General features: G+C 49.7%; 2 protein-coding genes and 1 pseudogene across 10 annotated transcripts; 2 read left to right on the top strand and 1 right to left on the bottom strand.

Moving 5' to 3' along the window:
- The first annotated feature begins 20,943 nt into the window (after nucleotides 1-20,943).
- LOC103652991 (VIN3-like protein 2) lies at nucleotides 20,944-33,531 on the top strand. Of its 5 annotated transcripts, XM_020552492.3 has the most exons (6): nucleotides 20,953-21,188; nucleotides 21,546-21,613; nucleotides 29,411-29,559; nucleotides 30,609-31,284; nucleotides 31,608-31,933; nucleotides 32,118-33,472. In XM_020552492.3, the coding sequence occupies exons 3-6, from the start codon at nucleotides 29,523-29,525 to the stop codon at nucleotides 33,029-33,031; spliced, it is 1,953 nt and encodes a 650-aa protein (XP_020408081.1). In that variant the 5' UTR covers nucleotides 20,953-21,188; nucleotides 21,546-21,613; nucleotides 29,411-29,522; the 3' UTR covers nucleotides 33,032-33,472. The 5 variants fall into 5 exon arrangements, with proteins under 5 accessions (XP_008678192.1, XP_020408080.1, XP_008678190.1 ...); XM_020552491.3 differs by having other exon boundaries at nucleotides 20,947-21,613; nucleotides 32,118-33,531; XM_008679969.4 differs by lacking the exon at nucleotides 29,411-29,559 and having other exon boundaries at nucleotides 20,950-21,188; nucleotides 32,118-33,531.
- Nucleotides 33,532-34,356: 825 nt separating this feature from the next.
- On the bottom strand, nucleotides 34,357-41,549 carry LOC100216848 (uncharacterized). Of its 5 annotated transcripts, NM_001143240.1 has the most exons (9): nucleotides 41,421-41,453; nucleotides 41,002-41,334; nucleotides 37,131-37,303; nucleotides 36,929-37,039; nucleotides 36,766-36,797; nucleotides 36,492-36,660; nucleotides 36,201-36,407; nucleotides 35,461-35,543; nucleotides 34,384-34,630 (listed from the first exon to the last, which is right to left on the bottom strand). In NM_001143240.1, exons 2-8 carry the CDS (start codon nucleotides 41,018-41,020, stop codon nucleotides 35,499-35,501), a joined length of 756 nt encoding a protein of 251 aa, NP_001136712.1. In that variant the 5' UTR covers nucleotides 41,021-41,334; nucleotides 41,421-41,453; the 3' UTR covers nucleotides 34,384-34,630; nucleotides 35,461-35,498. The 5 variants fall into 5 exon arrangements, with proteins under 5 accessions (XP_035822591.1, XP_008676668.1, XP_008676667.1 ...); XM_035966698.1 differs by having other exon boundaries at nucleotides 34,357-34,696; nucleotides 37,131-37,283; nucleotides 41,002-41,549; XM_008678446.3 differs by having other exon boundaries at nucleotides 34,357-34,630; nucleotides 37,131-37,283; nucleotides 41,002-41,512.
- LOC103652990 (histone acetyltransferase type B catalytic subunit-like) lies at nucleotides 38,677-41,818 on the top strand (annotated as a pseudogene).
- Nucleotides 41,819-71,126: the final 29,308 nt, after the last annotated feature.

Here is a 71,126-nt window from a genome sequence, read left to right as displayed (position 1 = left end):
AACGACACCCGTCGTATGGCCCAACTGAAAGCTTGCGGACCGGGTGGTTCGGGCGAGGGGCTCCGATCCTCCCCGCTATCGTAGCGTCCCCCACGCCTGGGGTGGTAGCCTTGGCGCACCTTCTCGTCGAGGTGGGCTTGACAGTCGTGGCGGTGGTGCTCGTTGCCGAGGCGACTCGGGGCCGCAGGCGCTGTGTCCCGCGTGCGCCTGGTGTGGACCGAGGCTTCCCGCATGAATCAGGAAGTCGCGGCCTCCGGGGGGGTACCCTTGCCTTCGGGAGGCAGAGCTTTCGGCCCGTCGGACCGCGACATCCTCCAGGAGATTCTTGAGCTCTCCCTGGATACGCCGCCCCTCGGTGGTGGATGGTTCCGGCATCGCTCGGAGTAGTATTGCTGCTGCTGCCAGGTTCTGGCCGACCCCACTGGAAGCTGGGGGCAGCCTTGCCCTGGCATCATCGGCGATGCGGTGCCTGACATCCTGGGCCAGATGACGCGCTTCTCCGGCCGGCGCTCGGCCTGCCCACTCCTGCCCGATATTTTACTGAAGCTGCATAAGTTGTCCTGCTTCCTCGTCGAGCCTGGCCTGTACCTCGCGGATTTGCTCGAGCTGTGCGTCCTGACCCCCCACGGGGACTGGGACCACAGCTAGCTCCCGAAGGATGTCAACGCGAGGCGCAGGCCTAGGGGGATCACCGTCCTCTGGCATACCAAGATGGTTGCCTTCGTCGAGACCCCCTAGATCGACGTGGAAACATTCGTGACTTGGGCCAGAGTCCTCGTCGCCGAGGCTGTGGCTACTATCGGAGCAATCGGAGAGGCAGTAGTCACATGCGGTCATGAAGTCCCGCATGGCACTGGGGTTATCGAGCCCGGAGAAATCCCAACCAGAGTCGGGCTCGTCATCTTCCTTGGAACCCGGGGGCCCGTAGGTCGAGACGGCCATCAGTCGGTCCCAGGTTGACCGCATATGATACCCCGGAAGGTTCGGATATGCCTTTATGAAAGCATCCACCGAAGCAGGGTCGCTTGGTGGACCGAAGCTGAATCTAAAAGGCATAGGATGGGAAACAGACGGTACCTCTTGATCTACAGTCGGTGACGAAGTCGCGTCAGGGACGGACTGCACCGTTATCTCAGGTACGAGGCTAACGCCCAGCAAGTCCTTTGCGAGCGTGCTGGTGTCGTTCATCTGCTTGGGGTTGGCGTGTTGCGGGGAAACGACGCTCGTCTTCGTCTCAGACGCGAGGTCAACGCCCGACGTGTCCCCCGCTGGGGCGCCGTCGTCGTAGACTCGCTCGACAGCCGACGAGGTGTCGCCTCCTGCTTGGCCATGCCTGCCCCGCCTCCTCCTCTGTCGGCGGGGAAGGTGACGAGACAGACCCAAATGTTGCTCTTCCGTCACGCGGGGAAGACGTCGTCGATTCCGCTGCCGGCGGACGGGCTGACGGCCGCCATTGTCGTTGTCGCGCGGCGGAGGAAGGAGTATCATGTCGTAGCTGCCGTCGAGGGACATGAACTCAAGACTCCCGAAACGGAGCATCGTCCCGGGTTGGAGAGGTTGCTAGAGACTACCCATCTGGAGCTTGACGGGAAGCTGTTCGTTAACACGCAGCAGTCCCCTACCTGGCACGCCAACTGTCGGCGTTTCGACCCCGGGGGGTCCCTGGACCGACGAGTAAATTGTCGCTGCGTGTCCCAGCCCAGATGGGTCGGCGCGAGACGGAACACAAGGGGGGGAAACAGTAAGGGGAAACCGCGGCCTTCGTGTTGTTCTGCGCCCAGGGTGGATGCGCTTGCAGTAGGGGGTTACAAGCGTTCGCGTGGGAGAGAGAGAGGGCGCGAGCCTTGTGCGTCGGCCCGTTCTCCCGCGCGGCCACCCTCTCGTGCGAGAGCCCTGGACCTTCCTTCTATAGATGTAAGGAGAGGGCCCAGGTGTACAATGGGGGGTGTAGCAACGTGCTAACGTGTCTAGCAAAGGGGAGCCAGAGCCCTATGTACATGCCATCGTGGGTGTCGGAGAGATTTTGGCGCCATGTTCATGTGATGTCGTGGCCGTCGGAGGAGCGCTTGAGCCCCGTGGAAGTACAGCTGTCGGGGCTGTCGGATCCTTGCTGACGTCTCCTTGCTTCCGTAAGGGGCTGAGAGCCGCCATCGTCATGGAGCACGCGGGGTGCCATCATTACTTGTTTACCGGGGCGAGCCAGATGGGACACCGGTCTTGTTCCACGTAGCCTGAGCTAGCTAGGGGTAGGGTAATGATGGCCCCCTGTGATGTGGTCGATCCGAGCCTGAGGTCGGGCAAGGCGGAGGCTCCTCCGAGGTCGAGGCTGAGTCTGGGCCCAGGGGTTGGGCGAGGCAGAGACCGTTGTCCGAGGTCGAGGTTGAGTCCGAGCCCCGGGGGTCGGGCGAGGCGAAGACCGTCGTCCGAGGTCGAGGTTGAGTCCGAGCCCTAGGGTCGGGCGAGGCGGAGACCGCCTTCCGGAGTCGAGGCTGAGTCCGAGCCCAGGGGTCGGGCGAGGCGGAGTCCGTCTTCCGAGGTCGAGGCTGAGTCCGAGCCCTAGGGTCGGGCGAGGCGGAGACCGCCTTCCAGAGTTGAGGCTGAGTCCGAGCCATGGGGTCGGGCGAGGCGGAGTCCGTCTTCCGAGGTCGAGGCTGAGTCCGAGCCCCGGGGGTCGGGCGAGGCGGAGACCGTCTTCCAGAGTCGAGGTTGAGTCCGAGCCCTGGGGTCCGGCGAGGCGGAGATTCCTATGGTGCCTGAGGCCAGTCTTGGCGGCTATCAGCCTCACCCTGACGGGTGGCACAACAGTCGGAGCAGCGCAAGCGGCGCTGTTTTCCTGTCAGGTCGGCCAGTGGAAGGGCGAAGTGACTGCGGTCACTTCGGCCTTGTCGATTGAGGAGCGTGCGTCAGGATAAGGTGTCAGGCGATCCTTGCATTGAATGCTCCTGCGATACGGTCGGTTGGCGTAGCGATCCGGCCAAGGTTGCTTCTCCGTGAAGCCTGCCCGAGCCGGGCCTCGGGCGAGTCGAAGGTGCGTCCGTTGCTTGAGGAGACCCTCGGGCGAGGCGTGAATCTGCCTTGATCTACTGTTCCTGCCCGAGGCTGGGCTCGGGCGAGACGAGATCTTGTCCCTTTAGTGGACGGAGCCTTGACCGGAATCGCGCCCATCAGGCCTTTGCAGCTTTGTGCTGATGGGGGTTACCAGCTGAGATTAGGAGTCTTGGGGGTACCCCTAATTATGGTCCCCGACAACTATGGTAATGGTAAGTGGTATTCTTTCCGTTTGGAAATGGTACTTTTGGGTTAAAACTTGGGTTAATACTAAAATCTAGCTCTCTCTACTAGTAATAATAATCCGACCAACTAAAAGCAACAGCTTGACTTACCCCCACATAAAGCTAGTCCACTACAGCCAAACAGGACATTTGCTGAGTGTGTTGATGTGTACTCACCCTTGCTCTACACACCAAACCCCCCCTTCCCCAGGTTGTCTGTGTTACAACCAATGCTCAAGAGAAGATGAAGTCGTGGAGGAAGACTTCCAGGAGTTCCAAGATTATGACGAGTTTTAAGCGTGGGTTAGCGGCAAACCCCCTGTCGGCTGCCTGTGTAGGCCGCGTGTATATATGTTTCGTTTTTCGCACTTTGATTATTGTTAAAGACTATGTGGATGTCCCAGACATATGATGTAATCGACTATTATTACCCTTTTATGTTATTATTTGAGCACTTTGTGATGATGTCCAGTTATGTAACTGTTGTGTACGTGAATTGCTAATCCTGGCACGTACATGGTCCGCATTCGGTTTGCCTTCTAAAACTAGGTGTGACAATCAGTGACCAAGTATTCATGTCCGAGAAGTAACGGCGATCCGAATCGATTAATACCCAGTTGGGGATCTCCAACCACACGACATATGTAGCACTTAAACCTTGCAAATGTCAACTCGCCACCGGGTTTCTCAAGACCAGAATGGGTTCACGCCAACCTAGAGCACAGATACACCACCGTCCAGCATCTTGCCACAGAGGGTACATGCTACTCTCGCCATATCTCCACTCCCATTGCATGGTGGCCTTTCTGGTATTGGTCCGACTGAGGCAAAGCTTACCCATGATAAGGCATGTGGCTAGTTAAAAGGTCCTTGATCATCAAGCCTACATCAGTTCGGTCCTTAATCAACTCAGACGGAGACACTACACCGAGACTCTCTTCTCAGGCAAGTCACCTGTCCGGTCTCGTCTTTATTACTTAAACCCCAAGGTTTGGTACCTGGCAGAGGTACTCTTTTCAGATGTTGAACCCATCATGGCCATGATGGATTCACCATCACAAGTCTTTTCTTTGTAAAAATCTCCATCCCATATGAAGCATCACCTTTTGTTTAAAACAAAACATTTTGTTTTCTAAAGCAAGGCTAAGCATCAGAAAACTTGTTTGAATAAATCAGGTAATAAGGAATGGTAATCAATTTTCCAAGGAAGGGAATGCATCAAGTGTTTATCACACAACTTCTATCACCTAATGCATCAAACAAGGTGATAAAGTTTTTAAACAACAAGGAAAAGGGATAATGCACCCGGGCGTGCCTTGTGTTGCAGGATGTTCAGGGTCCACTCCGCAGATGTCGAAGTAGAAGTTGTTCTCGACTGGAGGATTTTCAGCTTGGGTGACAACCTCCCCTTCTACCACAGTTTCTTCCTCGTTTTCTGTACATGACCCCTTGCTAGGACTCGCTTCAAACGGCGACGACCGCCGAAACCGAGTACCGGATCATCATCCCCGATCCCATATGATCCTAGTCCATGTACTAATTGAGCTAATCTGACCTGGAATCCCCCCCGTCCACGACGACAGCGAATACCGAGGACAGGCAGAGTTGTTCCCGTCGACCTAGCGCGATAGCGTTCAATCGGTCGAGCTTACAAGCAATAGGAGACCCTAAGGAAACTAGAACACAAACCAGAGAAGTATGAATCGACCTGTGGATGGTTGGCCACATCACGAGGTCACACGACGGCGCGGCTGACCAAATAGGTGGAAAACCGAAATTCACGAGCTACGATAGATGGTAGGACGTGGTTTGGGTTGCGTTAGGTTCGTGACAAAGGGGCGGAGCAAGGGAAGCACTCAATTTATAAAAGCCGGTCATGGTTGCTCCGAATTTGAATGAGATTTGGATCACGACGGTGAAGGGATATTCCACTAGATGAACGCGTTGTGGTGCCTGCCGGTACAACGGCTCAAAGGCAGTAACTCCAGGCCTACCACAGTTACAGCTACATGGTGAAATGGTCACGACGTGGCGCAATCGCGAAGGACAGCGACCACCACGACAATGATCGTCCGGCCTCGTCCCTGCGCAAGTGGGTACGACAAATTGAACAGTAACAGGGCCCAAGCTCATCCCAACGCCAAGATCTTTTACCCCAAGTCGTTATCCGCGTGCCACAGACCACAAATCACAACGCCGGCGTGGATCGTGGTGCGGGTTCACCGGCGGTGGGTTCAGTGAATCTGTGACCTTCTTTAGGTTAATGTACCATGGGAACTTCATTCAGTGCGCCTAACAGAGCAAGTTAAGGAGCTTCATTCTCAAATTTTTATGTGACAACCCACTAATCTGACTACATCAAAGTTGTTGCCCAATATACCAGCTTCGACTTTGTTATAGGGTTCTTGATTAGATACTCACTGAATCATGCACAATTCGATCTCAAAGTTCACCGGAATTCACTGACAGTCAAGTTTTAGTATTTGATTTGACTGACAGTCCAACTTCAGGTCCATTTTTCTCCAATTTCCACGTAGCTCTAGAGCTCAATCACTTAATCAAACTTAGACTACTATAGTAGCTCTACAATTTTGTTGCAGTGACTTATGGCAAAATCTCCATGGATCTGGAGATACAGAGACTCCAATTCAGCCCAATCTCACTATTTTTCAGAGTTAAGCCATATGGGTGCCTTTGAGACTTTTTGCAATTTACTCCAAATTGTTCCATAAAACTTGGAAATCTCCAAATGTAAAAGTTGCTTAATTTTTGTTACTCTACCACTTTGATATATACACTTTGGTCCAAAAGTGTATAAAAATTGATCTCATCTCCTAGATCATTAATTAGGGTTTCTAGAGTCATTATTAGGGTTATAGTGTTCTAAGGTTTAAGTGGCACTTAACTTTCCAAATTTAGTCTCTCTTGAACATCTCCACTAATCTTTTGAGATCATACTTCAATTATTATGTCACACACACCCACATACCTCTATCCCTTGGTGAGGTACCCTATCCTAGGGTTAAGGATCACTTCAAATCATCACATCACAACTTGTTTTGAAGTTTTAGCCTAGTGGATGCACTCTAGGTGTAACATACATAATGAAATGTCAATGCATATGATGTCATGCCCGAGTTTTAGTTCTTGTAACACCAGGGGTGTTACATCCTACCCCCCATAAAAGAATCTTGTCCCAAGATTTAAGGCCCTAGGGTAAGTAATGAAAAAGGAAACGTGTCACAACTTTATTTCCTAATTTATCTTACAGAGCAGGGAGTGGTGTGGGGGTTTGTTCTAACTTTACAACAGATTACATAAACTCTAAAGATTACAGGAGGCTAAGAACTTAGGAAAATGTTTCTCTAGAAGTCTCGAGTCTCCCACGTAGCTTCTTCTTCAGTGTGTTGGTTCCACTGTACCTTAAAAAACTTGAGAGTCCTCTTTCGAGTAATTCTGTCCTTCTGATCCAAAACTCGAATGGGATGTTCTGAATAAGTCAAGTTTGGTTCCAAATTAACATCAACCACATCCATAGTTCGATCAGGAATCCAAAGACACTTCTTTAACTGAGATACATGGAACACATTATGCACCGCGGACAGTGATTCTGGTAATTGAAGTATGTACGCAACTTGCCCACATCGCTCAAGAATGGGGAACAGACCAATATATCGGGGTGCCAACTTTCCGTTAACCCCGAATAGACTAACACCCTTCATTGGTGATACTTTTAGGTACACATGATCACCGGCTTGAAAAACCAATGGTCGACGTTGTTTATCCGCATAATTTTTCTACCGAGCTTGAGCTTCTCTCAAGTTAAGTCTTATGCGTTGGACCTTTTCTTCTGTTTCTTTAACCAAATTAGGCCTGAAAAACCATCGTTCTCCTGGTTCTGACCAATTTAGGGGTGTTCTGCATCGTCGTCCGTGCAGAGCTTCAAACGGTGCCATTTTAATACTTTCTTGATAACTGTTATTATCGGAAAATTCTGCCAGTGGCAGACAATTATCCCATTTTTGTGGAAACTCCAAGACACAAGCTCATAGCATGTCTTCCAATATCTGATTTACCTTTTCAGTTTGTCCGCTCGTCTGAGGATGATAGGCCAAACTGTGGAGTAATTTAGTACCCAAAGATTTGTGCAGCTCCTCCCAAAACTTAGATACAAATTGGGGTCCTCGGTCCAACACTATCGTCTTTGGAACTCCATGCAAACTGAGAATATGAGCCACATATATCTGAGCATAGGTAATGACCGGGTAATATGTTTTAACTGTCAGAAAATGAGCTATCTTTGTAAGCCGGTCAATTATGACCCAAATAGAGTCAAATCCTTTAGTTGTCTTAGGTAATCCCACAATGAAATCCATACTGATGTCTTCCTATTTGAAGGTTGGGATCGACAATGATTGTAAAGGTCCAACAGCTTTCATATGTATCGCCTTCACACGTCTACAAGTGTCACATTTTGCCACATAGCGTGCGATTTCAATCTTCATCTTAGTCCACCAATAATGTTACTTCAAGTCTTGGTACATCTTAGTGCTTCCAGGGTGGATGGAATACCGACTAAGATGATCTTTGTCCAGGATTTGTTGACGGACTTCAACATCCTTTGGCACCACTATGGTCTTTAAACCATATCACTCCTTGATCATCTTTCCTAAAATAATTAGCTTTGTCGGCCTCCAATTTCTCTTGAATATATTTCATACCATTATCTGTCCTTTGAGCATCAATAATCCTTTGTAGAATAACTGACTCAAGCTTCAAATGTGTCAAGGTTCCTTGTTGTACTATCCCCAGATTTAATTTTTCTATTTCATGACACAAAGTGATGTCAGGTGATCTTACTGTGAGACAATGACAAAAGGATTTATGACTTAAAGCATCTGCCACCACATTAGCCTTTCCTAGGTGATAATGAATCTCCAAGTCATAATCCTTGATTAGCTCGAGCAACCTTCATTGCCTCATATTTAGCTCCGACTAGGTGAAGATATACTTTAAACTCTTGTGATCCGTATATAAATAACATATATTTCCTAGTAGATATTGACGTCAAATCTTAAGGGCATGAACTACTGCAGCCAGTTCCAAATCATGTGTGGGGTAATGTTCATCATGCCGACGCAGATGCCTTGAAGCATAAGCTATTACTCGTCCTTCTTGCATCAGGACACATCCAAGCCCACTGCCTGATGCATCACAATAAACATCAAATGGCTTCTCAATATCCGGTTGGGCCAAAACCGGTGTAGTGGTCAACAATACTTTCAATTGTTCAAAGTCCTCATTGCACTTAGAGGACCAGTCAAACTTAGCATCATTTTTCAATAACCTAGTAATGGGTTTAACAATCTTGGAGAAATCCGGGATAAATCTGCGGTAATAACCAGCCAATCCAAGAAAACTTCTAACTTGATGCATTGAAGTGGGTGATTTCCATTCCAGAATATCCTTGACCTTGTTGGGATCAACCGCAATCCCTTTGGCAGATAAAACATGTCCTAGAAATTGGATTTCCTCCAAGGAGAATGCACATTTGCTGAATTTGGCATAAAGCTGATGTTCTCTCAAGCGCGTTAATACAATCCGCAAATGTTTTGCATTCTCCGCCTCATTCTTGGAATAGATCAAAATGTCATCAATGAAGACCACCACAAACTTGTCTAATTCGGGCATGAATACCAAATTCAAGTATGTGAAGTGGGCTGGAGCATTTGTCAATCCAAAAGACATAACCAAATATTCAAATAACACATACCGAGTGGTAAAAGCGGTCTTGGGTATATCTTCAGGTCGAATTCTGATCTGATGATAGCCCGATCTGAGATCAATTTTAGAAAACACCCGGGCTCTAGTGAGTTGATCGAATAAAATATCGATCCAAGGAAGAGGATACTTGTTCTTAATAGTGACTTCATTAAGGGGTCTATAGTCCATGCACATTCGAAGAGTTTGATCCTTCTTCTTGACAAAGATTGCTGGACATCCCCATGGCGATGAACTCGGTCTAATAAATCCTTTCTCCAATAAGTCTTGCAATTGCATCTTGAGTTCCACCAGCTCATTGGGTGGCATACTATACGACCTTCTAGAGATAGGAGCCGTACCGGGCTTCAATTCAATCACAAACTCCACATCCCTTTCTGGCGGTAACCCGAGCAAATCTTCAGAAAATACATCTGGGAATTCACATACAACTGGAATGTCCTATATTTCTTGCATTATGGCCTCAAAAACTTGTCTAGATACTTTAACTGGGATAGATATAGGGATGGATAATTTGACTTCTTCTTGTCCATGACTCAATTGAATGGTCCTTTGATCTGCATTGATGATAGCCTTATTCTGGGCTAACCAATTCATGCCTAGAATTACATCTACATCTTGTCCCTTTATAACTATCATGTTGGTAGGGAACTCATGTCCGGCCAATGTTACGGGTACGTGGAAGACTACTTCCTTAGTAAATATTTGCCCCCAGGCGATTGAATAACAAAACCCTCTTTTGATTCAGTACTATGTATGCAATGTTTCTCAACAAAAGTCTTGCTCATAAAAGTATGTGATGCACCAGAATCAAAAAGGATGACAGTGGGATGGTTGGCAACGAAAAACGTACCTATCATCACCGGTTCTCCTTCCCGGGTGGTCGCCACTTGGGTGTAGTAAACTCGCCCAGTTTTCTTTGTATTTTTTCTCGCTGGAGGGTTGGCCACATTTCCCTTTCCTTGAGTCGTGTTCCCAGAAGTCTGCTGAAAATTTGATTTATTCTGCTTTGGATAGGGGTAGTCTTTGATGAAGTGTCCAGACTTCCCACAATTAAATCAGCCATTAGAGGAACTGGGTAGGGCGGGGAAACGAGCACCAGGGGCACTTGGCTGATTGTTTTGGGCGGGGGGCAGGAGTGGGACGGATGAAAACTGGTTGTTGGAAAGGATATGTGGGTGGACGAGGAGAAGAGCGATTTGGGTTGAAAGGACGAATAACCAACCTTGACTGCTTTTCAAACCCTTGAGATGATCCGTCACCCCCATACCTCTTTGTTTTTCCTTGTCCTGAATTCTTGGCTTCCACTGACAGCGCTGTGCTTATGGCCCTGCATAAGTGAGATCCAGGCATGTGGCCATCTTCCGCTGGAGTCGATCATTCAAACCTCTCATGAAGCAATTTTTCTTCTTCAAGTTCGTGTCCACTTGGTCTATAGCATACTAGGAGAGATGATTGAACTTGTTAAGATATTGCATTATCGAGTCTCCCCTTGCTTTAAATGTATAAACTCTTCCAGTTTCATCTGTAAAACCCCTTCTCGAACATAGTGTTCCCTGAACGCCTGTTTGAATTCTGCCCACGTGACAAGATGTCCAGCAGGCTGAATAGCTACAAAATTTGCCCACCAGGTGCTGGCAGGACCTCTCAATTGTTGGGCGGCGAACAGGGGCTTCTGGGTTTCAGTACACCGGATCAACCCAAATTTTTGCTCCATGACCCGTATCCATTCATCCGCTTCCAAAGGTTCTTCAGCTTTAACAAAAAGCGGTGGACGAGTTTCAGAAAACTCCAAGTACGTGGTGTCTTGGGGCCCTTGGGGTTGACCTCTGCCTCCATGTTGCTAAAATTGATTCCCCGCCAATTCACGCAGGAAACGTGTGTTGTCAGTGGTAGCATTAACTAAGGCAGCGATAGCCTCAGCCAATGTGGGAGGTACAGGTGGCGGGTTCGGAGTTTCCTCCCCGCCGCGGGAAGTTCCCACCCCATCTTGAGCACGAGTTCTTGATGGCATCTAAGGAAAAATTATACTTGATTATTACAGGTTGTAAGTACACCACCTTTATTACATAATGCCAAACTGGTACTAATTATACATACTCACTGGTACAACTCAACTTCCTTATTTAATTTACATAAGGACACCACTTATACTACACTACTCTAATTATCTTCGTCCTTGGCCACTCCCGCTCCACTGCCAGCTTCGGGAGAGCGTTCATCTGCGAGGTTCATGGAAGGAGGGGCTCCAAAAAGATCCAACTCCCCATCAGGTCCTCCACTAGCTGCTCCAGATGTTCCGGCTCCCATTGCTGCAACTTCTGGTGGCACATTCGGATGCAGCCGATCGTATAACACGTGCACTTCCTCATGCAGATTGTTACAGTATGCTTGCAGATTCTCCAAAGCTGCGCTTAGTTCTGCTACCTGGGCTAGAGCATTTGCCTCTTAATCCCAGGCGAAAGAGCATGAATTTACGACCTAATCGATAGTTGTGTCTCGTTCCACGATTTCCTGCTGCAAGTGATTTACCTCCGCTGATAGCTCAGCAATGTGGTAGCTATCTTGCGCACGCTCCCTATATCCATGGCACAGTTCTGACATGAGTCATTCCAGCCTGGCCTCTAGATCCCCTATGGGATCATTGCTTCCGCTACTGCTCCCCTCATGTCGAGGAGCCAACTGGTGTCGAGGCACACCTTGAGGTCCGGATGCCTTTCGTTAGGTAGTCTTGGTGCACGCCATACTTCCATAAGAGGGGAAGATTTATTTAGTATAGTTTGAACATGATGCATGCATGACCTAATGATTATGGAATCAACTTTTTCGTTGATCCCCTACCTCCTACGTATACTATTATTTGGCACTCTATTATCCAACTTCAAAGGATAAGTTACTACCAGAAAGTGGCAAGATAAGAATGAAAGAATGTTTCAAGGTAAGTATTTTAAAACCTTTTGAAGTACTGCGTAATGTCCGAAGAGATGGGCTTCGCTCCAATACCAGCTGTTGACGGAACCTCCCAAGGTATTAGGCCCACCAACAAATGTCCTTGTCCTAAGGACCTCAGATAGTCATGCAGGTGTGCATAATGACTCAGTAAATTCGGTTATCTGTATCTTCATCATATCACCCAAGAGCACTTAACCCATCACGCAGACATTACACATAATTGGAGTAGAGAATGAGCAGAACAAATTACAATAATATAATTTACATTCATACAAAATATAGAAAGAGTAGTTATTACATAACCGGGTGTTTGAGTGTGAAATTTATTATTACATTACTGGGAGGCAAAACACCCTCCCCAAATAAGTTTAGTGTTCTTCCTCCTGCTTGGGCACCACCTTGGAGCAGAAACAACAGAACTCAGTTGTTTCATCACCTACAACAACATGGGTGTGAAACCCTAAGTACAGAGTGTACTTTCGCAAGTCTTACCTGTCAAAGGAAAAAGACTCTCAAGGATATGCTGGCTTTTGGGAATCAAGGTAAAGCTTATCAAGATTCAAAGACTCGGTTTGCAGAAACGCTTACTATGAGTGGATCCTTAAAAATCCAATTTTATTACCAGGTTAAGTAGTTACCTGTGTCTAGAGTTCTTTTATTCTAGATCAAGCACTTGGCCTGTACTAGTCGTCTTTTATCATCCCTTCAGTTCACTGGATTGCTACGTGTAAGTCAGTGACCAAGTCTTCATGTCCGAGAAGTAACGGCGATCTGAATCGATTAATACCCATCTAGGGATCTCCAACCACACGACATATGTAGCACTTAACCCTTGCATATGTCAACTCGCCACCGGGTTTCTCAAGACCAGAATGGGTTCACGCCAACCGAGAGGACAGATACACCACCGTCCAGCCTCTTTCCACGGAGGGTACACGCTACTCTCGCCATCTCTCCACTCCCATTGTGTGGTGGCCTTTCTGGTATTGGTCCGACCGAGGCAAAGCTTACCCATGATGAAGCATGTGGTCAGTTAAAAAGTTCCTCGATCATCAAGCCTACATCGATTCGGTCCTTAATCGACTCAGACGGAGACACTACACCGAGACTCTCTTCTCGTGCAAGTCACCCGCCCGGTCTCGTCTTTATTACTTAAACCCTAAAGTTTGGTACCTGACAGAGGTATTCTTTTTAGATGTTGAACCCATCATGGCCATGATGGATTCACCATCACAAGTCTTTTCTTTGTAAAAATTCCCATCCCATATGAAGCATCACCTTTTGTTTAAAACAAAACATTTTGTTTTCTAAAGCAAGGAAGCATCAGAAAACTTTTTTGAATAAATCAGGTAATAAGGAATGGTAATCAATTTTCCAAGGAAGGGAACGCATCAACTGTTTATCACACAGCTCCTATCACCTAATGCATCAAACAAGGTGATAAAGTTTTTAAACAACAAGGAAAAGGGATAATGCACCGGGGCTTGCCTTGTGTTGCAGGAGGTTCAGGGTCCACTCCGCAGATGTCGAAGTAGAAGTTGTTCTCGGCTGGAGGATTTTCAGCTTGAGTGACAACCTCCCCTTCTACCACAGTTTCTTCCTCGTTTTCTATACATGACCATACATGTACATGAATGCTTATGTGATGTCATGAATATGCAGTTACATAATAGAATCATACTAAGTTGTATCTTGAATACAACTTTCCTTCACGATACAAACTAATCACTAGGGTTACCTAAGTTGGTATTCTATTAGTATTAAGTAAGTTAACCCTAGGAGACTAGTTATTGGGCTTGAGACCAAACAGTGTCTAAATTCTTTCAAATTTCACTCAGGGTCTTCAATCATCATACTAAGCCTACCCAAAAAGTTTTATCATTTTTGGAGCTACTAAATTATTTCTAAAATTCTAAAAGGCTTGGTTTGAGCACCTTTAAAGGCTACATAATTCTAGGTTTGGGATAAAAATCTTGGAACTATTTTTATAAAATACTATGTGATTTTAGAAGTCTAGCAAAATTGGTCTCATGGTTTTACCAATTTTCTAATATTTTCTACAATTTTCCTAATCTATCAGTAAAAAGAAAAAGAGAAATCATGAATAGTGTTGGGCCAAATCTGGCCCAAGCCAGCCCGCGAACAGGAGAATACGCGCGCGCCCGCGCTGGCAAACTTGCGCAGAGGCCCTAGCCTTTTAAATAACTAGTAAAGAATCCCTGAGCACTATTCATATGTTTCTCTAACCATTGCACTTAAGCCCCTCTGTTTCCCTTTCTTCACAACCTAGGTCCTCATCGACGGTGCGTTCGTCCACCGGCCACCCCTTGCTGGGACTCGCTTCAAACGGCGACGACCGCCAAAACCGAGTATCAGATCATCATCCCCATCCCAGACGATCCGAGTCCATGTACTAATTGAGCTAATATGACCCGGAATCCCCCCCGTCCACGATGACAGCGAATACCGAGGACAGGCAGAGTTGTTCCCGTCGACCTAGCAAGGTAGCATTCAATCGGTCGAGCTTACAAGAAACAGGAGAACACAAACCAGAGAAGTATGAACCGACCTATGGATGGCTGACCACGGCACGAGGTCACACGACGGTGCGGCTTACCGAATTAGGGGAAAACCGAAATTCACGAGCTACGGTGGATGGCAGGACGTGGTTGGGGTTGTGCTGGGTTCGTGACAAAAGGGCGGAGCAATGGGAAGCGCTCAATTTATAGAAGCCGGTCATGGTTGCTCCGAATTTGAACGAGATTAGGATCACGGCGGTGAAGGGATATTTCACTGGATGAACGCGTCGTGGTGCCCGCCGGTACAACGACTCAAAGGCAGTAATTCCAGGCCTACCACGGATATAGCTACATGGTGAAATGGTCACGGCGTGGCACAATCATGAAGGACGGTGACCACCACGGTGATGATCATCCGGCCACGTCGTTGCCAAGCTCATCCCAACGCCAAGATCTTTTACCCCAAGCCGTTATCCACGCGCCACAGACCACGAATCACAACGCCGGCGTGGATCGCGGCGCAGGTTCATCGGCGGCGGGTTCAGTGAATCTATGATCTTCTTCATGTTACTGTACCATGGGAACTTCATTCAGTGCGCCTGACAGAGCAAGTTAAGGAGCTTCATTCTCAAATTTTTATGTGACAACCCACTAATCCGACTACATCAAAGTTGTTGCCCAATATACCAGCTTCGACTTTGTTATAGGGTTCTTGATTAGATACTCACTGAATCATGCGCAATTCGATCTCAAAGTTCACCAGAATTCACTGACAGTCAAGTTTCAGTATTTGATCTGACTGACAGTCCAACTTTAGGTTCATTTTTCTCCAATTTCCATGTAGCTCTAGAGCTCAATCACTTAATCAAACTTAGACTACTATAGTAGCTCTACAATTTTGTTGCGGTGACTTATGGAAAAATCTCCATGGATAAGGAGATTCAGTGATTCGAAGTCAGCCCAATCTCACTATTTTTCAGAGTTAAGACATATGGGTGCCTTTGAGACTTTTTGCAATTTACTCCATATTGTTCCACAAAACTTGGAAATCTCCAAATGTTTCAAATGGATGTGAAGAGCGCCTTCCTTAATGGACCAACCAAGGAGGAAGTGTATGTGGAACAACCCCCTGGCTTTGAGGATGACATGTATCCCGACCACGTCTACAAGCTCTTTAAGGCGCTCTATGGACTTAAGCAAGCACCAAGAGCATGGTATGAATGCCTTAGAGATTTCCTTATTACTAATGCTTTCAAGGTTGGGAAAGCTGATCCTACTCTCTTTACTAAGACTTGTAATGGTGATCTTTTTGTATGCCAAATATATGTCGATGACATTATATTTGGTTCTACTAATCATAAGTATTGTGAGGAGTTTAGCAGGGTGATGATGCAGAAATTTGAGATGTCAATGATGGGCGAGTTGAACTACTTCCTTGGATTTCAAGTGAAGCAACTCAAGGAAGGAACCTTCATCTCCAAATGAAGTATACTCAAGGTTTGCTCAAGAGGTTTGGGATTAAGGATGCAAATCTTGCAAAGACACCGATGGGAACAGATGGACATCTGGACCTCAACAAAGGAGGTGAGTCCGTTGATCAAAAGGCATACCGGTCTATGATAGGATCTTTGTTTTTATCTTTGTGCTAGTAGACCGGATATTATGCTAAGTGTATGCATGTGTGCTAGATTTCAATCCGACCCCAAGGAGTGTCACTTTGTAGCCGTTAAGCGAATTCTTAGATATTTGGTCTCTACGCCTTGCTTCGGGATCTGGTATCCAAAGGGGTCTACCTTTAACTTAATCGGATACTCAGATTCCGACTATGTCGGGTGCAAGGTTGATAGGAAGAGCACATCAAGGACTTGTAATTTTCTGGGAAGGTCCCTGGTGTCTTGGAGCTCTAAGAAACAAACTTCTGTTGTCCTATCCACCGCTGAGGCTGAGTATGTTGCCACAGGACAGTGTTGCACGCAACTGCTTTGGTTGAGGCAAACCCTCCGGGACTTTGGCTACAACCTGAGCAAGGTCGCACTCCTATGTGATAATGAAAGTGCAATCCGCTTGGTGGATAATCTTGTTGAACACAGCCGCACTAAGCACATAGACATTCAGCATCACTTTTTGAGAGACCACCAGCAAAGGGGAGATATCAATATTTACCATATTAGCACCGAGAACCAGCTAGCCAATATCTTCACCAAGCCTTTAGATGAGAAAAGGTTTTGCAGGTTGTGTAGTGAGCTAAATGTCTTAGATTCGCGTAACTTGGACTGATCTATAACATACATGTGTTCTATGCCTTTGATCATGTTACTTTAAGCATTAATGTCTTTAATTGCTATTTTTGGTGCTCAAGTTGTACAAGTCATCCCCGGACCTCTCAAGTCCCTATGCAAATGATGCACATGTTTAGGGGGAGGATGTGCTACAACTTGACTCCCTTGAGACTAACTTGTTTGTTGAGTACTCGCTATACAGTCTCAAAGTTGCATTGAAAAGGAAAAGTGAACTTGGACAAAGAAAGGGCTTCCACTGCATTCCAGTATCAATGTATCTTGTCCCAAGTTCGTACTTGTGTTCTCATTGCCTTTTGATCTTATTTGACATTTTTGGTGAGGCAATGGGGTAAAAGGGCCAAAAGTTCTCCTATTTTGGTGCTTAATACCAAAGGGGAGAAATTAAGGCCAAAGCAAATGGATCAACCAACCACTTGTGAATTTCAAAAATTGTAGAGTTAGAATCTTTGTGTTTGATCAAAACCCTCTTATTGCTAAACTTGTTCTCTTATGGGGGAGAATTTTGATTATGGGAAAAGGGGGAGTTTTGGCATTTGATCAAATTTACTCTTGAAAGATCTCTCAATTTGCCAAAACAAGTGTGTTGGACTTAGAGATAGGAAAAAGAATTTATTTTGTGAAAATAAACCCAGTGGTGGCAAAAGCGATCCAAATATGCCAAATTCCTTGAAAATCTTATTGGTCTTCAACTTGCATTTTTGAGCTTTTCTAGATATGTTAGTTCGAAACGAGTTGCTTTTTAATGTGTTGGCATAAATCACCAAAAAGGGGGAGATTGAAAGGGAAATGTGCCCTTGGGCTATTTCCATATTGTTTTGGTGATTAGATGAACGACACACTTGGTGAGAACTAACAAATGTTAAGCAAAGGAATATCTAGATGGATAAAGTGTGAAGTCAAGTTCAAAAGGAGCAAAAGGAGTTCAGCTGAAACAACAAGTGGAACACCCGTTGCGGGTGCACCGGACGCTGTCCGGTGCCCAGGCTGCTCAGCGACGAACTCGCTGCTCTCGGGAATCGCCAAGGATGCTGCGGCTAAAATTCACCGGACTGTCCGGTGTGCACCAGACTGTCCAGTGAGCCAACAACGCTCGCGCCAACGATCGGCAGCACGATCAACGAGCGAAGTGTGGCCAGAGCCAACAGTCACTGGGCCGCACCAGACTGTCAGTGTGCCAAGTGGACCAAGGGTTCAACGGTCGGCTTCGCCAAAGAAGGAAAGAAATCGTGCACTGTTCATGCCCGGTAGTGCACCGGACTGTCCGGTGCGCCAACGGACAGAAGGCAAGAATTGCCTACCAAATGGAGCTCCAACAGCTCCTAGCTTCCTTGGGGCTATAAAAGGGACCCCTAGGCGCATGGAGCAGTACATCAAAGCCTCCATTGAACATTCTAAGACGCCTAGACTCTGCAAGCACGCATCCGGATAATTGTGATTGAGATTTGAGCACTTATTGAGTTGTGAACTCGTTGCGCTGTGTTTGTGTGCTCGTTTCTTGACTTGTGTGCATGTTGTTGTTGCGACTCTAGCTCATGTGTGTTTCCTTCCCTCCCTTACTCTTGTGGTTTTCATTGTGACAATATTGTAAGGGTGAGAGGCTCCAACTTGTGGAGATTCCTCACAAAGAGAACATCTGCTATAAGGAAGAAAACCGTGGTATTCAAGTGGATCATTGGATCGCTTGAAAGGGGTTGAGTGCAACCCTCGTCCATTGGGATACCACAACGTGGAAGTAGGCAAGTGTTCTACTTGGCTGAACCACGAGATAAAATCGATGTGTCATCTGTTGTTATTTGTGTGTGATTCTCTCTGCTTCTACTCACTTGATAATTGCTCTAAGTTTAATACTCACCTTGTGAAGAGCAATTAAGTGAAGAAGTCATGTATTTCTCTCTAGACATAGCACCATGGTTTTGATTCCACTAACATTTCATAAACCAAGTTTGTGCCATTTAGTGTTGATTTTTACAGGATCACCTATTTACCCCCCCTCTAGGTGCTCTCAAGTCGGAGAGTCAGAGACCAGAGAGGGAGACCGGAGCGGAGAGAGGACAGATCTGAGCCTAAGCGTTGAGCGGAGGCGGAGGGACCGAGGGAGAGTTCGCAGCTTCGTGACGGCTGGTGACGTTTAGGGTTTAGTCGTGCACTCGCGCGAGCGCGACTTTGGGATGGGGACCGGGGGCATATGGTTGGCTGAGCCTAGGCCATGCCATAGCCGTGCCAGTCCAGTTAACCGTGTCGGGCCTGGACTGACACTATGGACCGAGCTGGTGGCCCAGACACGACACTATGTACGGGCCAAGCCCGACACCGGTAGTATATGGACCAGGTTGTGTCGTGCCTGGGCCATGCTTTTTAGTGCCGTACCTAGGCCGGCCCACCATGTTAGTGCCATATGGCCATCTATAGGGATGCGACCATCGCCACAATAGCGGGAGAGGAGATACCGCCTCCATCTTTTACACGACAAAGGCAGAGAAGGAGGGGGCCACTGCGGGGAGTGGGCCCGCCGTAGAAAGAGGCAAGCACGTTGCCCTGCGCAACCGGGAGGTATTTGCGAACGTCTCTCGGTCATGACCGGCGCAGCAACTGTGTTCGTGCCCGTGAAGCTGTAGATCTAGCCGAAGTCGGCCCGTGGCCAGAACCCTGGGGACAGGGCCAAGCGGCGAAGGCGGGCTCAGCGGCGCCCGACTGCAGCGTCTTCCCCGGAGACGCTGCCAAGGATGAAGGACGCAAGCGGGAGCGCGGTGGGGGAGGAGGTCGAAAACGGGTGGGAGCTGGTGCAGCGGCACAGGTACGGATCTCCACGACGGCAGGTGCTCCGTTGAGCGAGGCGACGGCTGAAGGTGCTGCCAACAGGAGGTTGAGGTAGTACACCTTCACCTCGGTCGCCTCCTCCGCATGGGGTTTTGGCGGAGGGGCGACGGCGGGCGCGAAGGGAGGAGGGTTTAGGGTTTAAGGTGAACGTGCGGTGAGGGAGCCCGGGTCACGCATGCGGGCGTAGGCAGGGGCGGGGGCGCACGGACGAGCGTGCACGCGCAGGTGGGGGCGCGACTCGATGTGGACGCCCTCTTTGTATTCTTAACAGGAGTAGTATAGATATTTGGTCATATAAATAGTAATAATATTTTTTTTTATAAAACGTTCTTAAACTTATGAGAAAAAGATATACGTTCTTTTGGACGGATACTATATTGTTATAATTCTATAAATATTTTAAACTTCGACCGCAATAGCAAGAAGGAAAAGATAAAATAGGGTTCACCAGGAATCGATCTAGAGATCTTGCACATGTGCGTGTTGGACAACAGTGGTAGCGTCATGTGCGCGCGTGGGGTGGATGATCCAAACATTCTTGACCGTTAGGGGCTTGTTTGGGATAAAGGGTAATGGAAGGGATTGAGGGGGCTAGAATCCCTCACTATTTAAAATTGAGTAGTGAGGGATTTTAGCCCACTCGATCCACTCTATTACCTTTGATCCCAAACAAGCCCTAGATGTGAGTGAATGAGAGAAAAAATGGGAAAAATATCTGGACTGTTCAATGTGATAGAGGGAATTTTTTTTATGTATATAAATGGGGTGCACAAAGAACAGTATAGATTATTTGTTGAGTGGTTAATTTAAACTTATGATTTAGTAAAGATATAGATTAATTGTATATATACCACTCAACTTTTACAAAAATACGGTGTCTTCTCCCTGACTTCTTAAACTATGTTATATTTTCTCATATATAAATAGATGTATACCATATTTATATTCTTTTCACTACACTAACTACACTAAATGATCTTAAACTGAAACATCTTATCAGGTAAACTATGTTTCCTACTCTTCGTTTGAAACGCGTGAACATAGTACTTTTATTAACTGAAATGTGTTGTCCTGATAGTCGTAAGGACGCATGATGTCCTAGTTAGAGAGAAAAAAAAATAGAGAAGCGCAGAAAACGGGAAAGAATCCCTGAGCTGACATGTGGCTCGACGTAGTACCGTTATACGCTCGATCCTCGGAGTTATTCTCACCCGCTGTGTAGCCTGGGCCACATTTTTTTAGTGACTGTGGGCCTCCACCATCTTTGGTCCACGCTTCCTCCCGGTCTGACTCTGCTACCGCAGCTCTCCTCTACCAGAACCAGACTCCCACGCCCCCCTCCCCTCGTGTCTCAAAAGCATAGCGCACCACCACGGGCCACGGCAATACGGCATCATCTCCAAACTCCCGAGGGGGGACCATCACCGCTGCTGAGCACGCCCGCCGCCTGCCCTTCCTCCTCCCACCCGTGCCGCAGCTTTCGATTCCTGCCCGCCTCATTGCTACCTGGTCGGGCCGCGGAATTAATGTCGCGCGGAGGAAATCCGGTAAGCTCCGGCCCGATTTTCAACTCTCCCCTCCCTCATCCTCGATTGGGGTTGAGAAATTGAATCAAACCCCCCACACCCACCCACCCAAAAAAGTCGCCCTTCCTCGGACGAGATCCCCCCAATCAGTTCTTATTGTGGCCGATAGATTGATTGCCTCACTTGCCTTCCGCTCGCTTTTGGGGTGCTAACCTAATCGGTGACCCTCCTTGTGTGCTCGGATTGGGTTCTCGTTCTCATCAGCATTGACCTCAGCGGCTTTCTTTTGGACAATGCTGCTGTTTTACTGCTTGTTTCTACCATCTACGGCCGTGTAGGTGTGTCCGACACGCCACAAAAACTTTTCGTTATGTTCAGCAGGTAAACAAGTCTAGCTGAAGTGACGATTGCCAGCATTGTTCGACCGTGCGGCTTCTGTTTGGCTGGTAAGCTCACTATTATGCTCCAGCAGATAAGTTGTTCCTCTATCGTCTATGACCTGCTTGTATTGTATTGTTGCCTTGACGGCTTCTAGTGCTTATTTATAAAATTATTATTTTCCCTCTAATGTATGTACGGGCAATATGATCTTGTTGACAATTTCAGTTGAGCCTTCATAAGGCAACCCATATGTTCTATGGTGCTGCTTCCATATTTGTGTGGGTACACAATGCCGTTCCCTGTGTCTCATTCTGCCCAATCTTGATTCCCTTGTTGCAATGTTACGAAATATGGTGGGACAGCTCCTCTAATCATAGGAACATGTTGATGCAATTAAACCAAACTTTTTTTAACATCTAAACACGGACATATAGAACTTGAATCACAAATCTGTGTAATAACAGACAAACTATGATTTGGGTTTGACTTGGAATTTGTGGAAACTATATTTACAAAATCTCGGCATTTCCGGTAACATAAACATGCCTAATAATTATTATAAAATAAATGTTACACAACCTAGGGCCAAACTAGAGTCTAAATTAACTATGTAGTTACTCAATTGTTGCTTGGTGATTATATGAGCATTGTGAACCAATATATGAGATGTGCTTCGACACTAATACACACGAGGAAGGAGATGTTAGTTTGGAAGGTCAAGTAGTGCCCAGGAAGGATATGTTTCGGTATTTAGGATCAATGCTATAGAGAGACGGGGATATTGATGAAGATATTGGCTATAAAATCAAAGCAGCGTGGATGAAGTGTCTTCAAGCATCTTATGTTCTTTATGAGAAGAGGCCAAGAGGGTACCATAAAAGTTAAAAGGCAAGTTTTATAGGACAGTAATTAGACCACGACATGTTCAACGGATAAGTGGGTTGAAATTGTGTATGCTGCGTTGGGTTTGTGGTCATACAAGAAGGTCAAGTGATAGGCTAGTGGTAGCACCAGAAGCAAAATTTGTCCAACACTGGCTGAGATGTTTGGACATGTCCAGTGACGGACGCAGGACCAAAATTCATAGGGGGCCAAGAAAACCGCATGACAAAATCAAATAATACCATAAAAACTACTTTTGTGTTGAATTCAAGTTTCATATCAATACACGATAGAAGTTTAAAAAAGAAAACTATATGAAGAATATAATGAAACATATAGCTAAATTTTTACTGACCAAATTGAAGTAATGCGAACCTTGTCGAATGTCTATCTCCTCAAAGGGTGGAGCACTGCGAAAGGGGTAGGGTCATGCGACGTCTCCGGTTGAGAGCCAGGGCTCGCTGATTCACCCAAACTCGTCGGCCAACGGAAACGGGTCACATCGTCGCAGCGAGCGAGATCGAGGCTAATGGACGGGCCAGCAACGAGAAGGGGGCATCTGAACAGACTGGATTGAGCAACGTCGGGATGAATGAAGACAGATAGATAGATGCGAGGACTAGGCTGAGAAGAAGGATGGATCGAAAAGGCTAGACCACGATAAGGCCTAGAACATAACTGTTTAACCCATCCAAAACTTAACTTTTTTATATTTAATAGTAGATGTACATTAGGTATAAAAGGTTATAGAAAATTGAGGGGGCCATGGCCTACTTTGCCCCCGCCCCCCCTATGGATCCGCTCCTGGACATGTCTAGTGTAGACCTTTAGAGCCACCAGTGTGTAGCGGGATTCTAAGGCGTGATAGCAATGGGAAGAGAGGTAAGGGATGCCGAAGTTGACATGGGAAGATGCAGTAAAAGGAGACTTAAAGGGATGGAATATAACCAAAGGTTTAGCCTTGAATAGGAGTGCATGGAAAATAATTATCCATGTGCCTAAACCTTGACTTGTGGTTTCTATCAGGTTTCAACTCTAGTCCACTCCAACTTGCATGGGACAAAAAGGCTTTGTTGTTCTTGTTGTTGTGTTGTGTGAAGTGGATAACTCAAGGCTGGATGTAATTGCATGCAAATATGCCACCTATATCTGCTGCCCACACAAGCTATTTGGACACCTGGGTACTCTGTTGTCACTCTAGGTGCTATGTGCCAAGATGCTGCCGCCACTCCCAACTTGCCTAATACAACACTGCACTGTTTTCAAGTCGTCCGATTTGTCGGGTACCGTAATTAGGGGTACCTCCAACACTCCTAATCACGGCTGGTAAACACCTTCAGACCAACTGATGGGCGCGGTTCAAGTCAAGGCTTCGTCTACCCAAGGGATGCGACCTCGCCCGAGCCCAGCCTCGGGCAGGAGCAGTAGTCCCGGACGAATTCACGCCTTGCCCGAGGACCTCCTCAGGCAGCGGGCACACCCTCGGCTCTCCCGAGGCCCGGCTCGGGCAGGCTTCATTGTGAAGCAACCTTGGCCAGACCGCCTCACCAACCGACCGCTTCGCAGGCGCATTCAATGCAGGGGTCGCCTGACGCCGTATCCTGACACACGCGCCTCAGTCGACCAGGCCGAAGTGACCGCAGTCACTTCGCCCCCCTTTTTTACTGTCCGATCTGACGGAAAAACAGCGCCGCTCGCCCCGCTCCGACTGTCGTGCCAACCACCCAGGCGAAGCTGACAACAAGTCACGATCAACCACCGAGTTCGGCCTCGGGCGCAGCAGGAAGCTCCGCCTCACCCGACCTTAGGCTCCGGCCTCAGGAGGAGGTCTCCGCCTCACCCGATCTCAGGCTCCGGCCTCGGAAGGAAGTCTCCGCCTCGCCCGACCCCCGGACTCGGCCTCGACCTCGGTCTCGGGAGGAATCGCGTCCTCGCCCGACCCCGGCCTTGGCCTCAGGAGAAGTCCCCGCCTCGCCCGACCTTGGGCTCGGACCGACCGCGCCAACAGGGGATACATCATTACCCTATCCCTAGCTAGCTCAGGCTACAAGGAACAAGACCGGCGTCCCATCTGGCTTACCCCCGCGACGGGTAATGATGGTGCCCCGCGTGCAACCATGACACCGGTGGCTCTCAGCCCCTTACGGCAGCAAGGAGACGTTAGCAGGATCCTTGCCGCACCGCCAATTGTGCTTTCACAGGGCTCAGGCGCTTCTCCGACGGCCACGTTATCATGTACGCAGGGCTCAAGCTCTCCCCCGACAGCCACGTTGGCATGTACATAGGGCTTAGGCATTTCTCTGCCAGACACGTTAGCGCATTGCTACACCCCCATTGTACATCTGGACCCTCTCCTTGCATCTATAAAAGGGAGGTCCAGGGCCTTCCCGCAAAAAAAGAGGGAGGAGGAGGGTTCGCGCGGGGGAAGGAGCGAACGAACAGGCTCCCTCTCCCTCTCGCGACGTGCTTGTAACCCCTACTACGAGCACCCTGGTGCAGGATAATACAAGGCTTGTCCCGCCTCTTGTGTTCCTTCTCGCACCAACCCATCTGGGCAGGGACACACAACGACAAATTCACTCGTCGGTCCAGGGACCCCCCGGGCCCGAAACGCCGACATGATTAATCGCGATTAATCGTCCAAGTCGGTTTGGACCAATCACGATTAATCGCCCAAGTCGTCCGACTAATCGTGATTAATCGCGATTAATCGCCCTAGTCGGTCAGCCAGAACGACTAGCAAATCGTCCGACTTGAAAACATTGCAACACTGGCCAATAGATCATGTCTTTCTGCCGTTGAAGAAATAAGAGTTCGTTTCCTGAATGAACTCTCAAAGAAGCTTCTCTTTTATGTGGCAAGTTGTGTGAAAGCCTCCCATGTTTGGCAGTTGTGGTGTTGAGGATCCATAATCCCTAAAAGGCTTCCAAAGCGATGAGAATTTGTAAACCCTAAAGGCAGTCCAAGGTGACAAGGACCCTAATCCCTCATATTTCATTTTCCACTCTTCATTCTTTTCAATTTGTACTGTGCTACTTTTTTTGCAGCACCTAATCGCTCATTTTTCATTTTCTACTCTTCATTCTTTTCAATCTGTTCTGTGCTACTTTCTGTCAGGACCTGTCAGGGCCCAAGGGGGCTGCGGCAAGGAGCAGCAACAAGGAGCTCAGGTCAAAGGATAAGAAGATTAGTTGAGAATTGAGATTATCTAGGAAGGTTAGTAGTTAGTAGTTTGTTGAGAGTTTTTAGAAGAGTTTTAAGGAGATAAGGATCTCTAGCTAGATAGGGGCACCAGCTGACCTATTTATGTAATCAATGGATGAGAAATAAAGTGGGCAAGCAAGAATTAGAAGGGAGAAACCCTTCTCTTGCTCAGCTGTGGGCAGAGGCCCCCGATCGGCCTCCCTAGCGCCCCCTAACCCTAGTCGTCGCTCTCTAACCTGCGCAGACCCACCCTATGAACAGTAACCACAACTGTAGCACCGCGATGCATCTGTTCATTGGCGGGTACTGTTCACCAGCAGCTCTGATCCCTCACTGATCTGCAACCATAACATCTGGTATCGGCTAGCTTGGATTTCGATCCGATCCCATGGCTTATGCTGCCGATTTCGCGTCGTCGTCCTGGCAACCGACGTCCCCATCTCCATGGGCTGCATCGCATGCCACCTTTGTCACGTCGTTCTAGCAACAAGCATCCCCATCTTCATGGGCTGCACCACATGCCACCTTCGTCACGCCGTCCTGGCAATCGGTGTCCCCGTCTCCATCGGCTGCGTCGCATGCCACCTTCGTCACGTCATCCTGGCAATCGGCGTCACCATCTCCATGGGCAACACCGCCTGCCAATTTTGTCACCACATCCTGGACGTGGTATGCCCATCTCTAGGGGCAACGCCAAATTTTGTCACATCATCTTCGCCGACGGCATCTCCATCCCCATAGGCGATGCCACTAGGGGCAGCCATGGCTCAGCAATCAGCAGCTCCATCGATGGGGGACTTGTGGGCCAACATCAGGGCTAATCTCGCAAAGATGCAAGCCTCTCTCCGGATGATTGAGCAGGGGCTGCTGCAAATCAAGGCAGCAGTGCAACATGAGTAGCAGGTGACGTTGTCCGCACGAATCCAGACATCAGCGACTGTGGGCCTATAGGCAGCAGTGCAACATGAGTAGCTTGTAGCTTCCTTGCACAATGGAGACTGCGGGAGATGCATTAGCAGATGCTCGAGGCAGCCTTGCTGACAGTTGACCTCGAGCACGGGGGCGTGACCTTGCCTTGTTGGACGGCCATCAACAGTGGCCCGGGTGCAAGCATGGTGCGTGTCCCGCGGGCGACGAACTTTAACTCTACGACAGCGGCGGTAGGGAAGGCGCTCCCCTCGTCATCGGCAAGGGCACACTGCTTAGCGCCACCACATTCTGCTACCGGCCGCCACGAGGACGCCTTCGCTGGTCATTGTTGCGACCTACTCCAGGTGGCTATCCATGTGCTCCCCTTTCGTCCAGATGGCGTCCATGGGATCCAGGTGACTGCACACGTGGAGTTTTTTGGAACGAGAGTATCCCCATAACTGGGCTTCGTAAAATTATTATCCCGAATGAAGCAATTGCATTTCTAGTATTATAACACCTGCAGCTTTGGTATTTTGTACTCCTCGCTGGGTTAAGTCGTTGGTAAGGATCATCAGCCATAACCGGAGCTCAGTAACGAAGGAGGTGGCCAAAAAAACTCGTCATAGAGCGCGCGACCGGCACCCGAGGTCGGGATGGGCAGGTCCCGGGATAGGCGGATGATGCCGTTCTTGAGGTGCGCGTCGCCCAGCAGCCTCAGGCTGCCGAGGGTGAGCGAGGCGTAGTTGAAGCGCACCGCGGCGGCGGGGCCGAGGTCAGCGAGGAGGAGCAGAAGGTGGAGGAGGATGGGCGCAGCGGCTCTGGCCATGGCGGCGGACACGAGCGCCGGCATTGGCTACGCGCATCAGGCGCGTAGCGCGGGTGCTGCTTCCTGGCCCGTGAAGCGATCCGGAGCTGGGACTAGAATGACAGGGAGGCGCGAGGCTTCAGCAAGGCGTCGCGCACCAGTTGAGCTGACACCAGCAGTGCAGTGTGCGCCCGCTAGAAACGGCCGAACGTCAGCGGGGACGGGACGGCCAAGATCCTGATGACGTCGTGCTTGGGTGGGCCGGCCGGCGGCCGAGATGGGCACCGCCGCAGAAGTACCTTGTCTGCCTAGCGGTCCTCCACGTAGACGTTAGAGAGCAGGTATGGCGCGTGACCCGTGGGTCGAGGCCTGCTCTGCTGGCCGGCGATCACAGGGCCACCTCCTTCGTTACTGAGCTCTGGTTATGGCTGATGATGCTCGATAGTGGTTAAACCTGGCGAGAAGCACAAAATACCAAAGTTGTGGGTGTTATAATACTAGAAATGCAATTGCTTCGTTCGGGATAATAATTTTACGAAGCCAAGATATGGGGATACCTCCGTTCCAAAAAACTCGCACACGTGCAAGTCCAATGCACGGAGGGTGTCCGCCTTATCTTATGGGGTAAAAAAAACAGATTTGGAAAAAAACGAGATGTAAAAGGCTTGTCTTCTAGGTATTGGTTTTGGGTCAAGTAGAGTCGATCTTTGGCACCCGTCATGCTGCAGCTCGAGGACGAGCTGATTGTCCAGGAGGGGTGTAGTGTCAAGACCTGTTAAGGCCCAAGGGGGTCGCGCCCAGGACCTACCAGGGCCCAAGGGGGCTGCGGCAAGGAGTGGCAGCAAGGAGTGCAGGTCAAAGGATAAGAAGATTAGTTGAGATTATCAGGAAGGTTATTAGCTAGTAGTTTGTTGAGAGTTTTTAGGAGAGTTTTAAGGAGATAAGGATCTCTAGCCAGATACGGGCAGCCAGCCGGCCTATTTATGTAATCAATGGATGAGAAATAAAGTGGGCAAGCAAGAATTAGAAGGAAGAAATCCTCCTCTTGCTCGGCCGTGGGCGGTGAGCGATGCTACTGCTATGGGGGGAGGGGGGGGAGTGAACGGAAGCTCTGCTATGTGAGTTGGTAGGGGTCAGTGAGAGCATCTGGCCTTGAGGGGTAAGATATGGGCTGCATGATGGCTGGGCCAGTTTCCTCATGTCTCTTTCCCCTTCCCCCTTTTGTTTTTTTCTTTTCCGTTGTCTTTTTCTCCCCTCTTTTATTCCATTCTCCCTTGTTATTTTGCTGCTTCTATTCTATCTAGACTGATATGGTGTTGCCTCGCCTCGCCTCACCACCTTAAGAACATTGTCTAGCTTCACTTACTCTTCTGTTTTCTTTGTTCTTTAGAAATCATAGCGATGTAAAATGACTTTCTTTGTGCACCTGAGTCCAGAGATAGGCAAATACAATAATATTAAGGGACTGTGAACGTTCACTGGATTGTATGATATTTGATCACCCTTTCTATTTCTAATCCTTTATATGGTTATGGTATATGCAAAATAATTTAAGATGCACCAATTTTCTATTTGTAGACTAGAAGGTTTAACGTTTAAGATTACTCAAAGGTAGTTTCATGAAGTGTAACTATGCTACATGTGAAGGCTTTTATATGTTGTGGACTTGTGGTTACTACTAAGAACAAATAGAGTTAAGTAGTGTCAACAGCCAATGTTATTTTTCTTTCATGATAGTCAGCTCAATATACTAATAACTTTTTTTCTCAAGATTGGACCTAGGAAAATGTACACTTGTTGTAGTTTGAAGGCAGAGATAAATTCATGTACTTAACCTTGCATTTTACACTGAGAGTGCATCATTTTGCCCCTCTAAATTTGTTACTCTCCTACAGTGGCATATGCAATTGATAGTCACCTAAGATTTACACACATTGATGGTGTAGAACAGTAGAAGTAAATAAATGATATATGAAGGCAAGTGATGCACATATTTTTTTGTGTCCACATAAATTGTTTGGGTGGTAGCTTTAGTGGTTTACTATTGTACGACATGCAGGTTAGTTGCCAGACCTGTTCTGTGTCAGTCTAGTTCTGCTGTTCTGAACTCTCTAAACTGCTATATTTCCGTTACCTGATAATGGAAATGGGGACTCCTCAGTTCGAGGCAAATGGGAATTCTGATTTCAACTTCTTTTGTCACTTCAGGTATTGTCAATGGTCAGATGTCTACATTTGTTAGGATATGATGGGAGAAGCTATATAAACTAAAACCATACTTTTGAGTCTCTAGTTTGTTAAGCGCATGTGCAAGTGCACTGTACACTTTATTTAGAGGTATACTTAGGCCCCGTTTGGTTTGGGTGACTAAAGTTTAGTCACTTTTAGTCCCTAAAGAATAAAACATATTAACTAAAGTGGAATGACTAAATTTTAGTTCTTTAGTCACCAAGGGGGTGACTAAAAGGGACTAAAGTAAGATTTTTACCTTATTTGCCCTCTCCACTTTCTTCTTGCAGCAAATATCCACTAATTAATAGGGGTAATACAGTCATTATTCACAACAATTAATGCTCTTTAGTCCGGTTTAGTCACTGCAACCAAACGGGATACTTTAGTGACTAAAGTTTAGTTTAGTGACTAAAGGAACCAAACATGGCCTTATTCAATTGGTTTGACTAAAGGAACCAAACAGGACCTTATTCAATTGGTTTGCATCAATAAATGTTCATGAGATGTTCCTCACGTGTGTTGCGTTGGTATAATTTTGCATATCTAAGTACTATTATTGTACCTGAATATTTTTTATTTATCTTAGGAAATTAGTATAAATTGTAAAAAATGCATCCATGATTCATAATTGCCTTAAAATATTGCCCCCTTCAAAAATTATATATAAAACAACATTGAAAAAACAAAACATTGAACTTGACCAGGATACCAACACACCAATCTCAACATAAAATCCTTAAATTAGAGTCAATATTTTTTTATTTTTAGTTTCACTGTCTTCTTGTTATTCTTTTTACAGTAGAAGCCAGCTTTGATCGCCATCATTAGAATATAAATGGTTTGATAGCTTATAATTTGTTGATGATGTAGCTTCTTAGGAATGCTTATTTTGTAGTAAAGATTAAATGATAAAGGATATATTCTGTTCTCTTGCACCATAATGCTTTCTTTGTATTTATATACTTGATTCACACAATTTGAATTCTGTTTAGCTGCTATGTCTTATAATTCTTTCTTTCATCCAGGAACCGTGATGGATCCAGAAAAACAAAATGAGATGAGCCTGATCGACAAGAGAGAACTAGTATACGAAGTTGCAAGATGGCCTCAAGGTGCCATGGAGATTCTTCGGTGCTGGACCCGCAGGGAACTTCTTGAGCTTATTTGTGTTGAGTTGGGCAAAGAGAGGAAGTATACCAATGTCCCAAAAGCTAAGATGATTGCTTACCTATTGAAATTAGTTTCACGGAATAGTGGAAAGAATGGACAACTCAAGAATGATAATCCGAATGTTATGTTATTAGGGCAGGATAACAAAGATGAAATACAAATGAAGGAATCTGATGAACAATCACGACCACTCAAAACTGCAAACTCTGACTCATCAATAAGCAGAGAGGCTTGTGCCGGTAGTTCAGTGGTGTGCAGCAATGTTGCATGCCAAGCCACACCAAATGCAGGAGATAAATATTGCAAACGTTGCTCTTGCTGCATTTGCAATAAATACGATGATAACAAAGACCCTAGTTTGTGGTTGGTTTGCAGCTCTGATAATCCATACAGTGGTTGTTCATGTGGTGTCTCTTGTCACCTAAACTGTGCTCTAAAGAATAAAAGGGCTGGCATTGTCAAGAATGGGTGCAACAAGTTAGACTGTAGTTTCTACTGTGTTAGTTGTGGGAAAATCAACTGGCTAATGAGGTATCCTTCTGACTGTTTTAGTTCATTAATTAACATGCCATGGGAAAATTATCACCTCTGTTTGTTAGCATAATTCTTATTTAGGTCTGACCATCTAGAACTAGTACCACGATCTGTATTATCGGAGCGATACTTTTGTCTTTTGGTAGTTGTTATCATAACAAAAAAAGTATGCTTTTTTGTTCCTTTACCAAGCACCAACAAATTTTAGTACAGGGAAAAGGAACTTGAGATTTTTTAAATGCTATAAATATTATGGTCAGATATGCTTCTTGTGCGTATTGAAACTTCACATATATATATTTACCTGTTAGCTACTGCAGGTGTTTGCAGAAACAACTTGCAATTGCTAGGGAGGCAAGAAGAGTTGATGTGCTTTGTGAGCGGTTGTCATTGAGCCATAAAATAATACAAGGGTCTGAACGTTACAAGGAAATAGCGAGCATAATCAGCTCAGCTGTGAAAACACTTGAAATAGAAGTTGGTAGTGCATTGGATCAGGTCTCTGTGATCACGGGGCGTGGCATCGTGAACCGGCTTACTTGTGGTGCTGAAGTTCAGAAGCTTTGTTCAAGTACATTAGAAATTGTAGACTCTAAAGTGGATAACATCTTGGAGTTCGAGTCCAATAATAGTCCAAAACTCCTAGGTAATTTTGTCTTATAGTTGACATGTTTAAACTGCATTTTTTGCGTGCTTAGAAATCTTCCTTGAAGAATATGAAATAGTTATATTCATTACCCAGAAAGTGAAAATACATCAGTATAGAAAAGACTTCCTTACAAAACATACAGGTTACATTGTGTCTGAAGAGATGACATTTATCTTTTCAGGTCCTCAGCCCCAAATCCTTTTTCATGAGATCACTCCATTTTCTGTGGTTATTGTGTTGAACTATCAGCATGACATCGGTAAGGAGCAGATTGATGGTTCCAAAATTTGGCACCGAAGTGCCAGGGTTTGCAACTATTCATCAGAGCCCACATGCCACATACTGAGGCCAAACACTAGGAGCCTGGTTTCTGGTCTGAGCCCTTCAACTGAATACTTCTTCAAGGTTTTGCCTTTTAGCAGCACACATGGGTTTACTGAGTGGGAGACAAAATGCAGCACACGCAGCCTGGACCATGGCAGCAGCCAGTGCTCAACTCAGAACTCTGAGAGCATGTGCCTCAAAGACGATTCAATGCAGCATCACAAAAAGGATTTGAATGTGCAGAATCACCAGAGAACCATTCAATATGATTCACCTAAGGGTTCTACAAATTCAAGTGAGAACAATTTATCATGTGATCGGTATTCCAAGCGGGCTAAGGTTGCAAGGCTAGATGGTGCAAGCGACAACGATGAAAGCCAGTTGCCGCCAACTTCTGAAGTTTTACCATTTGCAAGCTCCAACTCTTCTCCTTCCGAAGCTCCAAGTAAACCTGACTTGCTTATTGGCACCCCAGATTCGGCCTCCAAGAACTATGTGGAGCAGCAGTACGAGTACTGCGTGAGGGTGGTCAGGTGGCTGGAGCATGAAGGGCACATGGACAATGACTTCCGTGTAAAGTTCCTCACTTGGTTCAGCCTGAAGGCAACAACACAGGACAGGCGAATCGTGGGCGCCTTTGTAGATGTTCTCATCGGTGATCCTGCAAGCTTGGTTGGCCAACTGGTTGATGCATTCAAGGATGCCATCTGTATCAAGGAGAAGCCCTCTCAAGCACAACAGAAAGATGCATGCTGCAAGGTTTGGCACTAGAAACCTTCATAACTGTTCTCCATCGCTGTGTGACGTAAGTTTTTCTGGTGACTGAAGGATGAAATATTGAAGTTATCACCTAGCAGGTTGCATCTGAATTGTGTCGAGACAGACATTGGGCACTTGAGATAAACTTTTAAGGTTATAAAAGACGATAAAATGCTGTAGATGCTTCATTCGGCATTCAGGTCCATCTGATCTCTCATTTATTTATTCCAATTCAGTCGATACGCGGACTATTGATCCATGAAGGCAATCGTGGTGGAACCATGTGCTGATGAGACATGGTTCATGGACCGGTTGAGTTTAGGTTTCAACTAGTGAAGTAGTTGGAGTTTGTTAGCAGACAAGCAATTGTATGCATGTGGAATGCTATCTTGGATCTGCAAGCTAACTAATCATATCATGACTTTGGTAGATGTTTATTGTTATTAGTTGATAGTTGACTCATTCTTTTCGTGTGACGTGTTTGAAGTGCCGGAAGTAGCAGTTCATGTACAGTCTTGGAGCCTTAGACCGTGTCCAGCAGTCTATTCGTAGCTTACCTAAAATATTGTTTTTGCATTGCCTAAAATATTGTTTTTGCAATGTTCTGTACTGTAGACTTGTAGACTGTATTGTTCACATAGTAGAGTAGGTATGAGGATGTGTAAGCTGTTAGAAATAGCCTTAGGGTTTAGGTTATAGCCCTTAGTAACCGGAAACTGGGAACATGGCAACCTTCCTCGTTGCGGTAACGTTCGTTCCATTCCAGAAACATAAAAACAATTTTGTTCCTATAGTGTTAACCTAGTTTTAGTAGTGTACCGTATACCACGTTGTTCCTGTTCCTCGATCTCATTGATCCGAAAACCTGGTTACTAAGCTATGGCCAATAGGACCATGTATATAGTGTTTTGTACTGTATACAGTGGAGTTTAAAATAAGAAATAGGAGCTAATAAGCTGCTGGAGATAGCGGTACACATACGTGCTATTCAATTTGATGAAGGGGTGTGCACTCTCTCCTCTCAAGAAGAAGGGGTAGTTTGTATATAGAACATACAACTGCTACCAAAAAAATCTAAGCGAAAACCATACAACAGAGTCTGCCCCTCCTGTCTGTGCCGCCGCATCCTCCTGCGCCTGCAGGCTACAACAGCAATGGCCAGTTCCTCTCCAGCGATGACTACAGTTTCGGCGGTGGCACCCAGTCCCTCGTCGTCTCACCTCTTCCCTCCACGACCTCCGCAATTCTCTGCCCATCAACCATGTTCCTCACAATGAGAAATGGCCAGCCTAGCCCAGTTGACAAAGCCAATACTGGTGGCATGATGGAAGTAGCTATTAAAAATTGAACTAACAGGCCAGATTGAACGCTAAGAGAAACATGGACGGGCACCAATCATTTACAAAACGAGGTTAGCTGCCACCAACAACCCCCTTACATAGTGCAGGTTTCTGAACCGTGCAAGTGGTAAGCCCAAGAAGTACACAAATCAGCAACAATTGGTAGGAGATACTGGGTTTCATACATCAGCTAACTTTCTGCCACCAAAAAGTTTCAAGACACCCCAGCGATTCCCAGATGCAAGCTTGTCCAACGCAGCCACCTCCATAACTGAGTGGATGAAGAAGGAAACCGGTTAACATCATGGCAGCCATTCTGAAAATTGTGTAATGTTCACTGATTTTTACAAAAAAAAAACAGTCAGAAGTCAAACAACGAGACTCACTTTAGTTTTAAAACAAACATCTCTTTGCTTCAACTGTGGACTTGTCATATTATGAATAGGCAGACATTGTGCAAAGTTATTAATGTTTCCAAAAACAGCTAAGACAATATGCTTTCCGACAAAAAAAAAACTAAACAAACCATTATCTTGCTAAAATTACAAAAAAAGAGTAATGTTTTGCAAAAAAAAGGTGCAGAAATGAAACTGTGTAGAGGTACTTTATCTAATACTACAAAACTACAAGAGAAAGGTGGAGCAGAGTTCAAATACCAATGAAATGTGGTTGTACAATAACAAAACTACAACAACTCAAAGAGTTGCATGCCTAAAGGCATTGATCAGATAGCTTGGACAAAAGGAAGCCATCGACCCAAGATAGATTGGTTTTGCAATGTGATTACTTTGAGAGACCAAGATACAACGGGATCAGTTTTAAGTGCTTGAAACTCATATTGTATTCGACGGTTACACTCATTCACCTGTTGGATGTTGGAGGCCACAACACTACGACTCCTTAATCTAAAAAAAGATAATCTCACTAAAGCAGCATAGCTCCTTGTATTTTCACAATGGATGGAAGTGAGATTATAGGCATTGAATTTTGATGATCAAAAGCTGAATTCCAAATCCAGCATGGAAATAGGAGAACTTGCCAAAAATAGAGGGGCATGAAACACTCATTCAACCATTTCAAACAATGAAGGTTAAATCTTACCTGAGCTCCAATCACCAGATTACAAGCTACTAGTTTCATCAGTCCTCGCTTTCGTAGTAGGAACTTGCTCTAGTTATGTAGACCTGCACCATTTGCCCAACATAAGTTGCATGGTCAGCACTACAATACATAGATTTCTCCTGGTTAGTCCTTAAGAAAGAGAGATGGTACTGGAACAACAATTAGTGTACCTTTGTAAAAAATGTGAATCACATAATGCAAAAAGGCCAAGTTTGAAACAAGACATGTTTTTTGTTTTTCTAAAGAATTTTTATGCCCTAAATATCAGTTAGTGTCAATGTTTACAAGCCGTCTGATTAGTTGCGATTAGTCATTCTAATTGGTCCCTGATGACCAAACTCAGTTTTGGACGATTTTACGTGGGCTGAGTGGCTGACTAAGTAAGAGTACCCGCTTTGCTGGTTTTTTTAGTTTGAGGACCCAAGTAGCACACCGTGCCAAATTCAGTGACGACTACTGTGTTTTACTTTATAGGTATATATCCTGATATATTGGCCGACTTTAGGATCCAGCGATCCACTGGGTTTAACTAATCGGCCTGGTCCATGACTAATCGCGATTAATCATCTGATCGATCCCATAGCGACTAGATTCGACTATACGATCTGTAAACATTGGTTAGTGTTACATTTGTCTCCAACAGTCAGCCACCATGCAAGTTCCACTCATCCACTGATGATTCAGACACATTGTTGTTATGCACAACAGATCTCACTCACCTTGAACTTTGTTTGCTCAATCAGCTGGAAGACCAGGCAATCTCCATCCACCAGCTTCTGCTGGACGGCAAACCCTCTCCATCCAGCACTGAGCCCCCGCTTCATTGCGAGGTACAGCGTGTCGGACTCGTCATCATCCTCATCCACCAGGGTGATCATCTCGTCACGCTTGGGCAGATACTTCCGGCAGAAATGAATCGGAAGGCCCTGCGATTTCGCAAGCCCACCAAACAAGACTTTACCTCGTGGGAATGAATAACAATCAAATGACAAGTCATTTCGCTACTTTACCAGCCAGAAGCCCCCGGTGACATGGGACTGGGTCATGGGCTTGATGAAGATGGGGAAGCTGGAGTCCAGCTCTTGCTCCAGATCCTCCGCCTTAGAGATGGCGTAGCTCCTCGCATCGTCGGTCGCGTACACCCGGTTGGTCAGATCTCTTCTCACCGATCCGTACGTCCTGCCGCTCAATAACGAAGATAGACCAAACCAAAGCAAAGCAAGATTAGCTAATGACATACAAACAAGACCTGACTGATTGAAGAGATGGAAACCGAGCGCATACCTCCTAATCTTCATCCCAAAATCGGGAACCTTCTGCAAAAACACGCATCGAGGATGAAATCCTGGATCAGTTTGTTTTCAAAGCCGCGATTTGTTCTACTAAGTAAAGGGAAAGATGAAACCCTTCGTGATATCTTATGAGACTATGACCCTTTCACACCGACCTCGCGGTACACGGGCTTATCCGGGAGGTTGGCGAGCCGGCCGGACCGCCGTACTGGCTCCATCACGGCGTCGGCGACGTCGAGAGGCACCCGCGCCTTCCGCTTCTTGACCTGCATAAAAGCCGACTGGATAAAGTAAAGCCACTAAAAGGAAAACATCAAGAACGTCAATTATCGCCATCGGCCAAGAACCGGGACAAACCAGCGAGGGCTTGGCGGCGGCGGCGGCCTCTCTGATGGCAGCAGAGAGGTGGTGGAGCTGCAGCTCCTCCAGCTTCCGTTTGTTCGCCTCCACCTGCCTCCGCCGCTGCTCCTCGTACGGCGTCGCTTCCGCCATCTCTCTTCTCTCTCCCGTCTTTGTGTATATTGTTATTGCTGCGGTTATGTTCTTGTGTTTTTTTACTCCGTTTTTTATTAAGATTATTTATGTAAGATGTGGGAGACTCTAACTTATAAAGATTTATCACAAACGGAATTTGATATGAGGAAAAAAATATAGCACTTAGGTTTAATCTTTGGATCACATATTGAGTGCAACCCTTGACCCAAAGGATGTCATTACAATGTGGAGTAGTCATTAGCCGAACCACGAGTAAAATCGATGTCCCTTTTGTCTATTTGCTTTATTGTGACTGTCGTCTTTTTGAGTTCTCATAATCACTTGTATTATTGCTCCTAAGTTTGATACATATTTAAATGAGCAATCAAGTGAAGGTTCTCCTCTCTCCATCTCTACTCATACCAACTTAGTTTTAGCTTCCACTAACACTCATTATAAACCAAGTTTGTGTTGTTTAGAGTTTTTTTTTGCAGAATCACCTATTCACCCCCTCTAGGTGCTATAGATGGCCATTTGGCACTAACACGATGGGCCGACCCAGGCACGACACGAAAAAGCACGGTCCAGGCACGACCCGGTCCGGTTAGTATAGTGTCAGTGCCTGGCACGGCGCGGCTATAGTGTCGTGCCTGGGCCACTATCTCGACCCGTAGTGCTGGCACGGGCACGACACGATTACATTTTTTATTTTAAAAATAATAGTTTACATATATTAAGTATAAGAATTCAACATATAACACAATAAAACTTCAGTTGCACTGGTTAGATGGATGCGTTTAAGCCTCTTATGCACTAGGTTGTGAGTTCAAGCCCCCAAAACTACACATTTTTTGCTAAATTCTACAATATACTCAGATGGGCCATAGTGCCACCGGGCCGGCCCGGCACGACTAACAGGCTCACGGGCCGTGCCTGGGCCGCGGCAGCGGCACGCCGGCCTATCTGGGCACGGCACGCTTCGCTAGCCGGGCCTGGCGGGCCATGCCGCCGTCGGGCCGTGCCGGGTCGGGCCGTGCCGGCCCGTTTGGCCATCTATACTAGGTGCTATCAGTAGACCTAATACATCTCTACTACTTATTAAGTAAGCAATAGTAGCCTGCCTTTTTGTGTTCTGCCTTCGGTGAATCTGTACCGTCCGTTCGCTTCCGTGAATCCACACCGTTCGCCCGCCCACGCCCGCGTTCGTTTCCCCGCCTCCCCTCCCCACCCCGCGTGAGCCGCCGCCGCCCCATCCCCATCCGCATCCCCGCCGCCGCGAATCGTGCGACCTCCGCGCGACCCGGCCTGCCCCCTGTCGCGCCCTACGACACCGTCTCCTCGCGCCCAAGCCCATACTAAAAAATCAGCCAAATCCCTCGCATCTTCCCTCCCACCGATGCAATCGCGCCGCCGCCCCCATCCCTTCCCCCACCCCCATCGGCGATGTGCCTACTCCAGCGGGCGGCGCTCTACTTTCTGGGTGGCGCCGACGACCGCGAGGCGCTGGCGTACGCGGCGCGGATGCCGGAGACCGGGACCATGTCGCTGACGGTGGTGCGGTTCAAGCTCCGGAACTGGGTTGGGATGGGCGGGCGCGACGAGGCGAGGGACGAGGAGCTACTGCAGGAGTTCTGGAGCAGGCACAGGGACAACGAGCGGGGTGGTATACGTGGAGAAGACGGTGGAGGACGCGGAGGGCACGGCGTCCGTGGTGCGCGCCATGAGCGAGAAGTTCGACCTGCTCATCGTGGGTCGGCGCGGCGGGGAAGGCGAAGGTGACCCGGAGGGGTCCACGGCGCTCACCAGCGGGCTGTCGGAGTCGAGCGAGTTCCCGGAGCTGGGCGTGCTGGGGGACATGCTCGCCTCCGCGGAGGTCGCGTCCAAGGTCTCCATCCTCGTCATCCAGCAGCAGCCGCCCAAGAAAACCATCGCCACAATTAAGTTGTTCTGCTTTCTTGCGCTGGCCGCAAAGCGTGGGCTGGTGGGTTCCTCCCCTGGTCTGATTAAGTTGTTCTGCTTTATTTCTAAATATTCTCCATTTTTACTGGTTCTCAGTTCATTATTTTTTGTCAACCATACCACTTTTTCTATTAGTGGATAGTTTTCATCGCACTGTGTTACAAAAAAATTGTCGCTCTACTCATTCTCCTCATCCCAAACTGCCTTATCACATAACCAAAACCGTGTGATTGATTCATCTTTATGCAGACTGATTGGGAAGGTGGATATTTCCCAGTCACTCTCCATTTCACTGAAAATTACCCAAGTAACCCACCAACCTGCAAGTTCCCACGAAGGTTTTTCCATGTCAATGTCTATGATTCTGGGGATGTATGCCTGTCAATACTTGGTGATGTAAGCTTCAAATGAGCGGCCACTTTCTTCTTTTTCAGTATCACTACGATTCTATATCATGCAAATAACATCGCTTTGCCTTGATGACTAATTAGGCATGGGCGCCCTCTATCACAGTGCAGCAAATTCTTATAGGCATTCAGGAGCTGCTGGAGAACCCAAACCCAGCCTCTCCCGCACAGGATTTTGCTTACGATGTTTTTGCAGAGGTCTTAAAATAACTTATCCTGAAAATTCTCTATTTTTTATATGATTATGTGCTTAAAACTGTGCTCTTATGTGCCATTTACTGTCATTCACTAGAGGTCATGATATGGTTACTTTCTCTTACTGCTACAGAACTGCAGTGACAAATGGTAGTGCCATTAAGCATGATGGCTCATATGAATCAAATCCTGCAGTTGAGGTAATATTTTTTCCTGTAATCCTATGCATTTGTGATTTGGATTTGTAACACTTATTTAACTTTGTTCTATGATTTTAACTAATCCAATTAAATCTGCTCATATGTACCCTATAAATTTATGACTATATTTTCTCAATAAATATAAAGCCCAATCACTTACTCCGTTAAAACACATGTTTTTTCCATGTTCAGAATGTTTAATCTGGTATGTAGTATGAATACGTTAGATCCATGAAAATTTACATTCAACTTGTTCTCTGTTCTAAATGTTTTCCCATTCAGTTCCCATTAATTTTGAGATTGATTTGTATATAATTCCCAGATTGTTCGAGTTGAACTCCAAGGTGCTGCTGCATTTCTTTTATTCTCGTCTGGTACCTCTTGTACTTCTTCTGGTTGAAGGTAACTGAAGGTTTTGAAATATGATAGTTTGTTTTACTCATGACTTCTATTTGCTTATATCATTGCACTCTAGGTTCCACGCCTATAGATATTGGAGAACATGGATGGGAAATGCTTCTGGTAGTAAAAAAGGCAACACAAGAGGCTGGTTCAAAATTTGAACTGCTAGGTTTTGCAGCTGTGCATAACTTCTATCATTATCCTGAGAGTATTCGCTTACGAATCAGCCAGGTTGGTCCTCTTACAGCTTTACTTTCTGTTTACATTGTTTATGGGGGTGTACTGTATTTAGTCAATTTCTTAGAAGTTATTCCATGGCACTGCTAGGTTCTTTTTGTTTTTGCACCCATGGACAGTCTGTTTTTTTAGATGTTAAACTGACATTGATAGAGTTGCATAACCATACATTTTGGAAATTAAAGCACGCTTTCTGTCTGGCTAGGTGTTTATACGATTTAGTCAATTTTTCAGATACTTGTGTTGCCACCTTATCAGGGTGAAGGCCATGGTCTTGGTCTTCTTGAAGCAATCAATTATATTGCACAGTCTAAGAACATTTACGATGTTACAATAGAAAGCCCTTCTGATTACCTGCAGTATGTGAGATCATCCGTTGACTGCCTCCGTTTGCTCATGTTTGATCCGATCAAACCTGCACTTGGTGCTATTGTCTCGTCTCTGAAGGAGACCAACCTGTCAAAAAGGGCCCAAAGTTTGAGAATGGTTCCACCGGCTGACCTGATGGAGACTGTTCGTTAGAAGCTGAAGATAAAGAAGAAACAGTTCCTCCGGTGCTGGGAAATTCTGATCTTCCTAAGCCTCGACTCTCAGGATCATAAGAGCATGGACAACTTCAGGGCCTGCATATATGACCTCATGAAGGGGGAGATCCTTGGCAGTGCCTCTGGAACTAACAGGAAGCGTCTGTTGCAGATGCCAACCAGTTTCAATAAGGAGGCATCTTTTGCTGTGTATTGGACACATGAGATTGGGGATGAGGATGAACAAACTGTTGAGCAGCAGCCAGAGGATCTCAGGACGCAGGAGCAACAGCTCAATAAGCTCGTGGACATCCAAATCGAGGAGATTGATGGGGTCGCCAAGAACGTCACTTCACGTGGCAAGGATAAGATGGCAGAGCTGGCGGTTCAATGAATCTGGGTGAGGTTCCTACTTCAAACGATGTTAAAATGCTGTCGTAGCTTATCTGGTGAGGTCTCTTTTACGAGTTGGCTTCTTGGTAGAAAGGGAATGTCACGGCATAGGCACTGAGTAGATTGTCACGACAGATTATTATGTACTTCAATTCTAGAATATTTGATGGAAATGCTATTTTAGATTGCTTGGTAAGTGGGAACCGCCTCAAATCACAGAAGTAGAAGCAGCTTCCGATTCAGCCGGAACCATTTCTTCAAAAATGTTCTATTATAGAATAAACAAGGCTTGGGAGATAGAAAACATTATTTACAATATAAATATGTAATATTATTATAAATATACCGACTCAAATAAAATGAACTGGTATTGAACAAACATTATAAAAGGTCGAACAACTATGTCAAAATATTTATTCGTGATTACTGCCAAGTATAATTTAATACAATTCAAGGAACAGAAAACAATCCAAGACACATGACCAGACTTTAGAAGCTGGCTCCAGCTTAAACCAACAATGGAACTCCACCCCCATCATATGCTCATCATCAGCAATTGGCTCCAGCTTAAAACAATGGAACTTTAATATATATTTTTCTCTATTAATTTCTTGAGAATTAAAGCTGGAGGTCTTGAAGATTTGTCCTTAACAGTTTGTATTGTCAATTTTACAAGAGCAGATATCTCATTACACTGGTTGCTGTTCTTGGATTTGAAATTTCTATTTGAGTTGATGTCTGGAACTCTGGATAGCATGTTGTGGTACGAATAGCTGATGATAAGATAATATATATGTTGCTCATGTAAAGGACAAGTGTAGAACAAAAAAGTCTCGACTTATAATGAGTTGGTTTCCCAGTGTTCTGTAATCTTTCAGTTGGTTTGACCACGGTTGAAGAAATCTGATACTGCTACTGAGACATGAGAGACTATGCACGAGATATGCAAATTAACAAGACTCATACAAGCAAGGAACAATGTGCTGATGGGTACACAGGTAACACATGCTCAGGTCTTAACATGTTTGGCTTCCGAGCAAACTTTCTCCAGAGCCCCAAGAAAATATAAGATTCGATCAGATATGTGTCGATGCTCATCCCAACGTACTCCCGTTGCAACGCACGGGCACACACACCTATAAGTAACAAGAAAGACCAGAAAAGCTGCGACGGTTTTTGGGCAGCGCCACATCTTATCGCTTGTTCAGTTGAAACCGCGAACGTTCAGAGCTCGCCGTCGACACAACCATTCCGGCGGTCGGCACCAACATCCTGCGCTCAAGCTCAAGCTAGCGCATCGTGGTGCGCTCGGATCGGTCGGTAACCGTCCGCGGCCTCCTGCGGTCAAGCTCGCCAAGGTGAGAAGCGTCCTCCGGTGAGTCTTCCTCTCTCTTCCTTTCATATCCCATTGCGCACTTGTTGCCCTATATGGTGGCCGGGCTGCGTCATCCATCGCTGCGTCATCCATCGGCGAGCAGCCTCAGCCATGGTGGTCGGGCTCTCCTCTACGCGCTATATAGCTCCTGCACCACCCTTTCTCCTCCCTCGGCGGGCTCCGGCTGTCCCTGTGTCTCTGGTGTGCAGCATCCTTCGACCCATGCTAGGGCGCTTAGTTCGCCGTGCTGACACCGCGCCACGCCGTCGCACGTCCACCTCCTGTGCGACGCGCGTGGGGGCTGCGTCTGCGTGCACTCGCCCTTAGGGCTCACTATCGTGGCCGATCCACTCAGCACGGCCGGATGCGTCGCGTTGGATGCCCTAGCGTGGCCTGCTCCCGTGCGTGAGGTAGACAGAGAGCAGACTTGTAGCCATAAAGCCTTGCCAGTGGCAGGCCTGCTTAGCCAGTGCGAGCCAGACCACGTCCATATAGCAACCAAACGCGTAATATCTGCTACATATATGAAGGACGAGTAGTGCGTGCGGCCGCGCTTGCCGTTTGCGTTGCAGGCCGTGTTTGCGTTGCGTCGATTTGTAGGCCACACGCTTGTCGTTTGCGTTGCAGGCCGTGTTTGCGTTGCGTCGATCTGCAGGCCGCGCTCTCGCTTCCACGTGATCTCTATGTCATCACAGACAGCTTGCGGATGTCATCCTCTATCTCATAACTGCATAACACATATTTGTATATATAAGTTATCGAAATATTATATGTTCCCGTTGCAACGCACGGGCACTGACCTAGTCTACTACATAAGGTATTAAGGAATCATGGCACTTACCATGGAAACCCTAAAAAGGGGTGGCAATGTGTCGAAGAGACGAGAAACATACTATGCTTGGGAACGTATGCCTTCTCATTATGAGGAAAGATTACATATTTATATTCCGGAGACTTGAAACACGCATCGTGTCAATCTAACTAACACTAAATTTACTATAAAAGATACTCGGTTCGTCGGGCCAATTGATGCACCGACTTAAAGCACATGACCCATTAAGCCCAACAGTTGATCCTCTTGTTGTTCTGATCCGGTTAGAATTTAGTGGCAATAGTTTGTTTTTCTCCCTTCTTTTATTCATTGTTCTAATGAGTAGAAACACGAATACATGGCTTGTGGGAGGTTTTTCTCGGGTTAGTCCTAAAACCGGAGGTAAACCAATATATAAGGTTAGAGTCTAAGCCCATAACCATGGCTTGGTACCACTATTAGAGTTCTATGATTTTAGCTAGTAACACTAGCCACTAAAAATGGTAGATCATATGATTATATATTTGGCGTTCTAAAAGGACATTGTTAGGTCAAAATTTGGTGAGCATAGAGCGGGCAACAAAGATAACAACAACCTCCCCTCACTAACCATGTAGAGATAGATTGGATTTCAGTCTAAGACACTCGGCAAAGGTCATTTTACACTCGGCAAAAACTTTGCTGAGTGTTACACTCGGCAACATTTTATCGGGAAATGGTTCTTTGCCGAGTACTTTTTTCGGACATTTGTCGAGTGTCGAAAAGCACTCGGCAAATTAAGAATCGAAAAAAAACCCAAAAAACAGTAAAATATTTTTAAAATTATGAGAACAACTCTCCAACCACTACTCATTACCATACTCATTTGCCTTATCATTTTTCACTATTATTTTAAATCAAATTTACATGTTTTGTGAATGGTGAGATTCAAACTTACAACCTCTCTCTCGCATATCCTCCTCTGCCACTACACTACTACATCTAAGTCTTTAGCCTTAGCAATTAATTTTTCATTATCATTTCTAAGGCTAGCAAGAGAGACATTCAATTCTTCAATCTTAGCAAGTAAACTAGCATTGTCATTTCTAAGATTGGAAGTTGAATCATCACAAACATTTGAATCAACCTTAGCAATTATTTTAGCATTTTCATTTCTAAGGTTGGCAATAATATCATGGCAAGTGCTTAGGTCACTAGATAATTTTTCACATTTTTCTACCTCTAGAGCATAAGCATTTTTAACCTTAACATGCTTCTTGTTTTCCTTAATTAGGAAGTCCTCTTGGGTGTCCAAGAGTTCATCCTTCTCATGAATAGCACTAATTAATTCATTTAATTTTTCTTTTTGTTGCATGTTTAGGTTGGCAAAAAGGGTACGTAAATTATCCTCCTCATCACTAGAATTATCCTCATCACTAGAGGTTGCATATTTAGTGGAGGATCTTGATTTTACCTTCTTTCTTTTGTCGTCCTTTGCCATGAGGCACTTGTGACCGACGTTGGGAAAGAGGAGTCCCTTGGTGACGGCGACGTTGGCGGCGTCCTCGTCGGAGGAGGAGTCGGTGGAGCTCTCGTCGGAGTCCCACTTGCGGCACACATGGGCATCGCCACCCTTCTTCTTGTAGTATCTCTTCTTTTCTCTCATCTTTCCCTTCTTGTCGTCGCCCCTGTCACTATCACTAGATAATGGACATTTAGCAATGAAATGACCGGGCTTACCACAATTGTAGCACACCTTCTTGGAATGGGGCTTGTAATCTTTCTCCTTCCTTTGTTTGAGGATTTGACGGAAGCTCTTGATGATGAGCGCCATCTCCTCATTGTCGAGCTTGGAGGCGTCAATGGGGAGTCTACTTGATGTAGACTCTTTCGTTCTTCTCCTCCGTCGCTTTGAATGCGACCGGTTGTGCTTCGGGCGTGGAGGGGCCATCTTGCTCGATGATTTTCTTTGAGCCTTTGATCATCAACTCAAAGCTCACAAATTTTCCTATTACTTCCTCGGGAGACATTAGTGTGTATCTAGGATCACCACGTATTAATTGAACTTGCGTAGGGTTAAGAAAAACAAGTGATCCAAGAATAACCTTGACCATTTCATGGTCATCCCATTTTTTGCTCCCGAGGTTGCGCACTTGATTGACCAAGGTCTTTAGCCGGTTGTACATGGCTTGAGGGTCCTCGCCTTGGTTGAGTCAGAACCGACCGAGCTCCCCCTCGATCGTCTCCCGCTTGGTGATTTTGGTCACTTCATCTCCTTCGTGCGCGGTCTTGAGTACGTCCCAAATCTCCTTGGCGCTCTTTAACCCTTGCACCTTGTTATACTCCTCTCGACTTAGAGAGGCGAGGAGTATAGTGGTGGCTTGGGAGTTGAAGTGTCGAATTTGGGCGACCTCATCCGAATCATAGTCTTCATCCCCCGGTGATGGTACCTGTACTCCAATCTCAACAACATCCCAAATGCTAGTGTGGAGTGAGGTTAGATGATGCCTCATTTTATCACTCCACATATTATAATCTTCACCATCAAACATAGGTGGTTTGCCTAATGGGACGGAAAGTAATGGAGTACGTTTGGAAATGTGAGGGTATCGTAGGGGAATCTTACTAAACTTCTTGCGCTCATGGCGCTTAGAAGTTACGGACGGCGTGTCGGAGCCGGAGGTGGATGGCGACGAAGAGTCGGTCTCGTAGTAGACCACCTTCTTCATCTTCTTCTTCTTGTCACCGCTCCGACGCGACTTGTCGTGTGAAGGGGATCCCTTCACCTTGTTGGCGGACTCCCCGGATGGAGCCTTCCCATGGCTTGTGGCAGGCTTCTCGCCGGTCCCGATCTCCCTCTTGGCGGATGCTCCCGACATCACTTCGAGCGGTTAGGCTCTAATGAAGCACCGAGCTTTGATACCAATTGAAAGTCGCCTAGAGGGGGTGAATAGGGTGAATCTGAAATTTATAAACTTAAAGCACAACTACAAGTCGGGGTTAGCGTTAGAAATATAAACGAGTCCGAGAGAGAGGGTGAAAAACAAATCGCGAGCAAATAAAGAGTGAGACACGATGATTTGTTTTTCAGAGGTTCGGTTCTTGCAAACCTACTCCCCGTTGAGGTGGTCACAAAGACCGGGTCTCTTTCAACCCTTTCCCTCTCTCAAACGGTCACTTAGACCGAGTGAGCTTCTCTTCTCAATCAAACGGAACACAAAGTTCCCGCAAGGACCACCACACAATTGGTGTCTCTTGCCTCGGTTACAATTGGGTTTGATCACAAGAAAGAATGAGAAAAAGAAGCAATCCAAGCGCAAGAGCTCAAATGAACACAAGTCACTCTCTCACTAGTCACTATTTGATTTGGAATGAACTATGGACTTGGGAGAGGATTTGATCTCTTTGGTGTGTCTTGTATTGAATGCTATAGCTCTTGTAAGGTGTAGGAAGTTGGAAAACTTGGATGCCATGAATGGTGGGGTGGTTAGGGTATTTATAGCCCCAACCACCAAAAGTGGCCGTTGGGAGGCTATCTGTCGCATGGCGCACTGGACAGTCCGGTGCGCCACCGGACACTGTCCGGTGCGCCAGCCACGTCACCCGACCGTTAGGGTTCGACCGTTGGAGCTTCTGTCTTCTGGGCCACCGGACAGTCCGGTGGTGCACCGGACAGGTCCTGTAGACTGTCCAGTGCTCCTTCTGGCGCGAGCCTGACATCTGCACGCACTGTAGCGCATTGAATGTTGTTGCAGGCGACCGTTGGCGCAGAAGTAGTCGTTGCTCCGCTGGCACACCAGACAGTCCGGTGCGCCACCGGACACTGTCTAGTGCTTCACTGGAGAGTCCGGTGAATTATAGCGGAGCGGCCTCTAGAATTCCCGAAGGTGAGCAGTTCAGAGTTGGAGACCCTGGTGCACCGAACACTGTCCGGTGCGCCAGACCAGGGCACACTTCGGCTGACTTTTGCTCTCTCTATTTGAATCCTTTGTCGGTGTTTTTATTGGTTTGTTGTGAACCTTTGGTACATGTAGAACTCATAATCTCGAGCAAACTAGTTAGTCCAATTATTTGTGTTGGGCAATTCAACCACCAAAATCAATTAGGAAAAGATGTAAGCCTATTTCCCTTTCACTTACTATATTATTATATTCAATGTGAAAGAGGATCACCATAAACATACTATTACGCCTTCGATTAAGACACAGTGATGACATGTGACTCGATCCTTCAACCAAGTCGGATGCAGTCAACTAATATATTAAGGCCATGTTTGGTTTGAGGGACTAAATATTAGTCCCTCCATTTTAGTCCCATTTAGTTCCTAAATTGCCAAATGATAGGACTAAACAGGGACTAAACTACTTTAGTCCCTAGTCCCTCAAGATGTGGCTAAAAGAGACTAAATCATATTAATTCCACATTTGCCCCTCATTTAGTTCAATTATACTAATAGCAGGAGAATGTTAAAGGCCAATTTAGTCTTCTTATGAGTTATTTAGTATATTCTTTGTCGGAGAGGAATTCTCCGGTCGCATGGCGGAATGCACCCACCCTAAATCCTGAGATGAGGAGGGGCCTAAGCGTTTTGCCTGTTAGGTGGAAACGGGAAGAACACAAAAACACACAAGGATTTAGAGTGGTTCGGGCCGCCGGAGCGTAATACCCTACTCCACTGTGTGATGTATTGAGCTTGAGAGTCTAAGTGAGCTTGAGCCTAAGTTGGGTCTAAGTGTGTCCTTTCCTGTAACGTCGTGTGCCCTCCCTTTTATAGCTCAAGGGGGCACGTACAAGGGTGCTGGGCCCCGACATGTGGGCCCAGGGGCAAAACGGAGGGAATACATATAGAAGTATCCAATGTCTGTGCCACCCAGAAGATCTCCGAGCACCCTCATGTCCGTAGTGTATACAATATTGATATCCTGCGCTGCTTCCTTAGTAATGCGCGAGCCATGATGAGTACAGTGTACGCCGCAGCACGGGCGTACTGTCTGTCAATGGAATGGACAAGCACGCCGCCTGCAAGATGGTTTGGTCGCCGTCCATCAGCGGAGTGGACAGGGCACATTTAATGCCGAGGCAGCACATCGTCTGCCAGCAGAGTGGCAAGGCTCATTAAATGCTGAGGCGGCACATCACTTGCCAGTGGAATAGACAGGCGGCGCGCCCTATCCTCAATAAATGCAGCGCCGCGCGGCCTAGAGGCCTTACGTCAGGCTCCGCCCGCTGGCTCACGTCACGGGCAGTAGGCCACGTGGCAGCATCGGGTCTCTGCCTGGGCGCGAAGCAGAAGCGTACATGGTATGGTGCGGACACGTGTCGACTCCGGACCCCCACGTGGCCTTGATTAAGGCCTGGGTATTCTTTGTCCCAGAATCACGGGACCCTATTCAGAGTGGCCCGGACCCCATACAGAGAGGTCGGGGACCCGTCCCGGGGGTCCGGTCTGTACTCGTGGAGGTCCTGGACCCTGCTTGGAGGTCCAGCCCGTATATGAAGGGATCCGACACTTTCCCATGGGGTCCAGACCCATCGTCGATACCTTGGAGTGTATCATCTTTTCTGGCCACGTGGAGGCCCCAGAGTCGTCCACGTGGTGGGGTCGGGTGCTCTTTACCATGCGTCTGTTGCGGCACCGTGCCTTCTCACTATAGTAAGGGGTACCCCAGTTTCAGGGTACCGAAAGTGGCCCCCGGGCCCACCTCAGGGGAGGATACGAGCCTGCAGGTGGGGCCAAAGCTTGACTGGCGCGTTGCTTCCGTGCGCTTGCTGAAGTAATCACTGCAAGCCCGCCCTCGGTCATGCCAACTGCCACGTCTGCCCCCACGGCTGACTGACCCATGGCCTCCGCACTTGATGGTTTCGCCGGGTCACGCGCGGGTTGCCTCGGTACCGCTGCATTGGTTTTGAAATCTCACCTTCTCTGTCCTCTGCGGTGGCCCCGAGGAGGCGTGGCACTGGCGCGAGCGGCGGTTCGACTTCTCTGCACCCAGGAACCAGCGCCCAAGGAGGATGACTCGTGGGCCTGGGCCCCCGCGTCAGAGGCTGAGCCATTGGATTCGGTGGAGGTGAAGAGGTGCACTACCGCAGGCAGCGACCCTCTCCTCACGCGGCGATTCGCCTTCTTCGTAGCGGAGATCGACGCCCAAGGAGTATGACTCGTGAGCCTGGGCCCACGTGTCAGAGGCTGGGCCGCTGTTTTCGGCGGAGATGAAGAGGCGCGGCGGTTCGCTCCTCGCATGGCGGTTCGCCTTCTTCGCACATGGAGGCCGATGCCCAAGGAGTATGACTCGTGGACCCGGGCCCTCGTGTTAGAGGCTGGGCCGCTGCTTTCGGCGGAGATGAAGAGGCACGACAGTTCGCTCCTCGCGTGGCGGTTCGCCTTCTTCGCACACTGAGGCCGACGCCCAAGGAGTATGACTCGTGGGCCCGGGCCCCCGTGTCAGAGGCTGGGTCGCCTTGGTGCGCGTCGGGCGAGATTTTCTGTGGCGTCTTGGGGCGTGAACGGGAGAGTCCTCCTTAAAAAGGGATTCCCCCGAGTGCGGCAGTCATTCTTTTCACTTGCTGTTCCCTTTCGCCACCGAGATCTCCGCGCTCTTCTGCCGCCGTAGCTGCCATGGCCTTGCTAGACCTTCCCGAGTGCTTCCAGTCCGAGGTGGCTCTCGACATGGTGCGCAACCTGCTCGGATGGGGTGCGCCAGCGTTCGCCGGAAGGATTCGTGTCGGTGCCTCTCCCCTCGGCGATCTCGCTGCCGGGGAGTTCGTGCTCTTCGTCTCCAACTTTCCCTGCGGGTTGGCGCTGCCGATCTCGTCCTTCTTCGTGCTGCTACTGGAGGAGCTTGGCCTCCAACCTCAGCACTTCACGCCCTACTTCATCCTCCAGGCGACCGTCTTTGCCTACCTCTGCGAGATGTTCGTGGGGGAGACGCTTCTTCTGCCAGCATTCAGACAAAAGGGTGTTGTGCAGCGACCTTCCGGGGGTGGAAAGCGAGCTAAGCTGCGGCTCCATCTTTTGCGTGAGCTTCACTAGCATCCCATGGTGCACCACCATGAACTGGTCTAGCTCCAACTCCATGAGGTGGGAAGCGAGCTGAGCTGCGGCTCCATCTTTCGCGCCTCCATCTCTTTGGCTTTAATGGCCTCGACGTCGCCTCCAATGGTGACCGTTGGTCCGGTTGCCGATACTGAAGACGCCGTCCGGGAGGTTGTACAAGATGTCGTGGAGACGACGGTCGCACGCTTCCAGTGTGGCCCTACTGATGTCGAGTAGCTCATACTTGTAGAAATGAGGCTAGGGCCACACTTGAAGGCGGATGCAATAACTTTTGTTTTTGTAAGATACTTTTGGGAACTATCAGTTAAATAGCTCTTATCTGTGCAGTATTTGTTCTTGCTTGTGTGTGGCTCTACCAACTCTTCTCCTGGTGCTTGGCCCCCCTGGGATGCAGGCTCGACGTGTCGAGGCTGGATACCAGCATACCTAAGAAAGAGTTGGTGTCCCGACCCATAGGAGGTAGCCTCGACTAGGACCTGGACCTGTTCACAGCTTCAACAAGGAAGTGTTAGTAGCACACCCATAGGGATAGGGCCCATCATATGGTATTAGCCATCCTTTGATTCATGCAACAGGACCTGCAGGATTTGGCCTGGGAAGCCAAGCCGTGTGCCCGGACCCCCTGAATCGCAGTTCCAGATACTAGGGCACTCATCGCAGAGTGGTGGAGCGTGTAGGCTTACCGTACGGGACCAGACTAAGCGACTACACAGCTCCGGACCACCCCAGGGGACGTGTGTCCATTCCCTAGAATCGGACCCCAGGTTCCCGGACCCACAGGGCTATAGTTCCAAATACTTGGATACCCATCGCAGAGTGGTGGGGCGTGCAGGCTTAGGGTGCGGAACCAAGCTAAGCGGCTACACAGCTCCGGACCACCCCAGGAGATGAGTACCCATTCTCTAGAACTGGCTCCCAGGCTGCCGGACCCCCTGTTTTCGTAGAGGGGTCCTAAACTGCAAACCTGGCTACTCAATTCGGATGTCATCATACCAGCAAGGGTGGGAGACCGTATGGGTGGGTTAGATAAAAAATAATAATATCTGGAATCTGTGGCGGAATAAGCGTTTCATAGGAGCACATCTGAGGGGGTAAATCCTTTCTTTATAACTTGACATGCATGAGTGCAGACCAACAAGCCGGGCTCATGAGGGCGGACCTCACCAGGCTGGCATACACGTATGCACAACCTAGTTACAAGAAAAAATCATAAGCCCTCGGACTCGCTTCTGTGGGTAGGACTTACAGGGATGCTCTATGTTCCAGGGATTGGGAAGAGGCACTCCTATAGTTGTGGCGCGGCGGACACACCCGGGTCGGCATACTTCCGTCACCTTGAAGGGTCCTTCCCGATTGGGGAGAGTTTGAGGAGCCCTTCTTGGTTTAGGATTCGCCTTAGGACCAGTTCCCGGACCCCGAGCTCCCTAATATGCATGACCCGCTGGCGGTAGCGCTCGAGTGTTTGGTTGTATCGTGCATTTCGGGTCGCCGCTTGCCACCTGCGTTCGTTGATGAAGTCCACGTCCTCACGTCGCAGCTGTTCCTGCATAGACTCGTCAAAAGGCTGGGCCCGTGGGGAGCCCATAAGGGTTTCCGGGAGAAGACAGGCTTCGAACCCGTGGACCGGGAAGGGTGGGGTCGCCCCAGGAGCCTGGCTAGCTGTCGTCACCGTAGTTGGAGCCTCCGGTGAAGACATCCTTCAGGACCCTCTCGAGTGACTGATACCTGAGGTGGAAACGGGAAGAACACAAGAACACACGAGGATTTAGAGTGGTTCGAGCCGCCGGAGCGTAATACCCTACTCCACTGTGTGATGTATTGAGCTTGAGAGCTTGAGAGTCTAAGTGAGCTTGAGCCTAAGTTGGGTCTAAGTGTGTCCTTTCCTGTAACGCCATGTGCCCTCCCTTTTATAGCTCAAGGGGGCACATACAAGGGTGCTAGGCCTCGACATGTGGGCCCAGGGGCAAAACGGAGGGAATACATATAGAAGTATCCAATGCCTGTGCCGCCCAGAAGATCTCCGAGCGCCCTCATGTCCGTAGTGTATACAATATTGATATCATGTGCTGCTTCCTTGGTAACGCGCGAGCCATGATGAGTACAGTGTACGCCACAGCACGGGCGTACTATCTATCAACGAAATGGACAGGCACGCCGCCTGCAAGATGGTTTGGTCGCCGTCCCTCAGCGGAGTGGACATGGTATATTGAATGCCGAGGCAGCACATCGTCTGCCAGCAAAGTGGCAGGGCTCATTAAATGTCGAGGCGGCACATCACCTGCCAGTGGAATAGACAGGCGGCGCGCCCTATCCGCAATAAATGCAGCACCGCGCGGCCCAGAGGCCTTACGTCAGGCTCCGCCCGTTGGCTCACGTCACGGACAGTAGGCCACGTGGCAGCATCGGGTCTCCGCCTGGGCGGGGAGCAGAAGCGTACATGGTATGGTGCGGACACGTGTCGACTCTGGACCCCCGCGTGGCCTTGATTAAGGCCTGGGTATTCTTTGTCCCAGAATCTCGGGACCCTGTTGAGAGTGGCCCAGACCCCATACAAAGAGGTCGGGGACCCGTCCCGGGGTCCGGTCTGTACCCGCGGAGGTCCTAGACCCCGCCTGGAGGTCCAGTCCGTATATGCAGGGATCCGGCACTTTCCCATGGGGTCCGGACCCATCGTCGATACCATGGAGTGTATCATCTTTTCCGGCCACGTGGCGCCCCTGGAGCCGTCCACGTGGTGGGGTTGGGTGATGTTTACCACGCGACTTGAGACAACAACGTGGGCACCGTGCCTTCTCACTGTAGTAAGGGGTACCCCTGTTTCAGGGTATCGACATTCTTACTAATTTTAGTCCCTAGAACCAAACATGTTAGGGACTAAACTTTAGTCCCCTAACTAAACTTTAGTCCTTAGACTAAAGAAACCAAACACAACCTAAAGCATGTACAACCTTGAGCTCTTAAATCGGTTTTATAAGTATAAAAGACAAATAATAGATTTCATGATATAACCTTGAGCCTATAGATCATAGATAGTCACAATATGTATAGAGAACGTAGCAGTGGTGCTAGAAGAGTGACGTCGCACTGGATGCACCGACAGTCACGCATCACTAGAATCTTGAAAATTGTAATTAACACTTACTTATAAAGCAGTCGGACAAACTAATTGTCGGATACCGTAATTAGGGGTACCCCCAACACTCCTAAACACGACTGGTAACCACCATCAGCGCAAGCTGCCGAGACTGATGGGCGCAATTCAAGTCGAGGCTTCGTCTGCTCAAGGGACGCGATCTCGCCTCGCCCGAGCCCAACCTCGGGCGGGAACAGTAGTCCCAGGCGAATTCACGCCTCGCCGGAGGGCCTCCTCAAGCAACGGGCGCACCCTCGTCTCGACCGAACCCCAGCTCGGACAGGCTTCGTTGTGAAGCAACCTTGGCCAAATCGCCTCACCAACCGACCGTATCGTAGGCGCATTCAATGCAAGGATCGCCTGACACCTTATCCTGACACACACGCCTCAGTCGGCAAGGTCGAAGTGACCGCAGTCACTTCGCCCTTCCACTGACTGACCTGACAGGAAAACAGCGCCGCTCGCCCCTCTCCGACTGTCGCGCCACCCGCCAGGGTGAGGCTGACAACAGCTAAGTCCAGCCTCAGGCGCAACAGGAAGCTCCGCCTCACCCGAGCCAGGGCTCGGCCCCCGCCTCGACCTCGGAAGGTGGTCTCTGCCTCGCCCAACCCCAGGGCTTGGCCTCAACCTCGACCTCGTGAAGAATCGCGTCCTCGCCCGACCCCGGCCTCGGCCTCAGGAGGAGTCTCCGCCTCGCCCGACCTTGGGCTCGGACCGACCATGCCACGGGGGGTACATCATTACCCTACCCCTAGCTAGCTCAGGCTACGGGGGAACAAGACCGGCGTCCCATCCAGGCTCGCCCCAGTAACAAGTAATGATAGCTCCCCGCGTGGGTTCATGACGACGGTGGTTCTCAGCCCCCTACGGAAGCAAGGAGACGTCAGCAACATCCCCGCAGCCCCAACAGCTGTGCTTCTACAGGACTCAGGCGCTCCTCCGATCGCCACGATACCGCTTACACATGGCTCTAGCACCTCTCCGACAGCCACGTTGGCATGTACACAGGGCTCAGGCACCTCTCTGCTGGACACGTTAGCGCATAGCTACACCCCATTGTACACCTGGACCCTCTCCTTGCATCTATAAAAGGAAGGTCCAGGGCCCTCATGCGGGAGGGTCGCGCGAGAGGACGGGCTGACGAGGAGGCTCGCTCTCTCTCTCTCTCCCTCGCGAACGCTTGTAACCCCTACTGCAAGCGCATCCCCCTGGCGCAGGATAACACGAGCCACGTTTTTCTCTCTTGTGTTCCATCTCGCGCCAACCCATCTGGGCTAGGACACGGAGCGACAATTTTTACTCGTCGGTCCAGGGACCCCAGGAGGTCGAAACGCCGACAGTTGGCGCGCCAGGTAGGGGCCTACTGCGTGTTGACGAACAACTTCCCGTTGAGCACCAGATGGGTAGTCTCCAGCAACCTCTTCAGCCCGGGACGCTGCTCCGTTTCAGGAGTCTCGAGTTTATGTCCCTCGACGGCAGCTACGACATGGTACTCCTTCCCCCGCAGCGCGACAACGACAACGGCGGCCGTCAGCTTGCCAGGCGGCAGCGAACTCGACGACGACTTCCCCCCGTGGCAGAAGAGCAGCATCCGGGTTTGTCCCGCCGCCTTCCTCGCCGCAGGAGGAGGAGGCGGGGCAACCGTGGCCAGGCAGGAGGCGACATCTCGTCGGCTGTCGAGTGAGTTGACGACGCTGGCACCCCAGCGGGAGACATGTCGGGCGTTGCCCTCGCGCCTGAGACGATGATGAGCGTCGTTTCCCCGCAACACACCAACCCCAAGCGGACAGATGACGCCAGCACACTCGCGGAGGGCTTGCTAGGCGTTAGCCTCGTACCTGAGATAACGGTGCAGTCCGTCCCCGACGTGACTTCGTCACCGTCCATCAATCGAGAGGTACCGTCCGTTTTCCACCTTGTGCCTTTTAGATTCAGCTTTGATCCACCAAGCGACCCCGCTTCGGTGAGCGCTTTCATAAAGGCATATCCTAACCTTCCGGGGTACCATATGTGGTCAACCTGGGACCGACTGACGGCCGACTCGACCTACGGGCCCCCGGGTTCCAAGGAAGAAGATGAGCCCGACTCTGGTTGGGATTTCTCCGGGCTCGGTAATCCCAACGCCATGCGAGACTTCATGACCGCATGTGACTACTGTCTCTCCGATTGCTCCAATGATGGCCACAGCCTTGACAACGAGGGTTGTGGTCCAAGTCGCGAATGTTTTCACGTCGATCTAGGGGGTCACGACGAAGGCAACCACCTTGGTATGCCGGAGGATGACGATCCCCCTGGGCCTGCGCCTCGCGTTGACATCCTGCGAGAGCTAGCTGTGGTCCCAGTCCCTGCGGGGGGTCAGGACACACAGCTCAAGCAAATCTGCGAGATGCAGGCCAAGCTCGACGAGGAAGCAGGACAACTTGTGCAGCTCCGGCAAAACATCGAGCAGGAGTGGGCAGGCCGAGCACTAGCTGGAGAAGTGTGTCATCAGGCTCGGGACGTCCAGCACCGTATCGTTGACGATACCAGGGCAAGGCTGCCTCCGGCCTCCAGCGGGGTCGGCCAGAATATAGCTGCAGCGGCAATACTACTCCGAGTGATGCCGGAGCCGTCCACCATTGAGGGGCGGCGTATACAGGGAGAACTCAAGAATCTCCTGGAGGACATCGCGGTCTAACGGGCCGAGAACTCTGCCTCCCGAAGGCAAGGGTGCCCCCGGAGCATCGCGCAGCAACTTCCCGATTCATGCGGGAAGCCTCAGTCCACACCGGGCGCACGTGGGACACGACGCCTGCGGCCCTGGGTCGCCTCGGCAACGAGCACCACCGCCGCGACCGTCGAACCCGCCTCGACGAGAAGGTGCACCGAGGCTACCACCCCAGGCGTGGGGGACACTACGACAGCGAGGAGGATCAGAGCCCCTCGCCCGAACCACCTGGTCTGCAAGCCTTCAGCCGGGCCATACGATGGGCGCCGTTCCCGACCCGGTTCCGAGCCCCGACTACCATCACCAAGTACTCGGGGGAAACAAGGCCGGAACTGTGGCTTGCGGACTACCGGCTGGCCTGCCAGTTAGGTGGAACGGACGATGACAACCTCATCATCCGCAACCTCCCCCTGTTCGTCTCCGACGCCGCCCGAGCCTGGCTGGAGCATCTGCCTCCTGCGCAGATCTCCAACTAGGACGACCTGGTCAAACCCTTCGCCGGAAATTTCCAAGGCACATACGTGCGCCCTGGGAACTCTTGGGATCTCTGAAGCTGCCGCCAGCAGCCAGGGGAATCCCTGCGGGAGTACATCCGGCGATTTTCGAAGCAGCGCACCGAGCTGCCCAACATCACCGACTTGGATGTCATCGGGGCGTTCCTCGCTGGCACCACTTGCCGCGACCTGGTGAGCAAACTGGGTCGCAAGACTCCCACCAGGGCGAGCGAGTTGATGGACATCGCCACCAAGTTTGCCTCTGGTCAGGAGGCGGTCGAGACCATCTTCTGGAAGGACAAGTAGCCTCAGTGGCGCCAGCAGGAAGACGTCCCCGAGGCGTCCGCCCAGCGCGGCACGAAGAAGAAGGGCAAGAAGAAGTTGCAAGCAAAGCGCGACGCCGCCGACACAGATCTTGTCGCTGCCGCCGAGCACAGGAACCTTCGGAAGCCTCCCGGAGGGGCCAACCTGTTCGACAAGATGCTCAAGGAGTCGTGCCCCTATCACCAGGGCCCCGTCAAGCACACCCTTGAGGAATGCGTCATGCTTCGGCGCTACTTCCATAAGATCGGGCCCCCGGCGGAAGGTGGTAAAGGCCAAGACAACGACAAGAAGGAGGGCGACAAGGCGGAGGAGTTCCCCGAGGTCCACGGCTGTTTCATGATCTACGGTGGGCAAGTGGCGAACGACTCGGCTCGGCACCGCAAGCAGGAGCACCGGGAGGCCTGCTCGGTGAAGGTGGCGGCACCAGTCTACCTAGACTGGTCCGACAAGCCCATCACCTTTGACCAAGGCGACCACCCCGACTGCGTGCCGAGCCCAGGAAAGTACCCGCTCGTTGTCGACCCCGTCATCGGCAACACCAGGCTCACCAAGGTCCTCATGGACGGAGGCAGCAGCCTCAACATCATCTACGCCGAGACCCTCGGGCTCTTGGAGATCAATCTGTCCACGATCCGGGCTGGTGCGGCGCCCTTTCACGGGATCATCCCCGGGAAGCGCGTCCTGCCCTTTGGACAACTCGATCTGCCCGTCTGCTTCGGAACTCCCTCCAACTTCCGCAGAGAAACCCTCACGTTCGAGGTGGTCAGGTTCCGAGGAACCTACCATGCGGTGCTGGGGAGACCGTGCTACGCCAAGTTCATGGTCGTCCCCAACTACACCTACCTCAAGCTCAAGATGTCGGGCCCCAATGGGGTCATCACCATCGGTTCCACGTACCGACACGCGTACGAATGCGACGTGGAGTGCGTGAAGTACGCTGAGGCCCTCGCCGAATCCGAGGCCCTCATCGCCGACCTAGAGTGCCTCTCCAAGGAGGTGCCTGATGCAAAACGCCACGCCGGCAACTTCGAGCCAGCAGAGGCGGTTAAGTCCGTCCCTCTCGACCTCAGCAACGACGCCTGCAAGCAAGTCCGCATCAGCTCCAAGCTCGACCCCAAATAGGAAGCAGTGCTCGTCGACTTTCTCCGCGCGAACGCCGAAGTGTTTGCGTGGAGTCCCTCGGACATGCCTGGCATACCGAGGGATGTCGCCGAGCACTCACTGGATATCTGAGCTGGTGCCTGACCAGTGAAGCAGCCTCTGCGCCGTTTCGACGAAGAAAAGCACAGAGCCATAGGCGAGGAGATCCACAAGCTGATGGTGGCAGGGTTCATCAAAGAGGTATTCCATCCTGAATGGTTAGCCAACCATGTGCTTGTCAAAAAGAAAGGTGGGAAATGGAGGATGTGTGTAGACTACACTGGTCTAAACAAAGCATGTCCGAAGGTTCCCTACCCTCTGCCTCGCATCGATCAAATTGTGGACTCCACTGCTGGGTGTGAAACCCTGTCATTCCTCGACGCCTACTCAGGGTATCACCAAATCAAGATGAAAGAGTCCGACCAGCTCGCGACTTCTTTCGTCACACCTTTTGGCATGTACTGCTATACTACTATGTCATTTGGCTTGAGGAATGCAGGTGCAACATACCAAAGGTGCATGAACCACGTGTTCGGAGAGCACATCGGCCGAACGATCGAGGCTTACGTCGATGACATCGTAGTCAAGATGAGGAAAGCCTCCGACCTCCTCTCTGACCTTGAAACGACATTCAAGTGTCTGAGAGCGAAGGGCGTGAAACTCAATCCCGAGAAGTTTGTCTTCGGAGTCCCCCGAGGCATGCTCCTGGGGTTCATCATCTCCGAGCGGGGCATCGAGGCCAACTCGGAGAAAATCGCGGCCATCACCAACATGGGGCCTATCAAAGACTTGAAAGGAGTACAAAGGGTCATGGGATGCCTTGCGGCTCTAAGCCGCTTCATCTCGCACCTCGGCGAAAATGGCCTACCCTTGTATCGCCTCTTAAGGAAGACCGAGCGCTTCACTTGGACCCTCGAGGCCGATGAAGCCCTCGGAAACTTAAAGGCGCTCCTTACAAGTGCGCCCATCTTGGTGCTGCAGGAGAAGCTCTCTTGATCTACGTAGCCGCAACCACTCAGGTGGTCAGCACCGCGATCGTAGTCGAGAGACGAGAAGAAGGGCATGCACTGCTCGTCCAGAGGCCGGTCTACTTCATCAGTGAAGTACTATCCGAGACCAAGATCTGCTACCCGCAAATTCAGAAGCTGCTATACACAGTAATTCTGACGCGGCGAAAGTTGCGACACTACTTCGAGTCTCATCCGGTGACTGTGGTGTCATCCTTCCCCCTGGGGGAGATCATCCAGTGCTGAGAGGCCTCGGGTAGGATAGCAAAGTGGGCGGTGGAGATCATGGGCGAGACAATCTCGTTCGCTCCTCGGAAGGCCATCAAGTCCCAAGTCTTGGCGGACTCCGTGGCTGAATGGGTCGACACCCAGCTACCAACAGCTCTGATCCAATCGGAACTCTGGACCATGTACTTCGATGGGTCGCTGATGAAAACAGGAGCCGGCGCGGGCCTGCTCTTCATCTCACCCCTCGGGAAGCACCTGCGCTACGTGCTGCGCCTCCATTTCCCGGCGTCAAACAACGTGGCCAAGTACGAGGCTCTGGTTAACGGGGTGCGCATTGCCATCGAGCTAGGGTTCGGCGCCTCGACGCTCGTGGCGACTCGCAGCTCGTCATTGACCAAGTCATGAAGAACTCCCACTGCCGCGACTGGAAGATGGAGGCCTACTGCGACGAAGTTCGACGCCTGGAAGACAAGTTCTACGGGCTCGAGCTCAACCACATCGCTCGACTGTACAATGAGACTACGAATGAGCTGGCTAAGATAGCCTCGGGGCGTACAACGGTTTCCCCGGACGTCTTCTCCAGAGACATACATCAACCCTCCGTCAAGACCGACGACACGCCCGAGCCCGAGGAGGCCTCGACCCAGCCTGAGGTATCCTCGGCCACCGAGGGTGAGGCATTGCGCGTCGAGGGAGAGCGGAATGGGGTCACGCCTAATCGAAACTGGCAGACCCCGTACCTACAATATCTCCACCGAGGAGAGCTACCCCTCGACAAGGCCGAGGCTCGGCGACTGGCGCGGCGCGCCAAGTTGTTCGTCTTACCGGGTGATGAAAAGGAGCTCTACCACCGCAGCCCCTCAGGCATACTCCAACGATGCATATCCATCGCCGAAGGACAGGAGCTATTGCAAGAGATACACTCGGGGGCTTGCGGTCACCACGCAGCACCTCGAGCCCTCTTTGGGAACGCCTTCCGACAAGGCTTCTACTGGCCGACCGTGGTGGCCGACACCACTAAGATTGTACGCTCCTGCCAAGGGTGTCAATTCTACGCGAGACAGACGCACCTGCCCGCTCAGGCCCTGCAGACAATACCCATCACCTGGCTGTTTGCAGTGTGGGGTCTGGACCTTGTCGGTCCCTTGCAGAAGGCACCTGGGGGCTTCTCGCACCTGCTGGTCGCCATCGACAAATTCTCCAAGTGGATCGAGGTCCGACCCCTAACCAGCATCAGGTCCGAGCAGGCGGTGGCGTTCTTCACCAACATCATCCATCGCTTTGGGGTCCCGAACTCCATCATCACCGACAATGGCACCCAGTTCACTGGGAAGAAGTTCCTGGACTTCTGCGAGGACCACCACATCCGTGTGGAATGGGCCGCCGTGGCTCACCCCATGACGAATGGGCAGGTGGAGCGTGCCAACGGTATGCTTCTGCAGGGACTTAAACCGAGGATCTACAATGACCTCAACAAGTTCGGCAAGCGATGGATGAAGGAACTACCCTCGGTGGTCTGGAGTCTGAGGACGACGCCAAGCCGAGCCACGGGTTTCTCGCCGTTCTTTCTAGTCTATGGAGCCGAGGCTATCTTGCCCACAGACTTAGAATACGGTTCCCCAAGGACAAGGGCATACGACGACCAAAGCAACCAGACCAGCCGAGAAGATTCACTGGACCAGCTGGAAGAGGCTCGGGACATGGCCTTACTACACTCGGCGCGGTATCAGCAGTCTCTGCGACGCTACCACGCCCGAGGGGTTCGGCCCCGAGACTTCCAGGTGGGAGACTTGGTACTTCGGCTGCGGCAGGACGCCCGAGGGCGCCACAAGCTTACTCCTCCCTGGGAAGGGTCGTTCATCATCGCCAAGATTTTGAAGCCCGGGACATACAAGCTGGCCAACGATCAAGGCGAGGTCTATGGCAACGCTTGGAACATCCGACAGCTACGTCGCTTTTACCCTTAAGATGTTTTCAAGTCGTTCATATACCTCGTTTTCTATACATACACAAATAAAGTCTAACCGTCAAGGAAGGGTCAGCCTTGCCTCGGCAAAGCCTGACCCTCCCTCGGGGGCTAGAAGGGGGGAACCCCCTCTGCGTCGAAATTTTCCTCGGTAAATGTCTTTCTGCCAGAACGTCTTTCGCGCTTTTCGACTGCTTCGATAGTGGGGTCCTAAAAACGACGGAGTACACATAAGCGGCGAGGTCGACCGAGCCGAGGGACTCCTACGCCTCCGGGATTCGGATACCTCACTCATCACCTTCCGCGATAAGTAACTCACGCTCGGATAAGCGATTCTGCTGCCAAACAAGTCCTAAACGCTCGAAAACTTTTTCTGCCAGAACGATTTTCGTGCCTTCTCGACTATATCGATAACAGAATCCTGCGGACGAGTAAGAGTACACGTAAGCGGCAAGGCCGACCGAGCCGAGGGACTTCTACGCCTCCGGGATACGGATACCTCACTCATCACCTTCCGCGAAAAGTAACTCTCGCTCGGATAAGCGATTCTGCTATCGACGAACAAGTCCTGATACTCGAAACAAGAGGAAAAGAAACGCAACTTTATAAACACGAAAATAAGATGTTTGGGCCTCGGCGGCCGCAACAAGCATACGCATGCTACACACAAAACTGTTCTTGCAGGTTCAGACATCGACAGAGGGAGCAGCAGCACCCTCGGCGTTGTTTCCACCTTCGGTGGGATCTGGCCCGGCCTCAGACGGTGACACGGGCGGAAGGATCTCCACCTCGAAGGCGGACGCCAACACAGCGCTTGGGCCATCGCAGTCAGGGTTTCCGCAAGGGTCTCGGCCCAAGCAGACACCTCGATCGGCCGCTCCGTGGCCTCAGCCAGCTGTCCCCCGAGGACATCAGCCCGGCTCACGGCCTCGGCAGCGTGACTCCGAGGCTGGTCCCACTAGCGGACAATCTGTCCGAGCTCCAGCCGCCGCTGCAGCACCTCCTCGGCCTAGGAGGCCACCCGCTCCTGGGCCGACGAAGCCTCTTCTTGAGCCGACTCTGCCTCTGTCCACGCCGATACCGCTGCCTCTGGCTCCAGCTCATCGCAGAGCAGCCGAGAGTTCTGTAACTGAGCAAGAGAAGCCTCGAGTGGCAAGGCTGACCGAGCCGAGGGACTACTACGCCTCCGGGATACGGATACCTCACTCGTCACCTTCCGCGCAAGGCAACTCACACTCGGTTAAGCGGTTCAGCTAGCCGACAGGCGAGTCCTGGTGCTCGAAATGAGGAAGAAACACGGCTTCACGCCCAAATACCCAGATGTTCAGGCCCCGACAGCCACAATGAACATACACCGGCACTCAAGATGCCATTACAAACGGAACTCCGGTTCCACTCCCGCGGGTATGAACAACCTCCACATCGGAGGGCCCGTGGGATGACAAACTCCGGGTGGCTCGCCAGCGACCACTGCAGCAGTGACAACGACCTCCGCCTCGGGCGGCTAAACAGCAGCAGCGATGACCTCAGGGCAAATGCTGCTGTAGGAAGGCCCTCGCCCACGTCCCCACACGAGGGGCGAGGACAAGCCATCAAAGCCAAAGAGCCAGAGGTCTATCCGCGGGTGGCGCCGACGGTCTCGTCGGTGGAGAAACCTCCTCTGGCGACCACCGCCTCAGCACCGACGACAGCGGCCACCTGCGCGCCGGCACAACGCCAACGAATGGCGGCCGCCCCAACCTGCACCGGAAGGTCCCCACTCAAGTCCTCGCGGACGGGTAGGCACCGACCTCCGTGTGGAGGCGTCGTGCCAGAGTGAGGACAAGACAATCCAAGAACACGAACACCGCCCTAGCGGCGTGCGACGTCTTGGACGGTCCCCCGGTGCGCACGGCGCAACAACCGCCCGTACGGTGGGCGGACAGCCATGCTCCGCCCCAGCGGTGGGAGGTGGCACCGAAAGCAGCGCCAGAGCCAGCTGAGCCAGCGAGCCAGGTATGCTGGAGCTGACGATGCTTGCGGCCGACCAGCCCCGCGTTGTCAAAGTTTGCCCCCTCTGCTAGGCCGGCGAGCGCCCTCTCCCCTGAATGCTGAAGGAAGAGGTGGCCCGCCGGCCCATGCGGGAGGTAGAACCCCGGCTCGCCTCGCCCTCCTCCCCAGCAAGGATGATGAAGATCCTTGAAGCTGAGGGCGAGGCAGAGGCCGCAGCCCGGCTTGCTTCTCCCCACCATCAAACTGGTGGTCACCATCCTGGGTGACCATTGGTGAGGGAATGCAGCCGGGCTGCCTGATGAAAATCCTTGAAGCCGAGCGATGGCTGAAGGGTGCCAACCTCCGTGAGGTTGCGCTCCCCCAACAACAAGACGAAGGCAACGCGGGTGCTCCCCATCCGGGGGCTCGGAAGGTGGAAGGGCGCGGTGCATGAGGGGGGTGCGAAGGCATGGCTACCGCCCGAGGGATCGATCCCTTTTTAAAGGCGGCTCTCCCCACTCGCGTCCTCAAACGTCGCGGGCAAAGTCTTCACCAACGTGCTCCAGGGTCCTCCCCCTACGACACGGGGGCTAGGTCCCACACGTCATGCAAGCTGGCCTGGAACGAAAGAAGCCAAACCGCCGCACACGTAGTGTGCAACCGCCCCGCGGTTACAAGCACTCTTCCATCCTCGCTGAAACCAGCGGTTGGAAGGGTGGACCACCATGCAGGTGGCATGCAACCGCACCGCGAGGGCGCACCCCCTCGGCTTCGTCGCATCCAGCATGGATGCACAGGCCCACACGTCATGTAACCGGCGCGCCGGTTACTACGTGCAAGCAACCGCACCGCCACTTGCGCCAATGTCGCGCCTCCTCGACTGCGGAACCGGTGCCGCGACTCGAGGCAACCCTGCGCATGGCCCAACAGTGCCAATCGAGCGCATCGATCACGGGTCAGTCAGCCGCGCGAGGAGGCGCGACGGTTGATGTGGCCAAAAGTGGACCAGCAGTAATGGCGGCAGCGGACGAGCGGAAGCGGCGGTCAAATCGTCTGCAGGCTCACGTCCCCTCCTGGAGCAGCAGGGGAGCCCTCTCCCACGGTGTGAAGACAACGCGCCCGTGTTCCGTTCCTCGAATGGCTCGCGCACGTGGCCGCCCCGCGAACCACCCGTCACGTCGCATTAACTTCGCGGCAGGGCAAGCGATACCTTTTGCAGGCGAAGCGGGCGTCATTTCACCTCCGCCATGATGACCGCGTCAAAAAAGGTGCGCCACACCGTTTAAATTCATATCCTTTTCTTCTTCCCCTTTCTCTCTCTTGCTACATGGACCGGGAAAGGGGATATTTCGAAAGGGATCCTTCTCCGCGAAGGAAGTGGGCCTCGAGCCCTCCTACTGATCAGGGGTTCGAAGGCTGGCCCCTCGGAAGGGTTTGACAGCCGCCCCAGAGCACTCGGGCTTCAGGCTCATTACTGATCAGAGGTTCAAAGGCTGGCCCCTCGGAAGGGTTCGACAGCCGACTCAGAGCACTCGGGCTCCGCGCCCACTACTGATCAGGGGTTCGAAGGCTGGCCCCTCGGAAGGGTTCAACAGTCGCCCCAGAGCACGCAGAGCGAGGGATGACTCTGGGTACGTCCGTTACATGGCCGAGGCTCGGGCTACGCTCCCGAGGTACCCTAGGACATTTCCGAGACCAGCAGGAGCGATTTTGTAACGGAATCTCACCAGAGGGAGGCATCGAGCCCTCGAACCCTATCGAACGGGACCGGGTCCGGCAAATCACCTGTAGGTACTTTTGGAGCGCGCCTCTGGGCCACTAGCCGACCCCTATCAAATGGGGCACGGGCGTCCACTCGAATCACCCGTTAGCAACTCACTGGAGACACCATGTTCGGCGCCCTCCGATGGCAACATGGCGCTTTCCCCCCCTTCCTCCTTGCGGAAAGGCGACGAAGGGGCGTATGATAAAAGTCGAGACAGTCCTTGATCGTCCTCTCGCTCCGTGCAGAGGCTCGGGGGCTGCTCTCGCAAACCCGGCTACGACCAAACCATTGACAGCGTCAACAAACCAGCCTGAAACCTCGGAACCGGACCATGCACCCGAGCTACAATCAGATCGCATGAGGGAACAACCAGATCGGCCGAGGCATCACGAAAGGCATTAAGACCTCAAAGGAGTCAAACCACTCCTCCGAGGCCTCGGGGGCTACACCCGGCGGGTGCGCTCGCGCGTACCCACCGGAACAAAGTGTAACCGAGAAAGGCCGGTCCCCTCGCAAAAAAGTGCGGCAAAGCCTCCAAGCGAGTACCAACACTCCCTTTGAGGCTCGGGGGCTACTGTCGGGTACCGTAATTAGGGGTACCCCCAACACTCCTAAACACGGCTGGTAACCACCATCAGCGCAAGCTGCCGAGACTGATGGGCGCAATTCAGGTCGAGGCTTCGTCTGTTCAAGGGACGCGATCTCGCCTCGCCCGAGCCCAGCCTCGGGCGGGAACAGTAGTCCCAGGCGAATTCACGCCTCGCCCGAGGGCCTCCTCAAGCAACGGGCGCACCCTCGTCTCGACCGAACCCCAGTTCGGGCATGCTTCGTTGTGAAGCAACCTTGGCCAAATCGCCTCACCAACTGAAGCGTCCCCAATCCTCTGGGACTCAAATTTGATACAATTACTAGTCCTAGGAGGCTAGTAAACACATTTATACATCAGATGATTACAGATCTGCTTAAACGACAAACCTATAAAGGTGGCGAACAACTTTAAGAGTTGGTCCACAACTCGGGACATATCATCAGAGTGGGGATGAAGCAGCCCGATATACGCAGTGAAGCAAATCAGCGGTCCAACAGCCACAGGCAAGGTTGGGAACAGGCGTAACTCTTACCTGATCTCCTTTTTCTGAAAAACAACAAATAAGCAAGGGTGAGTACAAACGTACTCAGCAGCCCACCTTCACCCACGGAATGGGGAAATCAGATATAATGCATGGAATAAGTGGAGCTCAAGATATTTTGCAGAAACAGCAATATTTTATGCAGAGTTGTTTTGTAAAACATTTTGTATTTTGCAAAGCGCATCCTCTCCCAAAGGAGCAGGAAGTTTTTCAATATTAGAACAAAAATCCCCTGGACTAAACCATCCAGGTATCTCAGCAGTTTCCCACTGGTTTTCATTTTCAAAAACAGCTACTGGACTTCCCGTCCACCATAGCTCACGGCTCAACCGCCGGACCTTTTAAAAACCATTTTTCTCAAATGCACCTTTTTTTGAAAACAAAACATTAATTGCCATACCATACCAGACTCGTCCATTCCTGTGGACACGGACTATTCGAATAGGTTTTCAAACTCTGTGCAGAGGTGTACACTTTACCCACTAGTCCGGTTTCTGCGATCTCACCGTCGTGAGACCCGAATGCCGAATCTCTTTATTTCCTCGCACGTCCTAACCTTAACGGTTATACCGGAAGGAGTCAGGCCACCGCCATGTCCAAACCGGACAAAACATTCCCCCTCCTTATCCTCCCGGTGCTCCCCAGCCTTCATAACCCTGGGGTTGGACCGTACGAGTTCAGATTGAGTGACTGCCCACACAGTCTCGAGTGGTTGTACTTATCATGAGTACAGGTAGTGAAGGATGACAAACCGGTCCTTATGTGAGGGGACAATCCTTCTGCTCACACCTAAACCAGCTGAGCCATCATCTTAGGGCCTCCCCTAAACCAGGGAGTCCCTGATCATCCCTACTCAAAGGTGATAAGGGTGAAAACCCTTCATCATACACATTTTGAAAAGCATTTTCTTTTGAAAACTCACACCTTTCCTCAAATCATTTGTAACAAATATATCAGGGATTGATTGCGGCAAGCGGCTGGGTGGCCATAATAACTTGTCTCAAAACCATATCATGCATAAAATAACAGGTTGAGGGTTGTGGTTGAAAGACATAGGTAATTTATGCATCAAAGGGATCCAGTGAGCTTGTCGTGCTTATCCGGCGAAGGGGGAAGGAGAGCTCGCGGAACTGGCTTCTGGCTCCACCGCCTGGCGTAGACTTGCAGATCTGGCCTCCACGAGACAACACGAACGCTCTGATAACTATGCAACATGAACAAGAAAACATACAAACTAGCAAGTATACCAACAAATATTTAGTATAGTGGTCAGAATAGCGATATATGGATGGGTAGAGTCTTGAGTAGAATCTGTGTCATGTGGTGTTGAGATATTACTGGTGGTGGAGCGGAGGTGCTTACCAAGAGGGTGGACTGGAGGCGAAGCGACACTATGCGTGTAGCCGGCAGAGCAGAGTAACTGAGTGGGTGGGGTGTTTTCCTTGGCTGAGGGTGTTGAGTGTGTGTGGAGAGGGAGAGGGTAGCTGGGTGTATATATAGCTGGGTATATGTGGTGTAGCACAGTGAAGTTCACTGTTGGTGAGAATAGTGACGAATGAATCGTCTGACTTAGTATGAACATGAGAGTTATAGGCAGAATATGGGACGAGAGTATTTTGGGAGTTTTCTGGAATATGAACCATGCTTAAGGGATGACATGGTTGGATAGGGAATAGTTTGATAAGAATTTAGAAACGAGAATTATTGGAATCTGAGTTTGGAAGCCTGGTTCGAAGGAATCTCAAGTTAAGCGTGCTCAACTTGGAGAAACCTAGGATGGGTGACCAGATGGGAAGTACCCACTGGAAGGAAAATCACAGTCACCGGAGTTTGTATAACTGGAATATGGGTCTGGCTGGTCTTAGGTGGACTGGACAGCATGATGGATGAGTAGTTGAAATTTGGGGTGATCGGATGATCGATGAATAGTAACGGTGAATAGTAACGATAAATAGTAACGGTAAATAGTGACGGTAAATAGTGATGGTAAATAGTGACAGTAAATAGTAACAGTAAATAGTAATAGTAAATAGTAATGGTAACTAGTAATAGTAAATAGTGATGGTGAATAGTTCGTATGAACGAACGATGAACGATGAATAGGAACTCTGAACGAACGATGAACGATCGAATGATCGAACGAACGAACGAACGATCGGAATTTTGGCAGCATAACGGCAGGAAAAGGATTATTTGGACGAACGGACGGACGAACGATCGAACGATCGGACGAACGAACGATTGGAATTTCGGCAGCATAACGGCAGGAAAAAGATTATTTGGACGAACGAACGGACGAACGATCGAACGATCGGACGAACGGACGAACGAACCATAAACGATCGGACGAACGATCGAACGATCGGATGAACGAACGAACAACTAAGAATAGGGGGACGAACGATCAAAGAACGACCGAATGATCCTTGTGCTAGTGTGTGCTTGTGTGGAACATGGAGTGGGTGTGGGGGGGGGAGAGTTGCCATGAAATGGCTTGGGGTGGGATGAGAGGAGGCCCTTGCCCCTCTATTTATAGCCATGGTGGGGGATTAGGGGGAGGGATGAGAGGATTAGTGGGAGGATGAGAGGATTAGTGGGAGATTAGCATGGATTTGTCTTATATGAGTGTAATTAGCTTGTAGAGCTCACCGTATGACACCGGAGGCATACGTATACGTATGAGCATGAAGAAAGTTATGAAGAAAATATTTGTGGGGGCTTGAAAAATGATTCTGAAGGTATTTCTTAGGAAGAAAATACTTGGAGATATATCAGTGGAATATTTGGGTAGTATTTCTGAAAGAGTTTGAGGGTGATCACTGGGGAAATATTTGTAGGATATTTTGAGGAGGATTTTAGAGAGAATATAGACCACTATATTTTACTTGCTGATATCAACTTGCAAACAAACATCTTGAAACAAAATTTGAAATTCATTTTGAATTTAGAGCAAGTTTGAGAATATTTCAGAATTTGAATTTTTGGGATGCTACAAATCTACCTCACTTAAAAGGAATCTCTTCCTCGAGATTCGGCTTAGAAGGGTTATGGGTATAGCTTTACTTCAGCTACATATCTTCACTTTGCAACTCTTCGAGGAGATGGAACTTCAACAAAATATGGCCTTTCAGGAGCATCCGGTTGCTGATTGCAAACGCTGATTCTGGCTAATCAAAGATCATCTTCAGGCTTCTAGCTTTCGCTTGGCAGCTAGCTTATTGAAGAAGCAACGATGCCAACATGCAACCTTGAAAGGGAAATGTGCCCTTGGGCCATTTCTAAGTGTTTTGGTGATTTAGTGTCCAACACAAGTGCTTAAGTGTCAAATGGTGGACAAAGTACAAATCAAGTATAAAGGTATGTTTCTCAGACTTAGTACATTGTTTTGGAGACTAATGTATTGTGTCTAAGTGCTGGAAACAGGAGAAAACAAATTGGAGAGAGATAGCTTTGTTTCAGCCAAAGCCAGCACTGTCTGGGTGCACCGGACTGTTCGGTGGTGCACCGGACAGTGTCCGGTGTGCCAGGCTAGCTCAGGCAAACTTGGCGCTCTCGGGAATAAATTAACGGCGTACGGCTATAATTCATCGGACTGTCCGGTGTGCACCGGACTGTCCGGTGAGCCAACGGTCGGCCGGGCCAACGGTCGGCTGCACGATCTGCGCGAGACACGTGGCCGAGCCAACGGTCGGGAGGGGGCACCGGACTGTCCGGTGTGCACCGGACAGTGTCCGGTGCGCCAACGGCTCCAAGGCTGCCAACGGTCGGCTTCGCCAAATAAGGAAGGAAATCCGCACCGGACAGTGTCCGGTGGTGCACCGGACTGTCCGGTGCGCCAGGCGACAGAAGGCAAGAATTGCCTTCCTGGATTGCTCTCAACGGCTCCTAGCTGCCTTGGGGCTATAAAAGGGACCCCTAGGCGCATGGAGGAGAAAACCAAGCATTCCTTGAGCACTCTTGATCACTCACACTCCATTCTTGCGCACTTGTTCGACATTCTAGTGATTTGAGCTCCGTTCTAGTGTGCTAGTCTTTTGAGCTTAAGTCTGGGTCTTGTGTGTGCGTATTTGCTGTGATCTTTGGGTCTTGTGTGAGTTGCTAATTCCTCCCTTACTCCGTGCTTATTTGTGAACATCTTTGTAAGGGCGAGAGGCTCCAAAGTGTGGAGATTCCTCGCAAACGGGATATAGTTAAGCAAGCAAAACACCGTGGTATTCAAGTGGGTCTTTGGACCGCTTGAAAGGGGTTGATTGCAACCCTCGTCCGTTGGGACGCCACAACGTGGAGTAGGCAAGCGTTGGTCTTGGCTGAACCACGGGATAAACCACTGTGCCATCTCTGTGATTGATCTCCTGTGATTACTGTGTTTTGTTGAGACTCCTCTCTAAGCCACTTGGCATTATTGTGCTAACGCCTAATCAAGCTTTTGTGGATTAAGTTTCAAGTTTTCACAGGATCACCTATTCACCCCCCTCTAG

This window comes from Zea mays, chromosome 4 (genome assembly GCF_902167145.1).
Source record: "Zea mays cultivar B73 chromosome 4, Zm-B73-REFERENCE-NAM-5.0, whole genome shotgun sequence".
NCBI classification, from domain to species: domain Eukaryota; kingdom Viridiplantae; phylum Streptophyta; class Magnoliopsida; order Poales; family Poaceae; genus Zea; species Zea mays.
The sequence above is the reverse complement of the archived record's forward strand: the minus strand, read 5'-3'. Positions and strand labels throughout refer to the sequence as shown.

Coding starts and splice junctions, on each gene's coding strand:
- LOC100216848 (XM_008678445.4), bottom strand. Junction 36,798..36,928: donor ATAAGCCCGTGTACCGCGAG/GTCGGTGTGAAA, acceptor GTGTTTTTGCAG/AAGGTTCCCGATTTTGGGAT. Junction 36,661..36,765: donor TTTGGGATGAAGATTAGGAG/GTATGCGCTCGG, acceptor ATTGAGCGGCAG/GACGTACGGATCGGTGAGAA.
- LOC103652991 (XM_020552491.3), top strand. CDS start 29,523: ATGGGAATTCTGATTTCAACTTCTTTTGTCACTTCAG. Junction 29,560..30,608: donor AACTTCTTTTGTCACTTCAG/GTATTGTCAATG, acceptor TCTTTCATCCAG/GAACCGTGATGGATCCAGAA. Junction 31,285..31,607: donor AAAATCAACTGGCTAATGAG/GTATCCTTCTGA, acceptor TAGCTACTGCAG/GTGTTTGCAGAAACAACTTG.